Genomic DNA, 72,089 nt, shown 5'->3' with positions numbered 1-72,089 from the left:
GAGAGAGAGAGAGAGAGAGAGAGAGATTGATTTTGAGGTCATGCGTGTAGGAAGGAATGACTAGACAGTTTTTGACAGACGCGGCGCAAATCTTTTACGTGTCTCTCGGAGAAAAGGAATAGAAATGCTTGTCTGAGAGAGAGAGAGAGAGAGAGAGAGAGAGAGAGAGAGAGAGAGAGAGAGAAATGTGATGCAAGCATACGATCATGGTCTCAAGCCAGAAGTTAGCGAAGAGGAGGAGAAAGGGTCGCCTTCACACGACTCACCAGTACCACTACCACCCGCCCTCCCTCTCCCAATCACCACCCTAGCCCCCAACATCGGCACAGCGCAGACACACAGACAGACAGACAGACATATACACACAGAAGGCTGCGGTCGGTCGGTCGGGCGAGAGATCGTCTGGGCCATTCAAGGATGTCTGCTTACCTCGTCGGCAACCATCGTCTACCTTTACCCGACGATTCCGTTCAAGATGTTTTGCCCCGACCACCCCATTCCCATCCGTGTCAGGGGCCACTGCCATAAGGAACACCCACATACCGAGGGGGGGGGGGGGGTTTAAGGAAGTTGGTGGTTAATGCCACACACCGAGACGGAGATACAGAAGTGAGGCTCGTATTCTTAAAACAAAATATCACTGGCAAATGCAATTACTCGCTCTCACGTCCAGACGCCGTGACTGAGCAACATTACTTGCGATGCATAAATGTCCCATCCTCTTTCTACGATAGATGGGAAGATGATGTCATTCGGACAATTAACGTTACTGCCAGGTACAAAATAATAGACAGTGTAGTACACACCATATCAAACAGACAGACGTTGCTTCTCAACCAAGCAACGACCTTGTTCAAGGAACTGTAATTACACAAACCTAGAATTCTTTACGCTACAATTCTTGCTTATGCTCAAGCTCTCAAAGTATTCTGTACTTCCTTGTAAAACAGCTGTATTTGGATACAATACTTACAAATGAAAACCATTAAAATGTTAATACTGAATGCAAACCATTTTATATATAGAAAACACACTGTCATTTCATGAATTCAAAAAATTTATAAAATACATACAGAATGCAACAAAACTTAAGCTACTCCTGACATCATACCAACGGCATGTAAACACTGTAATCCAGCCAACGACTTGAAATTCAAAAGTCTAAGCTGCTACGTGCAGTAACCATTTTGCCTCCATAGCAATTGGGGAGGGGATTAGTTACGACCAAGGTCCAAACGACAACGTTGTTCCTCCTTACCTGTTTACGTTTGTGGTTGGCGGCGGCAGGATCGAATTTATTTTTGAAGGCCTTCAACTGTGCCTCCGCCCTTTCAAGGGAGATGCACTGCTCCTTCGCCAGGAGCAAATAGGTCCGCCAATTATCCGCCTCGAAGCCCCAATGGATGGTTTGATTTTCGAGGGACCTGTGGGCGTGACACACAAACCTGGTGGGGGGAAAGAGGCCGTGGCATTCCTCACACTCTATGCAAGCTGCCTCGCCACTCTTATACAATTCCTCCCAGACTAAGCCCTTGCATTTACCGAAGCAGTTGTGGTAGACACGCAGCTGGGGCTGGCGTGACTGCGACGGGGGAGGCACAGGGGCGCAATTGGGATGAGAAAACAGAAGAGCCTGCACGAGACGCTGGGCGTCTGTGTTGGTGATGAGGCCGCACGATTTGGCTGATTGGGGAAGGACGCCCGCCACCCGAAGGGCGTCCAGCTGCGAAGGCGTACATCGGGAACAATATATCCTCAGCTCGTCGCAGACGGTGTTGATCTGAGCTAAAGAAAAGTCGCGCATGACTGTGTTTAGGATCTGTGGCAAACAAAGGCGTTTCTCGCCGCCCACGGTGAAGCAGGCGATAGGCTCGCCGTCCAGGAGGGTCTCTTCACGCCCATGGCCACCTGCCCCAGGAGAGCCTTTATCGGCGGCGGCTAAAACCGGCCACGGTTGCGGAGGGAAGGGCGCCTTGGCTAAAAACACTCCAGGTTCGACCCAGGAGCTTCCTCCCCCTCCACTACCACCACTGCAACGGCTTGATGGCCTGACGGAGGAACACGAATTGGAGGGCGGGCTGTTAGTTGTGGAACGCACACCACCACCACCACCACCACCACCTTCACATTCACCATCATCACCACCACCACATTCTGAGCCGCAGTTCTCTCCTCCTGCAGAAGGCTTCGTGTCGACACCCACAATCTCTCCGGGTTCTTCCTTCACGGCGTGGGGCTGGAGGCGAGTCTGTGTTTCACTGGAGGGAGGGGTAGCCCCCCCTCCTCCTCCAGAAGGCTGGCCGGAGTTCTTCTTACAGTCACCGGCTACCGCAGTGGGATCCTCTGCAGGGTCTGGCAGACAACCCGACTGAGTCTCATTGCTGGTGTTGGCCTTGTTCTTGCGGGCCTCCTCGTACAGGAAGGCCTTCTTGAAACTCATTCGATAGGTTCGGTTATGCAGCGACGTGTCATCCTCATAATCGGCTAACTTACTACTGACACCCATTCCGCCGCCACCACTGCCTCCGCCGGGGTAGGAGTTAGGTCCAGGCCCGTGGAGGCTGGTCGCAGATGAACTCTGATAGTAACGTAACATTCGCTTCAGACGCGGGCTCTGGTCCGGCGTAGCCATCGTGGACATCAATTTTCAAACGGCAAAACACTTGACACTTCAAACACTTCTAGCACACCATGATAAACATCACAATTCTTCGCACGGCAGTGAGAGGCAACATCCTTGACGGTTGCTGGTCACTTACTGAGTGAGCGAGTTGGTTTCTCTGATTCTCCCTCTCTCTCTCTCTCTCTCTCTCTCTTTCTCTCTCTCTCTCTCTCTCTCCCATTCCTCCGCCGCTCCTCCTTCCCGCCAGAGCCGCAGCCGTCGACGTAGTCATCGCGCGCCACCCCTGTTGCCACATCTCTCAATTTAAAACGGCATAACTTGGCCTAACCTGCATCACAGGTCATTTGCTCATTACAGAACTACACTCGATCTACTGTTTAATATTCATGTACGACGAAAAGGGAATTCGAATGAAACGACGCTGAATACACATGAATGGAATCATTATCACCGGTTGCCACAATGCAGCGATGACTTTAGGTATGCGGTTTCTTCAACCCTTCTTCCTCAACATAATCATCATTTGGTTTATTAGAATTGGTTTTATCCTACTGTTCCCTCCGTAACATCTGCGTCGTAATGCGAAATCCCTCCAACGTCAATTCCCAACAAAAAAATAACGCTGTGTCAAAAGAATTTAGAAATCAACAACTCTTTGAGGTGAGCCAGACGCATTTCGTACGACACCGACGAAAATAAACATTATTGTCTAGATTGCAATAACATTTCTCCAAAGTAATTTATTATACTATTAACAGGAATACAAGAATGTAGGGTACAGAAATCCATCTTCCACATAATAGTAATGTCACACAACGCACGATCGATGATTCTTATACCTATGGCATTAATCGTTACTCTGGCGTATTTCGGACAGCGTTGTCACGTGACAAGATTGCCGTCAAAATAATGTCTCTTCCACTTCCACCATTCTACGCTTGCCTATCAATTCGTATTTGTAAACAAGAAAGCTCTGAAATGAAAACACTGCTTCTTTTGTTTTCGAAAGATAACGTCGTATCGAAACGTAAATATAGATAGACTGTAAATGAGGCTTCACTGTTCTAGTTTTCCGGATGAATTTTTGCGTCAACATAAATCAGTTAGTATGCCTCTATCTGAATGTTTAAAATAGGGAAGTTTATATATATATATATATATATATATATATATATATATATATATATATATATATATATATATATATATATGATATATGTGTGTGTGTGTGTGTGCGTACATATTGATGATTGGATGTAATTTATTCCTAAGGTATAATGAATCGGATAAGAAACGATATTTGTGGCTTAGTGAAAATAAAGTCATGTGTATATATAAAAATACAATCATTTAAGTATACAACTCGTCTCTACACCACGCAAGCATGCACACAACGTGTGTGTGTGTGTGTGAGAGAGAGAGAGAGAGAGTACTTTCACAGCCAAGTCATTTTCATCATAGGGAACATCATATAACAAGATCTATTCATTGTATACGAACTTCAATGAATTATTTATTTCAACTGGTTACTTTATAAAACAAATGTGCTATAAATATCGTTATCTGATACATTATGAGGATGGTCTAGCGCTCCATTTAAGCATGTGATAGATAACTTGCCCTTCCGGTCGGACTTCACATGATATAAAGCTTACTCTAGATTGCCATTTTTTAACCATTTGCCTTTTTCAACTTTGAGTGTGTCAACCTTCCAGTTCTCAGTAATTCTTGGGATGATGTTGATGGCTCCATGCCCTTCTGTATTCTGGCTACTATCCGCTGCAACCAACTAACTGGCAGGTACACAATTCACTTCTTGAGTCAGCAGACGCATAGTAGCCAGATAATTTTGAGGGAAGTGGCTTAAACTGTCACCCACTCATATCATCGATTACGAGTATCTTAGGTCAGCAGACAACCGAAGGATTATTTTTCAAGAAAACTGGCCTAAATTGTCACCCCCTCATGGGAACGACCAAGAACCTCTTGCTAGCGAAGCGAAATTCACTAATAAATAATAATCTAAATAATGCCATAAATGCATCCTTTCTCGCAGAGACCGGTGGTATTGGCAACTTGATCCCCTTATATAGCCTAGGCCTGAAGAAAAAGAAGAATTGATTTTAACAACCATAATCTCACTCTTAGGCTGACCAGTGAAATACAAGGCCAATGCGTTATCCACTCATATCACAGAAAGCATAAAAGGTGAGGAACCAGATATTTAACTGCCAATGGTAAGAGGCAACAAGGATGGAGGACGAACTCTCTACCTTCAGATGGAGGAGGAAGAATGACCCCCCAAAAAATACCCACTTAAAAGAGAGACAGAAAGGACCTCTTCAGGCAGACAAAAAGGCCTAAAGAAGAGGTAAACGGAAGTCTTTTAGTAGACAGAGTTTGAAATAAGGACAGACAAGATCCATATAATGTGTCACTGGAGAGAAGAAAAGACTTCAAGACACTGAAACAAAAGGCTTTATCTTTATGGACGTAGATAAATTACTATAACCCCACAAGCCCCCCAAAAAAGTGTTTCATGTTGAGCATCTAATGAAAATATTGACTGAGAGTATGTAATTCCTTTTTTATCAAACAGAAAAGAATTGGATGAGAGAGAGAGAGAGAGAGAGAGAGATCGTGTCTCGGCGAGCCACTGAATTTGACTAAAATGGTGTGATTTTAGGATCAGTGTTGATGAACGAATAAAAAACTGACAATAAAAGGACTGGAAAACTGTAAGAAAAACGCAAATAGAAAGATAAGTCTAAAGAAAAGGCGTGAATGCGGGGAGAAACAGATCCCACTGATAATGAAAAAACCAAACTTTAGGCGAACTAGAAGTGGGAAAGGGAGCAGATGTTACGCTACCAACAAACTAGACACAAAGAATTGAAATGAATTCTAAAAATTAAATTACAAAAGAAAGAACACTAGCAAAAGGACTAACAGAACCCCATGAGAGCGTGTTAGATGCTTCAGAAGTATATATATATATTTTTAATATTACGTCCCTAGACCTAGTAGTGTTCATGGAACATTTCAAAAGAAAAAGTATAATTGTGTATCGGAGTTAAAACATCAAAACATTTTTCAAAGAAACTTTTAAAATTAAAATAGTTGCCCACAAAACCTCATAACTCAAATCGAACTGTCAGTCTAAAGTAAAACGCGAAGGATCACTTTATCTGAACAATCAAACCAAATTCATTTTAAGACTCGAGATCAAACAATTTTTTTTTTTTGTTTCTATCTTCGCTGGACCTCAGCAACTACAGTGTTGGAATTAATCATAAAGTATAACGCCTTGTTCAACAAGCAGCTCACTACATTGTTAAATATTGTAATTTCGAGCAAATAAAAGCATATCTAAATAACTGGGAACTGAACACTCACGTAATCTATGCAGGCATACTACCATGAACTCCTTAATCCCACTAACTAAAAACTTTGAAGTTTATTTTAAGCTTAGACTGCTAGTCCCAAGTACTTGTCCACCCTCGGCATGGCCTGCAACAGTTGACAAACAACATGGCATTACCCACTTCCTGTGTCATGAAATGTGTAGTACAATGCACATATAAAAACGTGGGTTAGTATTTTCTATAGAGAGACGGCAAACATACATTCTTAAGATGAAATTACCTAAATAGTCGAAGTACCTCCAGTTTGTTTGCCTGAACATTCAAGCAAATCAGTAAACCTAATTTTTTCAGTGGCAACTTTGTTTATCTTTTCCTCTATATATACTGGATTTTTAAATTTTCAACTCACCCGTGTATTCTTCTTTGCGTAAAATCTCGCTTTTAACGGTTGTTATTGTTTAAACTTTTGCATACGTAATCCCACTCGTCTAGACCTCAAGGGAAACTGACGGCACACCTTAGGCTGTAATGGATAAAGGAAGGTTGAATATTTTTCCTGTGGGATGTATCTAATCCTCCAAAAAAAAACATGGACTAAAAGTATGAATAAAAAGTGACTTATGTCACTTTAAATTGTTTCATTACACTAAATCCTTTTGAATTTTATTTCATAGAAAAAGATAGTCTCCCCAATTTTGGAATATCAGTATGCTTAGCCTATACGAATATGCAGATGTACTAGTATATCGTGTCATTAAAGTCCTACATTACAGGAGTAGGCCTATAATAAAGACTTTTCCTTCAAACTTGATAAAATGCAGTCTATTGAGAAGCAGTTGATGAATATACATGCAAAATTGCAATGTACTGCAATGGTGTAATTTCAGAAAGGATAAATAATTGAACTTGAAAAAATCGTGTCATTATAGAGCTTTGCCAATACAAGACTAGGCCTAAGGCAATACGTATACAAGAACTTTTCTTATCTTTATTGTAATCATTTTTTTATTACTCTGATATCTGACATTAAAGGTGAGTTAACATACTAAATGCAATCTACGAAAAAAAAAAATAAATATAAACCTTTACAGATTACGGAAATAAATTCAGTGCAGTACAAATGTCAACATTCCGTCATTTAAAATCCACGTGCACTCTCTGAAGCCTTGAGTGATAGCTCGTAAGAACTGGACATTGTGGATGCGTCATGCTGTTTTTATCTTCAGACAGAGTTAAACAATGGATTTACTTTCGTAGTACTACGAATAATAAACCGGATACTCCCGTATATAATTAAGCATAAGAGGCGGTGTTACAGTATTATTTAAAATGACTCGTAGACTACGAATGCAGTTTCCATGTGTTCTTATGCGTCTCCAAGGCTGAATTTTCAAAGTAGCCTAGAAAACTAGTCAGGGATCAGTTACACTTAATTCTTAGTGTAGCTCTGGAAGAAACAGGAATCTCGTGTAATGAGTGTACAAAGTAGCTATGAAAGGCGTCAGGAATTGCTATAAAGCATTTTCAAAGTAGCTCAGGAAACTGGGAAAAATATCTAATGAGGATCCCCACAAAAAACCACATGAAGGAAAACAAAAATGGGTGTATGAATAGCCTAATGCGGCTAAGAAGTGGATAACCTTCAACAGTTTTGCGGACATTCGATGCTAAATATTTGGAGTTAAAAATGAGCTGCATAAGAAACTGTTTTTGCAAAGTGAATGTAGCCACAGTACCTTATAAATTATGCAGTAAAGAACGCCCGGGAAATCATCCTCACGCACGAAGAACCATAATAAAATTGCAGAAACAAAAACCAAAGGATGAAAGTTATGAATTAGTCTTCCATTACAACAACACCATCAATGGGTAACCTGTGCAAGAATACGACCACAAATAACGGTGAAACACTGAACGACATAAAATTTGATAATTGTTTTTCTGTGGCTGGCCAGCATCACTTGACGTGGTATAATCCTAATGCCGACTCGGGAGAAAACCCTTTAATGTAGTATCTTGATCTTGAGCGTCGACGAAAATGGACGCCCGGAGGTTAAGTCTGCTAAATCTATGGAGATAACCTAAGCCGGATTAGGCGAAACTTGATAGCCATTTTGACAAAGGAGGTTAGATCCTGAGTGACTTCCCTGATTTATGGTCTCATTTGTTTACGAGTCATCTACGATCAGAATTTTGTCGTGGGAATCACCCACAGAGTCAATAAAATGGAGTGGCGATCTCCCTGACGGGCGAGTGACCTAGGGCGGCCATATTGAAACTTCCGGTCCACCATTGCTAAGGAAGCAAATTGCTATTTATTTATTCCTTGTTTAATTAGTTTAAGAATATGTTACTTTAATACGGAGAAGTTAATCATTACCGTACATTACATCTCGGAATGCTATTGTTCTATGGTCTATTGTAGTTGAAGTAAAGAATTTCGCATTCTAATCCATATAAATATAAAAATGGATGTATGTATATACAGTAAGTGTGTGGGTGTGTGTGCATGTTCCAGCATAACTCTGAAATGCGTTGAGCAATTTCAACCAAACTTGCTATATCTATGACTTACAATCTGGTAAAGAATACTGTGGGGGTAAGACATCACTGGCACCAAAGGAGGTGGGGGTGGGAAGGGGTGCCATATGAAAATAACCGAAAATGGCAGATATTATTGTCTAATCCATAGTTTTCGAGGTCGCTGATTTGAATAGCGACACTCCCGATGCCCTTTAAGTCCAAGTTCAGCCCTGATAGGAAGGGGGGTGAGAAGGATTGAAAAATAAAATGTAAAAAATGACAGATATTATTAATGTCTAATCCATAGTTTTCGAGATCGCTGAGATGAATAGTGACACTCCCGTTGCCCTTTAAGTCCAAGTTCAGCCCCGATAGGAATGGGAGGTGAGAAGGGGTGAAATATAAAATGTCAAAAATGTTGGGCATTGTAACTGAAGCAACTATCTTAACAGGAGAGAGAGAGAGAGAGAGAGAGAGAGAGAGAGAGAGAGAGAGAGAGAGAGAGAGAGAGTTTATCAGTTGTCATTCAGTCTTCCACGGCAGTGCCGGGTTAGTCAACTAGTCTATACATATTTCCATCATTGGAAAGCGTCTTGTAACTATACCAACGACAGAAAAGGCTAGTAAATAAATTTCTTCCTATTTTATTGTTTTGGAACGACACTTTAAGAACTGTTCAGTATGGACTACCATAAGAAAGTAATTTTGACTTCTTCGGAATGAAACTGTTCTTAAAAGAAGAATAAAACAATAAAATTACCTGCCGAATCAATCGGTGTAGGCCTAGCGTTTGCTTGGCCAAGGTTGGTTTCCTTATTGTTGCCATCCTTATAGGCTGCATATTTTTTTTCTTGGCATGATGATTCGATAACTTTTAACTTCCAGAAATAATTTTCTTATATTCAAAATTAAGTTGTAATCACATTAATATTTCAGTGATAAAGCATCTTACCAAATGAGTAGTTGGAGGGCATACGTCTAGCCTACGATACCTTCATTTTCTTGCTATCACCGATCGACTGTAGGTTACATATAATTTGATGAAAACGTAAATTAAACCAGGATTTGTTGAACATGTAAAGAATAAAAATATTTTTCACTTTGAAACGAAAAAAAGTGTTATACGGTTTGCTGTAAAGACGAGATCTGTTGATACAACTCGCGATCGCTAGGCCTACTGACTATTATGCATTTTCAATAACGAGCAAGATTGTTTTTACTATATACTATGTAGCGTATATAATATAAATGGATATTCTGGTCTCAAATTGAAATCACCATTGCATTTATGTGCCACAGTAATATACTGAAAATATCAGACACAGCATAGAAAGCTAACAAGATATTCATCTGCCTACCGCAAATTTATGGGTAAAATAAATTTAATTATGCATTGCCTACCTGTCAAATGTTATGCCATTTTATCTTGAAGAATTCCTACGTCCATTTCTGCAATGATCAGCTGCACAGCCCACTACTCTGAAGATAATGATAAAAAATATGGCAGGACACACTAAGCGGGTTGTGGATTTTTTAAGGCGGCCGCCTGGCTCTGCAACGCCGCCCTGGTGCCACCAAACTAAGCTAATACCTAGTACTAGAAGTTTACATATAACATTTCCAATTATTATTGACCCTTTACGAAATAAAAACACCGAGTTTTCTTCAGTAAAACCACAATTATGGAGGATACAACAATAATCCTATTCCTCACCACCTTTTTATATAAAATTTTTTTGGTTATAATGACATTTAAGATGCTCTTTGCTGAAACTGGTCAGGCCTACCACTCGACCCAGTGCCTATATTAAAGTGCTTAATAACATTGCCGTTCCTCAAACTCATTTGTTATGGCTATAAATGCTTTCCCTGTAATGAACAGAATAATGGTCAGCAGTTCTGATGCCTTACTTGCAGTTTAACTTGATGATGATACACATATGTTCCTAGTTCTCATCACCTGCCACATGTTCTAACAACATTGTTACATATATACCTGGGGTTATTGTTTGCAAATTAATGAAATTTTTGGTTGTGAAGCATGCGTTGATTCTCTTCCCCATGAACCTACCAACATAGCACAGTACTTAGTTAACATTCTTCTTAGTGTATTACCAGAAATTATGGTTTTTATGGAAATAAATCACGTTTCAAGTGTAAAAAGATTTCTGCTCCTGTATCCCTCTAATAATTCAAAATTCTACGCAAGAACGGTCCTTTTGTCCGCCACGTCAGAATACGTTTGTTCTCAGTACTCCACAAATTTCTGATATTTGCAACTCTTGCCTTTTCTATTAATTATTACTAACTGGTTCACCTCTAAGTATTTTATCAATGCGGATGAACTATTTCCTCAACAGGCGTAAAATAAAATATTTCCTGATTAGGATGCAAATTAATGCAAATTAATTGTCTATTTATAAAAAAAAAAAACTATGTAAGGCGGGTCCCACACTATCAACCTTATACAGTATGTCCAATATGCCATAAATTTCGATCTCTTGTTAAACCACTCCATACACTTTTCCTTCTCTCTTTTCTTTAATTTTTCCCACGTCCCAGAGCTGAAGAATTGCAATGCAAGCTCTCTCTCTCTCATGTCTGTCTACGCAGTTCTCTGACGCATACCGACATTTGATCACACACCAGCTGCAGTCTGTGTGATCAGACATGTTGCACACATACGTTTGATAGTGTGCGGCCCGCCCAAGACACAACAAACGAAAACAAACAATAAATTTACCGAGAAATTTCCTTTTGTGACCTGACCCACTGCTACAGTTGAATCGAGACAAACGGCAGTTGGCAGACCCTAGGCTGAGCTGTGACCTCTAGCACTCGGGAAATTATCTAAGCCAGACATTCCTCTTATTGTTCTTCAAGCTTTTTGTTCCTTCCCTGTTGAAAAAAAAAATAAATTATAGTCTTCAAGCCATAAGATGTTATACACCCACTGAAGTTAGCCTGGTGAAGAATGTTGAGGTTAACCTATTAAGAAGTTGAAGTTAGACTACAAAAGACTATTCAAACTTCAACACAAGAAATTTATTTAATGCAAATGGTAGAAGTACCAGGGAAATTATTTTGTGTATGCTACATGTACTGAAAATGTAATGCTGTATAAAGAGAGGTATTTACACAATAAATTTAACTGATTTGGAAGCGTATTTAAAACAGATTTCTCACCCAGAAATCATGGATGTAAATTTTTCGATGTAGTTGTTTGGTTCTAAATTCACAGTACTGGTTTGCTGTGTTTTAAAGTCCTCCTGGGCCTCTGTAGGGTATGGGGAAGGCGCTGATCTGTTTCTTAGGCCGACAACCAGTGGGGGACAAGTCCCAATGCCTTACTGATTTTTTTTTCGTTTGTTATGAATTAGGCGTAAGCAAGAATGCATACAATTTATTTTGTTTAAGCCTAGACCATATTTCTTTCGTAATTCCATAATTTCATTTTGGTTAAGCCTACGTTCAGAAGTTTTGGTAATATAGGCCTAAGCATTGTTGAGCCAACAGTGATAGCCTAGTTTCAAAATTCCTGGCCCACATTAAATTTTATTTAATTAATGGCAGAATTATGGATTTTCCCCATAGGGAATACACAGCAGTAGTGTAATAAGCCGTACATTTACCTCTCAAGATGTTAAGGCTTCCATAATTTTTAAACGTCCAATGTAGCCTATAAATTGTTGGAAGGTGTTCCTGTTTGAGTTCTTGGAGGCGGCACGTGCTCGTAGTTCACGCGCCACTTTGAAGAGCTTATGGGAGCATTTTGTATACATGATATGTAATAAAAGGTAAATTTTTACTATAATACTAACCTTACCCGTATGAATACCATGTACTATCAGCCAGCGGGTATGAAGCATAGTATAGAGTCAATGACAAGGGGTGGCGATCTAACCTGCGTGCTCGGGCGGCCATGTTGAAGCTCCCTGTCCAGCACGCACTACTACACTGTACAGACGAAACATTAGGGCAGCATATTGTCTTTCCTTTGCGTTTGTTACGAGATTACGTTATTTTATTATTGACAAGCAGAAGACTGCAAATATCTTGGTATCAGTAAATTTGGATTGATTATAGTATGAGTTTCCTATTTAGGATAAGGATATCAAGGAGAGTTATGAAGAAAGCAAAAACTTCTAATATCAGTTCTGGAAAGCATTCCAATACCGAGCGCTGGAACTAAAATAAAATAATACTCAATAATTAACTACCTGGTTGAAAGTAAACACCTTCCTCTGATAAACATCTGTTCCCCAAAAATCCTGTTACGAGAAATGGCATGGGCCAAGAGGAAATGGGTAACTTGTAGATACCTCAAGTATTAAAGTTTGGGCACTAGTAGGAGGAAGAGTCCGAAGAAGGGGTTGTTCCTTCCTATTACGACCTGTTGTGCAAAGAGGTTGAAATGAATTTCTGTATAATGACTAGGGTGGCCATTTCCAAATTCCAAGATTTGTTCAAGGGACCTCACATTTACTGAACAGCTTGAGATAACGTTCCTCCCTGTGGCTATCTATCATCTCAGGAGTATTGATAATTGCCTCCGCAATCCCATCCTCTTCATATAATTCATCCATGTCAATTTCTTGAATGTTACAAGCCTTGACTGTATCACAGAATACTTCGAAAGGTATTGCTCTTGTTGGACTCGATTTTGACACTTTGTGAAAGTTGTCTTCAGAGAAGTCATACCTTTCACTCAAGTACTGTATAGCTCTTTCATAGAAAGCAATGAAGTCCGTTTTACATTTCGTCGACAAATCTGTCTAGTGTTCCTAACTGTGCCAACAGCCACTATATAAAATTATTGGCCTAATGAAAAAAAAAAATCTGGTTATTTTGACCATCAGTTCTCACTGTTTTAGTATATGTATTTATTTATATTTTTAGTATTAATATATATATTTTTTAGACAGACCCAAAAAGCAGGACAAATTAGCATCCTTCTTAAGGTGAAGCAGGACAGAGGACAGAATGCTCAAAAACAGGACTGTCCTTCCTAAAGCCATAATTAAATAAAAAATGACTGTATTCACTTATGATGTATGGTGCCTAGGTTAGGTTAGGATAGAAATGGGGAGTCCATGGCTACATAAGGACCCAGCACCCTAGGTTAGGTTAGGATGCATCCATGTGTGGTCAGAGAATACTGGTGGGTATCCCAATTTCCAGTTGTGACCTGGGATGTTAGGTTAGGTCGAGATAAATTTGTTTTTCATTTTCATGGTACTCTAGGTAAGGTTGGGATTGGGGAGAAGACTGTCCGTGTCGAGGTAGGAGCTGTGCCATAGGTTAGGTCAAGTTAGGATAACTTTTACTCCACTTTAGGCCTGGTTAGGTAGGGGAAGCAAGGGGATGAATATCCCCTGCCACTGCAGATTAAGTTTGGATGGAGAAGCATCCATGACTTTTATGGTGCCATAATGTCGGGTAATGGAGTCCCTTAGCCCCTATGTCACGTAAGGACCTGGCGCCCTAGATTAGGTTAAGTTAGGATGCCTCACTTCAATAAACTGAGCAAATTTTCCATATGAAATATTGTGGGAATTGGATTAATTCAGTCCATAGCTCCAAAAACACAAGTAAAAGCATTTTAACTTGAATTTAACATGCCTAGCATGCAGATTAAAAAAAAAAATGTTGAGATAAAAATGTAAATTTGTTCTCACTTTACCTGTAACTGGGACACTTAATGTGGAAGGGTGATGAGGAGGGATGTTACTGATGGGAAGTCCCTTTCCATATAAATGGCATGAAACTGTGCTTGGTGGGGTGGGGTCTTTTCTATTCTCCATCTCTTTATACTCCCTTCATGAGCTCAGTGTTTCTTTCTCGCTTCTCACTACAAACTTAAGTTTTGGAAACAAATGTTTTAATTCCTTTATTTTTTCCAAGTTCTGAATATTGTTCCCATTTGGTCTTCTGCAGCTGAAACTTATCTTCAATTGTTAGATTAAACCCTGAAATATATTAAATTATATCTGAACTTGATATTAACCTCTGGTACCATTGTTCAGGTGTCACTGTTTTATGCTGTATAAAGTGTTCCATAATTCTGATTGTCCTCCGCATTCAGATCTTCCTAGATTACTATTCATCGCAGAAATAGGTATGTGGTCAATTCTAAGAATCTTGCCTTTTGTTCTGCAAGGTTCAGTATCATACAGAACTTGAAGTCCTATACCTGGTGTGATAAAATTGTGGAATATCCTCCAAACCCTTTAGTAGAATCAGTGGAGCTTCTGACATTCAAACCATTTGGATGCTTCAATGGGCCTTTCTTCATAGTTTATTTACTTTACATTGTTAGTTTTGTTTTTCTTTGCTATTCCTCTTTTGCTTTTGATTGATTATGAAATTTAGGTCTTGAAGACCAAGCACCAGAACCCATCAGGATTATTCAGCGCCTCTTTTGCTTTTGTTCCAGATTCTAGATTTACTTCTGTGTACTGGGCTGCTTTCCCTACTGGGGCCCTTGTTCTTGTTGCATTCTTCTTTACTTCCTTACAGACTGCAGTTTGGCTTGTAACGATACTTTAATAATAAAGGAATAGCATTTCAGAATATTTTTTCTCCTTATGCATCTTTGCAGTTCAGAATTGTTGTTGTGGATGTCTTCTTCACGTTTTGGGTATGTGAACAAGGCATCACATGGATTTAGGTCTACAGTGCCATTAATTTTTTGTAGTTGATTGTATTTTATCTTCTGAAATTGGTTTGTTAAATATGAGTTCTGGGGTTTTTCTTGGATCAAGTATCCCTCTATGACTTTCCAACGTCAGTTTCATCACTTTTGCTAGCATTTCCATCCTGTTTACACTCGAAGGACATCATGCATGTTAACAATTAATAAGCCCCTCTATGCATGAACATGTAAAGTCCCCGTTAAGCGGGTCTTCTATGATGGCGACCCGTTTTCTATGCCGCTCCTAGGATAACGAGTCACGCAGGATCAGCCATACCCAATCATTTAAAATGATCTATGTAATTATGTACCTATTACTAACCTGTATAGCATATGTTTCTTTTGCTCATGTATCAGAATGTCGTCCTCTTCATTATTGTCCATTTTTGCAACTCAGAGTGTATTTATTCATTGTATTTATTGTCAAATATTATTGACCTCAGGTCACCCTGGTATTCCTCGGCACGACGTCAGTCCGCCGCTATATAAACTGCCTGTGTCCTCAATAAATCAGCAGTAACTTTTTCCTGCTCGTTTCTTTAGCACCTCTTAAAATGGTGACCCTGGAGTGGTTTCCGGAGCCATTAGCGGACTCACACGGCGACTTAGTCTTGGCTCCAGGAACTACCCACGCCCCTAGCGGACTTATGATGGCGCTGTAACCATGTTCGGGTGTGCTGACTCTCGTCGGCAAATCACCAGCGTCATTAACGGACTCACACGGTGCGCTCACAAGTGCGTATTGGCGCGAGTATCCCACTCCAATTAAGAGGATTAGAGCGAGCATGGACGCGGACATTCCCTCCCACGTTTAGTTAACCATGAACCTCGCGGACTCAGACGTTTAACTCCCGCTCATATCACCCGTGCCAAGATTAACGCGCTCCTCCACACCGCTACCCGCTCCCCTGCCCGGCAGGACAAACAAAAGCCGCCCTCACCATAAAGCTGCCACCTTTCACACAAGGAAACCCATCATCATGGCTGTACAGGGTCAAGGGTCAATTCAGGCTGGCAGAACTTACGAACAAGGTGCTGCAAGCTGACACAGTAATCAACGCCCTGCTGGAGGAGGTCTACAGGAGACTCGTCCCGTGGGTGTCCAGTGCACGCCCCCTCACCTACCGCCACCTGAAAACATCCCTCATTGAGACTTGCTCCCTGCCGGTTGCCGAGAGGGCCGCGCGCTCTCGACCTCGTCATCAACCTGCGGCAGGACCAGAGCATCATGGAGTTGTGGGGCACGATCCAGGACCTCCTCACCCTACCCGGCACCGACAGCAATGACAGGCAGTCCAAAATCAGCCTGTCGAGGAGATCCTCCTCCGCCAGCTCCTCCCGGAGGTCTGGACTCAGATCCTCGAGCCCTACACCATGTCGCTCGAGGACTTGATTAGAACGGCGCAGCAGCTGACCGACTCCGCAAGGGCAGCGAAGTGGGCATCAGTGCCCGCACACCCCATCAGTTCCATTCAGCAGGAGGGGGACGCAGAGGAGGAGATAAACGCCGTCACCAGAAGGCGGCCACCATATCATCACAAGAGGAACCCACCGGACCCTTGCTACTACCACCAGCGGTACGGCAAGGATGCCCGGAACTGCCCACCCCTGTGCTCATTCGCCCATCCAAAAAACGGGGAGGCGGCGGCCAACAGAGCAGGCCGCCATGGCAGCAAAGGAACCCAGGAGCCCAAAACCAGTAGGCTTCTACGTCCGTGACACCATCTTCGGCAGGATGATGTTGGTCGACACCGGGGCCATTAGATCAATATTTCCGCTGTCCAGGGAGGACCGCAAGCGACCACCGGACCCGGCTGCCTTCCTGACAGCCGCCAACAGGTCCCCCATCCTCTCCTACAGCACCAGGCTCCTGTCGTTCTCCATCCCTGGCCGGAGGTATCCGTGGAACTTCGTCGTCGCGGATGTAAGGACCCCACTCCTGGGTGCAGATTTCCTCGCCCACTTTGGGCTGGCAGTCTACATCGGTTGCAAGCGTCTCCTCGACACCGACTCCTGCCAGTCCCTCCCATTGGCACCGGGATCCAGCGTGCCTACCATCTGCTCTGTCGCCCCCCACCAGTATGCCCAGCTGCTGAAGGAGTTCCCCAACGTATTCAAGCCCGAGTTCCGTCAGGTACCCGGGGCCCCAGCAAAACTTGGCATCTACCATCACATAAAGACGAAGGGCCCCCTGCACACGCAAAGTTCCGGAGACTTCCCCCGCTGCGCCTTCAGGAGGCCAAGTATGCCTTTGCTGAGATGGAGCGCATGGGCATATGCAAGAAGGCCTCCAGCCCGTGGGCCTCTCCCCCACAACATGGTGCAGAAACCAGATGGCTCCTGGAGACCCTGCAGCGACTACAGGTGGCTCAACCTCGCAACTGAACCTGACCATTACCCCTGCCAAACATGCAGGACCTCACGGCCTCCTTCCACGGGGCCAAAATATTTTCTAAGTTGGATCTTTTAAAATCTTACTTTCAGGTACCAGTTGCTCCAGAAGATGTCCTGAAAACTGCCATCATCATGCCCTTCGGGTCCTACATCTTCGCCTTCTCCACTTTCGGCCTGAGGAACGCGGGGGCGACTTTCCAGCGGCTGATGGACAGCATCCTGGGGGACCTGAAGTTGTGTGTCTGCTACATGGATGATACCTTATATTTTCCAGGTCCCACAAAGAGCACCAGAGGCACATCCGGGCGGTCCTGCAGCGCCTGCAGGAGAACGGTCTCATCGTCAGATTTGACAAGTGCACCTTCGGCATCGAGAAAGCTGACTTCCTGGGCTACGAGATATCCCCAGATGGCGTCCGCCCACTCACATCAAAGGTGGCAGCCGTCACCAGGTGCCCCATCCCCACCTCCGTCAAGGCCGTCCAGGAGTTCCTCGGGATGGTAAATTACTACAGGAGGTTCATCCCTGGGATTGCACACACCATGGCCCCCCTGACGGAGATCCTGAAGGGCCAACCAAAATCCTTAGTGTGGGGTCCCAGCCAGCAGCAGGCCTTTTCCCTGACGAAGGCCGCCCTCACCGAGGTAACCGCCTTGGCCCACCAGGACCCCAGCGCTCCCCTCCAACTGACGATGGACGCCAGTAGTGTCGCCTGCAGGAGCCGTCCTGGAGCAGATCGTCGACGGCACCCCCCCAGCCCATCGCCTTCTTCAGCAAGAAGTTCAACCCCGCGGAGGCCCGCTACAGCACCTTCGACAGGGAACTCTGCGCAGTGTACCAGGCGGTCTGGCACTTCAAGTTCCTCCTGGAGGGTATGCCCTTCACAATCTACACGGACCACCAGCCACTGGTCCACGCCTTCACCAAGCACGGGGACGCATGGTCTTCCAGGCAGAGTTCACCTGCTCAATCAAGTACCTCCCCGGCAGGAAGAACCCTGTAGCAGATGCCCTCTCCAGAACCGAGCTCAACGCGGTGCAGCTCGGGATCAACTACGGGGACCTCGCCCGGAGACTCCAGCCTACCGCACCGCCATCATGTCCCTGAAGCGGAGGGACGTGGCCCTCGCCCCCGGGGGACCAAAACTCCTCTGTAACATCAGCACCGGCCACCCTCGCCCCCTGATGCCCACCTCCCGCCGCTGCCAGGTATTTGACATCATCCACGGGCTGTCCCACCCCTCCGGCGGGACAACAGCCAAGCTGCTGACAGAGAAGTTCGTCTGGCACGGAATGCGGAAGGACGCGAGGACTTGGGCGAGACAGTGTCTTCGGTGCCAAACCAGCAAGATAGGTCGTCACACCGAGTCCGAAGTAGGCGAGTTCCCACAGCCGGGTCGGCGGTTCAGCCACATACACATCGACGCCGTCGGTCCTCTTCCCGTTAGGCGGGGCCAGGTATCTCCTGACGATTGTCGACCACTCAACCAGGTTGCCTGAAGCATCACCCATGCAGGAAGCCACTGCCAGTGCGTGCGCCGAGGCCCTCCTCTCCAGCTAGATCAGCAGGTTAGGCATCCCGGACCACATAACCACAGACAGGGGCCCTGCCTCCCTGTCCAAGTTGTGGTCCGCCCTGGCATGCCTGCTGGGGGCATCTCACCACACCACCACCGCTTAAAACCCCGCAGCCAACGGCTTGGTGGAGAGATTCCACAGGTCCCTGAAAGCGTCCCTCGTGGCCCGCTGCACCACTGAGGATTGGAAATACCAGCTGCCGTGGGTCCTCCTCGGGTTGAGAACCGCCCCCAGAGCCAACGGCGAGCCATCCGCAGCGGGGAAAATCTACAGGGAGCCCCTCGTAGTCCCGGGCGAACTGGTCACAGAGGACTGCCACAACCCGTCAGTCCAGAGGCTTCGCGACCTAGTCGGCAAGTTCGCCCCCTGTAAGCGGACGTACACCGACAGGTCAGTCGCCTTCACGCCTCCCGGGTTGTCCTCCACCACCCACGTCTTCGTCAGGGATGATGCCATCCGCCCACCACTGACCAGGCCCTACAGGGTGCCCTTCTGTGTGCTGGAGAGGAACAAGGCTTTCTGTCTCACCCTTCACACAAAAGACGACTGGGTGTCGGTCGATCACATCAAGCCCGCCCTCCTGGAGGAGGAAACAGACATTACTGCACCGCACCCTCTGCCTGAGCAGTCGTCTCCGCAGCCAGGAGGAGGCCACGGGGCCGCCCCCGGAAACATCCGCCCACACCCGCAGCCAGCCGCTCCCACGCACAGCACAACCCCCTGCTCACTTCGTGTAGCCACCGCACTCTTCAACGTTCCAGCATATGCGTGGATTAATTAGACGTTACCCACGTCTGGGTGGGGGGGAGTATTTGTAAAGTCCCTGCTAAGCGGATCTTCTATGATGGCGACCCGTTTTCTATGCCGCTCCTAGGATAACAGGTCACGCAGGATCAGCCATACCCAATCATTTAAACTGACCTATGTAATTATGTACCTATTACTAACCTGTATAGCATATGTTTCTGTTGCTCATGTATCAGAATGTCGTCCTCTTCATTATTGTCCATTTTTGCAACTCAGAGTGTATTTATTCATTGTATTTTTTGTCAAATGTTATTGACCTCAGGTCACCCTGGTTCTCATTGTATTCCTCGGCACGACGTCAGTCCGCCGCTATATAAACCGCCTGTGTCCTCAATAAATCAGCAGTAACTTTTTCCGGCTTGTTTCTTTAGCACCTCTTAATAACATACTGCATACAGATCTCCTAAAACATTTCCTTGTACAGAAATAGCATTCAAGGTAAAAGAAACAAAAGAAATGCATGGATGGTTTTAATTTTTACATATGTATATTAGATGTTGAAAATCACATTCACCTCAAATTACTTAAAAGTTTAGCAATAGGCAACAATGAGGATCTGACTGGCTGCATTTTTCAGTTGTTTCTATTAAGCATGTATTACAGCCACAGGTCTGATAATCTATATTGGTTGTGATGTGCAATGCCAGTGCCTTGCACTGAAATGCTATCACCATATCCTCTTTTATCTTAATTTGCATGAAGCCTACATTCAGTTTAGCATTTTCTTAACTATAGATACTGTCTAAGCTTGTGAATGTCAGTTTTTATGGCTTATGATTTGGTATGCATATACTGTACCAATATTACTTCAACACTTTAGATATATCCACATAACATGGATATACATATCTGGATCCTCTATTTATTTCTCTCAAGATAATGTCAAATGTATATTCATTATGTATGCTTCGAATAAAAAATAACCATACAATGGATTTGATTTTCCTTGTGCTACAATGACAGCCAACAATGTAAAAAAAAATGAACCTAGAGTTTAGTAAAGCACACCAAACCACAAACCATTTTAAAGAAAGACAATATTTTTTAATTCTACTAATTCAATTGCATAAATTGCACAAGAACTTAACCATATCAGCATGCATATTCAATCAAAGCAGCTGAATAGTAAACAATAATACCTGTAATTATGAATGATGCAAAGCATGGTAAAGTAACTATCTAGAATTCAAAATTCAGTATGAAAATACTTATAAAGTAAAATAATTTGTCATGAGGCTTTCATAGTATGCCTTCAAGTACTCTAAAATCTGGAATTTCTTGTTCTTGGGGTGCTGGTTCTAAAGTAAACTGTACTTTAGCAAATGAGGTCATATTATAGTTATAAATACTCACTGTTCTTTTTTTCACTTAGCAGATTGGCAGAACATGAGCCTCTGCTATGAGTATTGCTTGAATAAAGCAACTTCAATATAAAGTCTGAGCAGCAAAACATTGACAGAAGAAAGCAAAAGTAACAACCCATTACCTTCTGTACTTCTGAGTCTAATGGGAAAACAAACCATGGCACTGAAAATGATTAAATGATGCAATGGGTGACTGTGAACTTTTTACATGAGTTAGAAAAATGTGTTATGATTGTTGGGTATAATTTAATACAATATAATATCTACACAACATTGTACTATGCAGGAATGTAGAGCAGTGAGACTGTGTGCACACATTGCATCACCAAAGCCTGGTTTCAATTGTCAAATAATTTCTATATATCACAGAAATTCACATCATGGTTATGAAGTATTGTAGTATTGAACAATTTTGAATTATCATTTATAGTGTCTAATCACCTCTGCAAAAGACACCATTGCTTTATCAATGAAATACAGTGGAGTTACCTTTTACGCATGCCCTTTGGCCATGGTCAGTCATTATTTTGTTGGAGAATCTCTACATAAATTGTGTTAATTTCTCTACTGTCCTGCCAGATACTTAAAACAGCTTTAACAGAAAAATCTTCCCATTTTTAAATGGTTCCTGTTTCTTATATACAATAACTTTGTTTCACTTATGCTTACTCTTTTGCAAAAGTAGTTTAGCCAACCACTTAAGTAAAGAAATGAGTTAAAAGTCATTTCACCTGCACTAGAGGAGCTCCATTGTCTATACTATACACATACTGTGATACAGTATCATTTGACTTCAGGAAATGAAGCGGTTGCTACAAAGAACCCATCAGAGTGGATAAGAATGGGGTACTTCAGAAATGTTTGTATTTACAACAAAATTTATTATAAATCCTGTAGGCCTCATTCATGCTCACTTGCTTTTTAAGTGTGAAGCAAGGTAGCACTACTGAATGCAGGCTTCTCAATGTGGACCTATTAGGCTGGTAATGTGTAGTTGTCCATGTCTTTTCTTGAACAATTCTGCTATAAATGTTGATTTACAAATTTATCACTTCCACTCACTTTAGATCTATGGTACCCAGAACCTCTGTGAATGAACTGTCACCTATGGGGAGGTGGTCACCTGAAATTGGTAATTGACTGATTATAAAATTTAGGTCTTGAAGACCAAGCGCCTTAACCCATCAGGATTATTCAGCGCTATGAAACTGGTAATGAAAAATAAGACATGTAGCATAGGATATTCAAATCCTACGTTCTACAAACTTATGGAAGTCATTACCCTCACTGACTACAATCAGCATCTGTCAAGACACATGGCACATTGGGTAAAGGTGGACCTAATTCAAAATGCCTACTCTCGACTGCATACCCCTCAATGGATAAGTGATATCCCACAAATAAGAGGTTGTAAAAACCAACTGTCATACAAGGGGAAACACTTAATTGTTTGCTTAGTTGGTATATTCATCACAACTGAACTGATGAAGATGAAAATCTTACTTTGTGAATCCTAGCCTTATCAAAAATAGTCTTGATCCTTGTTTGTGTCACATGTATTCGTATTAACCTTCCTTTACCCATAGCAGAAAACTTGGGCATCATAGTATGCATGATGTTATTCTCTGTGAGTATTCTTAGGGCCTTCATTAAACATAAAAGGGCATCTTCATCTTCTTCCACAAAATCCCTTTGAGAAAAGACCATTTACTAGTTTAAATGGTCCTTGAACAAGGCTTTTAGATGCCCTGCTCACTCTGGAACCTAGCTTGTCTCAAAGCCTAGACCAAAGATGGCTTTACTAACAAGAGGCCTCAAACATGAGCCAATACCACAAAAAACAAGTACTAAGTCAACCAGCAAATCTGCAAGAACTGTCTAAATGGCTTTCAGATCAACATCTACCACAGTAAGGGCTACAGTTCATATCCAGATGATCAGATGTTGTCCAAAAAATCACCAATCATATCTTTTTTTTTTTTTTGCTGCATCATAACTTATGTGGCTACACCAAATTCAACAGGCTATATTGTCATTCTTACAGTTTTTAATCAAACACCAAACAAGTGAAGTAACTGAATGCCTTATCATTCATCAGTGCTGGATCTATGCTCTGTAATTAGGCCAACCTCCATGTAAAAAGACAATGTGGCTACATATTGGCTGAGATGACTGAACTGTATAACTTGTCCTCTCCAGATAGCCTTGGTAGTTTAGGTTATGGATGTTGTCCAGCTTGTGGGCATCACAAGGTTTAAAATACCACCTTCTTATGCATTAAGTGAACCTGAAGGTTGCAGTGTAGAACACTTCAGTTCTACACAGCTTGTCAGGTGGCTGTGCTCATCCATGCCTTTGACTTGTGTTTCCATATTCTTTAAAGCTGCTCCTCGATTAATATCTTTATGCTCTTGAATTCTTTGGATTGAAAGTCAAAAGGGGCATCAGCCTCACATCTTTCAGCACTGATAGATAGTGTTACATATTCCAGATGAGGCCTCTCTTGTCTATGCTCAGGACTTGTATGGCAGTGTAATCTGCATCATGAATCTGTTATTAGTAGCTCTCATATTAGCAGCAGCATCCACTTGCAATCTGGCCTCCAACTCAACCCTTGAGATCATCAAAGATAATGTTTTTCTTGCTATCTGGGTAGATGAGCAAGCCTGCGTTTGGTCCATTTCCTGAGCTGAGATGAATAGGAGCCTCTCTATCTCCTCCATGATGAGGTCATGTGCCTTGGTAATCCTCATGACAGATAAAGAAGAGATGTTCTGACCTACAAGAATAACCTGCTACCTGGGTGAGCCTGAGTGCCTTAGCAATACTATTAGTGCCTTGCACTTTGCTGCTCCACATAAGAATGCCACACTTTTTTTCACCTTAGAAGTCTCACCCCACACAGTTACACAATGCTTGAAAGACATGCTCAAGATGTTCACAAAACTGAAAAAAACTTGAACACAATCATACATACTATTCACTTCAAAATTCCTAAAGCAATTGTTCAGAAGCCATTTGGAAATTCACTTCAAAACTCCTCAACGTTGTATCAACAGAGATCAATAGGGCAGAATAAATACCTTCTAAGACTGCCTGACACTGATTGATGCCACTCAGCATTTAGTTACAATGCTAGCATTTAGCCAAAAATCTCAGCTCTTGTAAAGTATGCCAAAATTATTAGTGCTTAAAGAGGGAACAAGATTTAATAAGATTTTATGATAAATTACAAATTCATAAAAATGTTATAACTGAGTAGACTAACAATGTAGAAGATTCTGACAAAATTCCTTTCAGAGCTTTGTATCCAGAAACTGAGTAACTGTCAAATCCTACGTCTATCAGTCACTGTCAACTGAAATTTGAGCATTGACACAACTGTAATATTGTCAGTGCTGTATTGTATTGCCTATAGACAGGAACTGGGTAATGAAGGGTAGCCATTAGCAAACTAAATTAGTCCAATGTTACAACTAGTTTACACCATTTCTCCACTTCTTTCCTAATGTACTAATGACTGCCATATTAACCTTACTGAATGAATACTGTATGAAAAATGGTAAATCAAACAACAGTACAGTACTGTATATGCAGGGTTGACTGTACCTTAATATATGTAAGACTGGAAATTCAAGGATGTTCACATGGAATATTCATATAAAATATTTTTATTTTTAAAACTGTATATCATTCTCTGCATTTAAGGAGTGAAGTAAGGTCTACCTGAAGACAAGATTATCTTACTGTTTTTTTTTATATGAAATTTTTATAAATATACAGCTACTGTAATGCAATTTGTTCACACATAAAACAGCTGTTTTAGTAATGTTAATAATCATTTAATGGATTATTCAGTTTTTTCTGGTAACATGTGCACCAGCCTTCTTGAACCTGAAGAATAAATAGTTGAAAATACAAGTCAATACTCTGGACAGTGGTTCTGAAGATATGAGTATCAATAGTAATTACAGAGCCTCTGAACTTTGTAAATATTTGTGATGTTACATAACGGCCGACAGAAATGGTGTGGAAAACAGATGCAAGGTATCTAACAGGAAATGCTTTCCACTAGAAGATACAGAAGTAAATTCTAAACCAAGAGGAAATTTAGCCACCAGTATGAATTGCATAATATAAGGCATGTGTTGCAAACTTGGTTGCTTGGCAGGAAACCCTACTGGAAAAGTTTATGGAAAAGCTTTGATGCAATCTTTTCTTAGTGTCACTGATGTGTAATGATAATGTCAATTACTGTGATAAATCTGTCGTGGATTTGCACACCACTTTGGAGTTCCGTAATTAAGTCTTAGGAGAAAAAGGAGTGCCAGTAAGGCCAAAGTCCTTATCTCATTATCAGCCACGTGGCTGAATGTACACAAATGCACTGCAAGCATTCCTGAAGTTAATGGAAAGCCCAGCATAAGCCATAACATTCAGCTATATGAAAGCACTATCATCTACATCGATCTCATGATTTACCAAAAGAATGGCTGAGACACAGAAGTAATAAGAGAAGCAGGATGTAAGGGTAAGGTTACCAGTATAAATGCAGTTTCATCCACAAATATTACATGTTAACCGGAAATAAGTGGGACTAAAAGGCTGGCACAAGCAATTTAAAGAATAATTTTACATTTTTCACAGAAAATCTACCTCATCTCGGTTAAGCAACATTAAAAAGGCTTGTCTGTACACAAGATTAGGTAAACACATCCTATTAGTTCATGCCAGCTCTTTCCATGGATGATCCCAGAAAGATGATATGTCCTTCTTTACCACATATCACTTTACATCCTACAAGCAATAATTCATAAAATTTTACTTTACACTTCACTTTCCTTTCTATCTGAAGACCTGCTACAAGCTTCAAAAAGTAGTATAAGTTGCAGCAATCAATTCTGCCCCAAATACCTGTAGCAACTGTGCTTTGTTTGTTTTGATTAACAGCTTAAAAAAATATGAGACACAATGAAGGAAATTTGTATCCTCTTAACACTGTCAGTCAAATAACAATGGTTCCTTTTTGTAATACAAAACAAACCAATTCCCAGTCTCCAGTGCATTTTCCAAGTGTACAGTAGATGCCTGGTTTCATGACTACTCTCAAGTCTCTTTAGGCAACCTATCTGCATTATCTTTTATAACATACAGTTAAGCTATACATATTACTTTGTGAAGCCTTTCCCATAGAACTTATGCAAAATACCAAAATTGGCAAAGAATAATGTCTATAGTACTAAGAACTTTAAATACTCTCGATTCAACTCCAACAGCAAGTGGGTTACTTTTAAAAAAACTGCAGAAAGAGTATATCAATATCAAAATATCAACTATACCCATTTCTTTTACAAACTTCAGAAGCATCTGGAAAACAAAAGAGATTCTCACTGAATCTTAAAGACATAGTCTTGGCGTTCTCTGTTAGACAAATTTACAATTCAAAAACTTGAAATCTACGTTCACATAGCATGAGTATTTCACAACCTTAAGTCCTCTTGATAATTATAGTGTAATTTCATTACAAAATGTTTCACATGACAAAGTATTTGAAGGCAGAACTACAGATGTAACATCTGAGAACATATGAAGATGCAGGAGAAATAAATGGAGTAACAATCTGGCATATATTCCACGAATATCTTTTGCAGCAAACATGTTATTGCAAGACATTTCCATTTCTTTTATATAGAAAACTGAGACAAGTGATTCTTTTCACAGATAATTTTCATTACAAAACAATATAGGGAGAGGAGCAATAATTTTCATTACAAAACAACACAGGGAGAGGAGCAACGAAAGTTAACAATAACAATATGTCATGTACTTTGACAATTAATGAAATGAAATTTATATACTCATGACATTCAGAAATCATCTGGAGTGTGCCCTGCTGCCAGCTGCTCTAAATAAAACTGTAGTAATAATTTCCCATGGTCAACAGCAACACTGTATCTAAGTAGTGTCAAGTTAAAACGAAACATGAAACAAAAACACTTGAAAACAATCACATAAGATTCTAAGGAACATTATACAAAAATCCCAGGATAGATGATGAGTACTGTTTAAGGTAATGCACTATCATTTTCTAGATCTCGCTAACGAAATCCTCTTAGTGTCTACATGATTCAGAACTAGAACTTTATGTGTTGAGTATACTCTAGTACAATTTTCCAAATTACTTAATTTATATAAAATATTGTTACACATCTACTACTATGCACAGCATAATTGTCCACATTATATAACAACCACCAAAATATATGGGATATATCTAATGGGTCACATTTTCCATTTACTGTCATCTACATTAAAGCTGAATCACAGATCATTTGAAACATGAAACAAGGTATAAACATAAGACATCTTAACTTATATGTATTCTGATACTTTTTAAGGAACAACAATTCTCACCTGGTAAAGCTAAAATCCATGTTCACACTCATGTGCAACTCACTTTACATGAAACACTTTCTTACTTCTTTTTAGGCTAGAAAGGAAATTTATATCAACCCAACCACGGAAATTAATTTAAGAGTGGCTGCTTAAAAAGTATTTATGAACAATAAGGATACATCAATTGATATACTGTATTTACTTTTTCATTAGCATGCAAGAACTGTCTTACACACACTTACAAACCCATTTGGGTAATACAGTCCATTTAATAGATACTATAGAGTATTGTCAAGTATTAACATAGTCATAATTCTTTGTGCCGTAAAAAATATTGGCAGTTCTGTTAATTCAACGAGGAAACATCAGACATTAATAATGATTTTGAAAGGTATTTTCTTCATTTTACATCGTAAAATGCAAATCAAAATGACTTTTAAAAGATTTTCAAAACAATTCAACCAATAACTAATGATACATCAACTATCTGCTCACAATTCCGAGATATCAATTCTTATCACAATGTTTCCCAGTGTAACAAAGGGATGTACTGGGACGAAAATGTGGTCAGAGTAATCTCAGAGCTCCTATTCTAAAGAAAGCCATGTCTAATGGGTAATTTAAACATTTATGTTGCGAATCCTCTGTATACTAATATGCTAAAAGTTTCTCAATTAACTTTTGAACATTGTTTCCCTGCTGAAAAGGGGTGGGGGGCGGCACCTTGGAGCATGAGGCAATATATGGCATGTAAATCATTTTGTGAACGATTTTGCCAACATACACTTGAAACAAAAGTACATCCACTGAACTCTGTGAAATAATAAAATGTGGGATGTGACTCAACAAAATCTTTAATTGTGATCTTCAGGTGGATTTGACCACATCAGTTATTCAACCTGAAACTGTTCCGCTTGAATATAGTGATTCTATTATAAATAGGAAAAAACATGGGTGGCAAAATATGCCAAATACATAAAAGAAACTACAAAGACTGCCACAACACTCACCCTTCTTAAACTACACTCTCTCCCAGCCTAGCATCACACAACAAAATGAGCTAAGCAACCCATAATGCTCTCTGCCTGGTTATTAGGGCAGTGAGGAATAGGAACTAGTGGGTTATTTCAATCACATATCCTTTTGCAAGGCCAAACCTATGTGGCAATGTTTTCCCCTGTTTTAAAAATAAAGCCTATGAACAACATAATTTTTATCTTAGAGTTCTGCAACTGATATAGGAAGGAAGCTTGAAAGCAGCTTGCTTCAAATAAATTTTCTGGCCATACATGAAATGTTTTGAAATAGTAGATTTCAGTCTTGAAAGTAAACCTTGAGGATCACAACTACTTGGCATCCGGAAGTTTCTCTTTAATTGTGAATTACAATATGCAAGGTGTATGCATATATGCTGAGCAGTATATGCAGGTTATGCTTCTCAAATGGACACTGGTAATTTAACTGGAAACATTCTTGTGATTAAGTATGCCTAATTAAAGCACAGATATTCTGAGTTACCCAGACTTGTCTAACGGGAATGCATAATGGTGGAGCAAAAGCTCTACAGCAGTAAGAATGGCCCTATTTTACCTCATCTTTTAGTGTAGTAATGTACAATATTGTACTCTTCTCATTCAATGTGTCACCAAACTTCACTGTATGGTCAAACAAAGGTTTTCCAGAGGCTTTTATCCTCTGTTATGCTCAGTACCAACTGCAATGGTGTATCATACTGTTATATAGTACAGTGAAATTAAGTCGTCTACAAACTTTTGCTGCTGAAAAACAGCATACAACCTCACAGCAATGTGGGAAAGAAAGTCTAAATTTGTAGTACAGTATTAATAAGCAGATTACCTGTTAATTCAATACTCTTAAATCTTAATCAGTTTCAAAATTACTGCCTGTATATGATTCTCACATCATCCAGACTGCTCACGCACCTCACTGGGATGTCAAAAGTGACAGAATATGTATTATTTGTTGCATTATGATTCACTTTGTTATACTGTACTACTGTATATTTATTTGATGTTTATTTTTCCTTTTGTTGGGAAGTAATTTTAATTTTTAATCTTCATTTGAGAGAAACAAAATAGCCAGATACCAGATGCTCATACACTTGATGGAAATTCAGAACAAATGCTTACTATTGGCACCAACCTATAATGTAAAAGTCAAAAAGCATGTCCAGTCGATATCATGATTTTCAGAACTGTCAATTTTGTGTAGTTTTCTAATCATGCAACAAATATAGTTGTTGTAATACAAACCATCTTCTGGCAGATATATATATATATATATACTGTATATATATGCAAATAACAAATGCAAGTGCAACTTGAAACTTTAAGTATTTTCCCAAGTGCAACTTTTTCTGCATTATAAATTTGCATTTTGACTTGCAGGCTATCAACATTCACTAACTACACATCAACTAACAGGACATCATAAAGTTCAGAAAACTACTGAAGTGAAAAGATCAAGGGCTTAAATTTGAAGATCAATAATTAGGTGGCTTATGAAGCACCTTGCATCTGCAATTTCCTCTTATTCTACAATGACCAGTCAATCTACGATATTACCTTACCAGACTTTTATTCATTTCCTAATCATTTAGTCAAATAACATCTAAATCATGTCCTTGTTCAAGTGGGATGCCTGTTTCAAGTTGTTAACTCAGGATAAACATTTCATTTATAATTCTAGCAATACTCAGAATAAAACCCATACCTCATAGTCCCATGTCCCCAAGAGGTTACTACTCTATGCTTGAATAAAATTACTTTTAGACAGTAAAGTGCTACAGGAAAAGAACAATGGCAACATTGTATGAAGAAGGTATTCTGACAGTAAAAAAAAAAAAAAAAAAGCAAAACTAACCTGCTTAAAGAATCAAGGAAGACACATGTGTTTTAAGATTAATGGTTGCTCAAGAAAATATTGTCAATGGTACATAAGTGCTTTCAGAGGAGTATACAACAGTAAAAACAAAACAAAATATACTTTCTTTTTTCTCCTCAAAAACAAAAAAACCTGCAAGATACCAAAGGAGTAATATTGCAGAAAGGTGAAGGGGAAAACTGGTTTAACAAGAAGCATAAACAGGCAAGAGTGAAACTACATCAACTACATATATATATCTTCAATGAAACGAGATACAATTGTTAGCACTGCTTACATGTACTTTGCTATAACAAAAGGAAAAATAGATGACAAGGAAAATAGAAATATTCAAGAGTATGTTTGAGCCTATGTGTCTCATATTTCTTAAACAAGAACACGAAATACATTGTAAATATTAAATATCCATGACTACACTGCTTTTTCAAAAACCAATTCAAAATTTACATCCAATAAAACTAAAGCACTAAATTATGCAGATATATATGAGAAAACTACACAAAAAGCATAAAGATTCAATTTTGTGGGCTACATCTGCTGCAAATATTGATCCCAGACTGTATTGCTTTCTGCACTTTACTTTTTATGTTTCCTTTGGTCCTCACCAGTCTACCTGTCTGTCTTATTTAACTGTTTTGCTTCAATTTTCACCACACATCTTGAGATGTTGATGATGATAATAATAATAATAGGGGACTAATAAAACCTTCATGAGGAAAAGTAATTTTGTGTATTTGAAGAATCCCTTCTGCTCCTAGCTGCATCCACTCTTCAGCCTTTTACTTTACATCCATTCCCCCTTCTCTCTTCCATCCAGCTTTCAAATCTCTCTCACTATTACTTCTTAATGCAATTGTGGGGTTTTCTTCCAGTTTCATATTTACATCCTTACACTTCATTCCATTTATTTTCTCAGTCTCCTTGTCTTGTTGTCTAAAAGTACCCCAGTGCTTGATTTTATAGCCTACATTTCATGACTGATTGATTGATCTACTGATTCATTTAAGAATGCAATGCTCAACTGTATGGAAGAAGACTCTGATTTAGTGCTTCCTTATCTGGTACGTTCATCCATGAATTAAGGACTTTATGACGTATGCTACATTTTTTCCCTACCAACTCTCCCTTTCCTATTAGCCCTCCTCTCTCTCACCAAACTTAATCTCTTGTACCTCCCACAAACACCCCTGCAGGAGATTTACCTATCAAAAAAAAAAAAAAAAAAAATCCACTGAGTTGCAAACTGCACTAGGCACTAAAGGCCTATTCATGAATTTCCTCAGCTCTTTTTACCTGACTGTCCAGTTTCTTTAAATAAATATTTTCTATCCTACAAAGCACCTCATTCAAGATCAAAACCTTGCAATACTTATGATACCCTAGAAATTTGACTCTGTGGTTAGATTACGAGACCTTAAAATAATAATCATCTTTTGGAAGAGTGGCACAGAAAAGAAAGCCATTCCTCAGATAACCCTACAAAATCCCAAGCCAATTGACCTGGTACCATTTTAGAGTGGAAGGATTTCAGGTTGAGAGGAGGTTGTTCAGTCTTCAAGGAAAAACCTTCATATATAAAGTAGATCTCTAAATTTTGAGGCAAATACAATGATGAGAGATTAATGGACAAGAAAATGTCAAATCAGGAGTTCTCAGGAAGTCTATAAGGACATAAATAAGAGACTGTACCACTTGGTAAGGAACACTTCTTGTTGAGTGCTACAAGGGAAAGCCAATGTATTCCAGACCACCTGAAAGGAATGGGAAAAATAGTTGGGAAACCTCTCAATCAGAAATGTCTCAAACAGGTCAACATGAACTGTTGGGTATAGCTATGGATCCCTTGGAGGTCACCACTTCATGGATCCTGCTAAACGTCCATCAAGATGTGGCTCCCTGGCTTAAAGATGGGAAGGAATGAAAAAATGTTTCTGAAGATGTCTCCAAAAGTGTAGCATTCCAACATTAGGATTCTTCAGACACTACTAAAGTTGCGAAGTTCAAGATAACTTTTATTGAGTTCTCACTCAAAATCATCATGATTACAGAAAGCAAATCAACCCTGAAGGCTACCTTCAGGTCTACATGGGGGATGTGTATCAGCTTCCCTTCCAGGAACATGAGAGATCTCAGGTTTGTTGAGGTGGACCTGGAGCACTGTATGTGGAACCAACCTTAGTTTTATGAGTGGTAGGTACCCAAACCGATGGTAATACGAGAGAAAACCTAGAGATTGCAAAAAGTAAGCAAAAGTGTTTCCAGACCATGTGACAATGGCATTTGTCTCCAGTAGCCTGATAATCCAAAGGAAAAAAAGGTTATGAGGTGGGATGATGATCCACTTGAAGGGGAGGGTGAACATAAAAAAACTCTTAGTAGGTCCCTTCCTTCAAGTACAAAAATGATAAGATTAACTGGAGCAATGGTTTGTACTTCATACAAATATACCAGCTAAATTCCTCAGTATCTACACTATATGGGAAAAAAATCAGGGTAATGCTTATTAAAATTTAGAAAGTAATCACAAGTAAAAAGAACTAAACAACTGTATTTTTTAAAGAGATAAATCCTCCACATAAAAAAACTCACAATATCAATAAAATGAAAACAAGTACAAGTAAGCATTGCTTAACTTTTGCCCATATAACAAATGTACATTCCCTAATAATCTATTAGGTGATCTGAAAGAAGTAAATGAAAGACACTAAAAAAATGGCTCCAGAAGACTGAAGAAAAAGAAGAAAACCTTTCTAAGATGGGTGGAACAATGAGGCATGTTGGGATGGAGTACCAAGGTGAAGGCCAGGATGACATCTTAATGTCACCACTAAAGTCCCTGAATTTACTTCAAGAATTTACAAACCAAAAACAAAAATTTATGGCCTTTTCCTATTTCATTGGTAAATGAAATCACTACAAGAAAGGGGAACAACAAAGGATATTCCCTCAGACCCAATAATGAGTCTGTTTACATTTCATAAAACAAAGGTAACTTCATGAAATGATTAGATAACCATTAATTTCAGAACAGTAACATCCAGCAATTAATATTGCGCCTTTCAATATTGCTAAACTAAGTACTACTGTACTATGTACGTATACAGAAAAATAAATAAATTATTGTATAATATTCAATATAAAAAGCTCTTCAGCCACTGCTATAACATCTATCACATAAAATTCAACATATAAGGTACACAAAATAACTATGGAAAAACACTGTTCATAAATATATATAAATACCTCTACTTCATATCACTCCTTCATGATCATGAAGACCTCATCTTCGTGCGACTGCGTGAATAAAAACTTCACAAGCCCTATATCGTGAGTCACCACACAGTGACTTACTGAACACTTCATAAATGATAACATACCAAAAACTTTCTAACCAGAAAGAGGTCTCAGATCTACTCTCACCCTTTCATCCAAGCTACCCATACTGATGCTAGGGAAGAAACCACCTCGGGGTAGTGCAACTTCTCGACGTCCAATCATTTGACCATTTCGGGTGAAAAAAACCTGAAAATGTCATACATCATGCATGAAAGATCATGGAGTCAGGATATTAAAAGAATCACTATGCCTATGTTTTCATTACCCAAAATTTTTTTCATACAATCCCATTAATTTTGTTTTCTTATTTTTAAGGATGTAAAATTCCAAGTCACACCAACTTGAGTTGGCCAAGATTGAGAAGCCTTGACCTCGCATGCTCTGTTTTGCATATGGCACAATGCCCACTTCTCTCTTTGGTTACTGGGTATGTAAGAATAACTTTTGCAATAACAATAGAGTTTGTTGCATCACAACCTCATCAACTGTAAGTTCCCTAGGCAGCAGTAGTTATGTACAAGGGTGAGACCACAGATGGCAGGGATGGCAGACACACACCAGCAGTGTTAGTATGAAAAGACATGGGCAACAAGACAGCAGGCAGCGGCCTTGAAGAAGGATGTGAGGGATACTCAGAGGAGTAACTCATCCTTCCCTGTCTGGGCTAGTGGGTCAAGAGCAGTGGTCTTTTCTTTTTGTGAGCCTTGAATTTTCTGATACCCCAAATGAATCAGAGTATGACTGACAAAAAAGGGGTCCAGTGGGAGAGCATGATTGCTGCTTACTGACACTCACATACCACTGGAAGCACAGCTGGGGGACAACTAACTTCTGTTAAAGTGCACTTCCGTGGTCGAAGATTTCAAAATTTGCTTAGCTCAGAACACTGAGACCAAAAATTTAGGCTATTCATGATTCATGGGTTTCCTATGAACAAAATTTTTTTGATACACGAAAACGTAACTTATTTCCTTTAACTTGTTATCCATATTTAAAGTAATTATTATATTTTGCTTTACTTTAAACAACTGTTGATTTGAAAAGCTGTTATTTTGAACATTGAAAATCCTGTTATTCTGAACACTGAAAAACTTATTTTCAACATCTTTACCTACAATGACTGTTTTTTTAAAAGTTTTGCACAACTGACAGATAATCTTCTCTGCCTGTAGGTGGCATCTCCATTTATTCTCTCTCTCTCTCTCTCTCTCATTCAAGAACTTAAAGGTATTAATAAACATACTCTACAGGACCCATTTTACACCATATAATGGATGGAAAATTAAAGGGTCTCCCTAAATGGACTATTAAGTCTTTGAGAAACCTCTGTCCTCATAAGCTCTCATCAGTATTGGCAAAGGAGTCAGGGAATTTGCTACAGTCATCTAGGGAATGATAAATGCTGCATATGAATAAAGACAAAAGTGCACAAGCAGAATATTGCAAAATACTAAAACATTACTCAATGACAGAAATCAAACCTGAACTTTTCCACCAACAGGATGACGGCATGATGGTTGTAAGGAGTCCTCCTCCTCCTCCTCCTCTTCCTCTTCGTCATCATCTTCAGAGTCTGTGTTGAGGATGAAATTGTGACGTCTATGTCTATGCCGATGTGGGTAGTGAGGTGAAAGAACTGGTGGTAACGCTGGTTGAGGGTAGTGAAGTAAATGTTCTAATAAGTCATCACATTCTAAAGCTTCGGGGCTTTCCTCCTCCATACTACCACCTTCACTGTAAAGGAAAATGCAGATAATTTACAAACACCAAATTCCATTTCCTATTGCAAACCTGCTAATGTATGTAAATTACTAGCCATCACTAATCATTTGCAAATACTTACTGTATAACCACAAAAAATATCAAGCAAGGAACACTTCCAATCTGAAGAATGTAATCTAATTTATGGTATACTCCTTAACCCATCTTTTTTTCCAAATGAGCTGAAACAACCGAGAAAGGAACATGCTTCATACAAAATTGTAAAAGTCCTTTTTGTTTATCCACCTTTTCAGTCTTTCATTTTCCCCCTTTCTTTAGGAGACTATCACTTACAGGGTTCCTTGCATCAGCTGGTATTACAACAAAGTTTTTTTGCATCAATTCTTCGAACCCTGCTACCCAACTTTCAGCCTTTTACTTAATATGTACCATATTCCCTTTTGTCTCTTTACCAAGCTGTCCAGCTTCTTAAAACTGCATATTCCTTTCATTCTTTTTACGAGAGTTGACAGATCAGGCTCAGCCATCTTGTTAAAATTGTTTATAATAACAATATTAATCCTCCATCCAAACTAAAACTCTAAACTATTTCCATTTCATATATATAAATCATACTTGACAACTGGCATAATGTGTGTTTTTCCTAATGGAAGGATCAATTTAGGACCTAAATTCAACTGTCTTAACATAAATAAGCTAACCTTGTACAATATAATGTAGTCTGATAATATTTCACCCACGATTCTCAAAACTTAAAACTTCAAATCAACAAAACTTAAAACTTCAAATCAACAATAACCTGTTACTCCATTAACTTAGCTAGCATTCTCTCATGAACTTCTTATACTTAACTTTTAATTTTATCTGTAACACACACTGCAGGTATCATGCTTCCACAGTCATAATCATATAAAAAACAAATTAAATAATTAGGCAAAACATTTATCTTCAAGAACAAAAATGAATGTGATGTTATGATTTTGGCATAGAAATTTACTTGTTCACTTGTTCATATAACTTTCTTGCATGCTCTCTGACATCAATATACTTCTGTGTGATGTAACACAGGAGGCATAATTATAGTTAAGAACAAAATATATCCCCTAGTTATGGAGCCTGTGCAGAATGATATGAAGTTTTCATAATAAAACTAATATTGTAATACTTACCTGAACACCTGAATTAGCCCTGGTTACCCACCATCCCGAACTATATCCCTGTAACTTTTACCCACTAATTGGGTAATTAACTGTCAGCATTACCAACACTTACAGGAGATTTTGTCAAGATGAGTTACCTGAAGCACCGTTGGCAACGCTGCTGCAATACCGAGCCGCGCGAGGCCGGGTTCCCCAATTGCTTAATTCACTAATCAAATTGAAGTGGGGAGGAGGGTGGGAATCATTCAGGTGTTCAGGTAAGTTACAATATTAGTTTTATTATGAAAACTTCATATTGCAATACACTCCCTGAACACCTGAATTAGCTCGATTAACAAAATTTTATGGAGATGGGATCAATCTAATTTCAGCCCGACCAGCCAAACGGGAAGGCAGGTAACATATTTATTCACGTACTCTGCCTATATGCATGTATCCTCACCTGGTTATCCACTCGGCAGGAGAGGATGCCTGTAGAGAGAGTACCCTCGATGTCAGTCTCAAGTCTCAGTACTGTCTGAGTCGAGCTACCTCTCATGTGGTATTCAAACCTCCTCATGGATAGAGGGTAGCAAAACCAACCTACCATGTGGCTAATCACAGCCTCCCATGCGTAGCGGAGAACGACGACCTCCCATGTGGCTAATCAAAGCACTCTCATGTGTGGAGGGGACAATGAACCTCCCATGTGGCTAATCAAAGCACTCTCATGTATGGACGGGTACGATGAACCTCCCATGTGGCTATTGTAGCCTCGCATGTATGGAGGAGAAGTTGAATGTGCAGTCTCTTCGGTTCTTCGCCTTATGATGCAGCCGACACCTGTGCAGAAGAGGGGGGGGTTTGGAGAAAGATCCTATCAATCTGGCTCAGCCTAGTTTCATCGTGCTAATGTCCTGCCTAACGCTCCTCCTATGGATCCTGATCAACTGAGAAATCCAAATTCCTAGCCTATCTTGAATACCTAACTTCCCCACCAACCCGACCTTATCCTGCATTTACAAGATCGTGTTGGCCGCCACGAAAGGACCCAGCGAGTAACCCTTCTCCAACAAAAATTGGATGTCCCTGAGGTAAAAGGTCATAAAGACTGACACTGGCTTCCAAGTGGCCGCTTCTAAAATCGCCGACACCGAATAATTCCTAAAGAAGGCTGAAGATGTCGCCATTCCTCTGATGCTATGCACCCTCAGACGTGCAAACGAAGTTGAATGTTCCAAAGTTGATGAAGAGCCTTCTGACGCTTGTTGAATAACCTCCTGAAGAAAGAAAATGATTGAGCTTTTGGAGATTGAACGCGAAGGGCATTTTGGAGAGACGAATAATGTTCTCGGGCGAGGCAAAAGTTTTCCGGTCCGAGACAGATAGACTTTTAAAGCCCTAACTGGGCATAATAGCATCTCGGAAACGTCGCCACCTACAAAGTCTTCTAAGGATGCAACTTTGAATGCCCTTGGCAAAGGATTCATTTCCAATTCGGACTTTGCCACGAATTACGGTAAGTAAGAAAGAAAAATATCTTTCCCTGAAAAGGAGACTGTCCTGGATACCGTCCGAATTTCTCCAATCCTCTTGGCCGTAGCCAGTGTAATTAAAAAAAAACTTTCTCAGTTAACTGTCTTAGGGGCAAAGACTCTAAAGGTTCGAAGGCTGCCGATCTTAGTAAATTCAATACGACCACTAAATCCCATCAGGGGGCCCGAAGCGGAAGAATTGGGCGCTCTATTTTAAAAGATCTTAACAGATCATGGAGAATCTTGCTGGATGAGAGTTCTGGAAGATGGAAACGGAACGTACTGCTCAGCATTGCCCTGTACCCAGCAATTGTAGAGTAAGAAAGTCTCTTGTCTCTCCTTAAAAATAGTAAGAAGTCCGCTACTTTTGCAACTGTCGGGCACGAAATACAATGCCCTTGTTTCCGGCACCATCCACGATACATTGCCCACCTGGTCTGGTATAACTTTCTGATTGAATTCCTTAGGCAGAAAGACAGTTGTCTAGCCACTGCTTTAGAGAGTCCCGCATGACGGGCCGCTCACTGGACAGTCTCCACGCAGCTAGCTTCAGCACGCAGAGGTTCCGGTGGAAGTAGTGGAAGTGCGGCTGTTTGAGTGAATCTCTCCTCTCTGGGAGGAATACTGGAACTTCTGTTAACAGGTCCAGGAGGTCCGGAAACCAAGGTCTCTGAGGCCAGAATGGGCAGATCAGGGTCATTTGAGTGTTCTTACAGATCCTGAGTTTTGCTAGCACTTCCTATATCATCCCGAAGGGAGGAAAAGCATAGACCTGTAAGTCGTCCCATGGGTGCAACATTGCATCTGTCCCGCAGAACATGGGATCTGCTACAGGGGAGAAGTAAACTGGAAGGCGATGGTTCATCCTGGTGGCAAAAAGATCCACCGTCGCTGGCCATTTCTTGAGCAGCAGTTGCACCTTGTCTTGTACTAATGTCCACTCCCCTCCGAGAACTTCCTGAGACAGACTCGAGCATCCACCAAGACGTTGAGCTTTCCCGACACGAATTGGGGAATGAGCAAAACTGTGTTCTTCGCACCTACAGAGAACTCTCTGTGCTACCTCGTTCAACACCTGTGATCTTGTTCTCCCCTCCTTTCTGAGATATGATACTGCTGTAACATTGTCGCAGAACAACGCTATGGTCTTGTTGCTTACCTGTTCTGCAAAGCAACTCAAGAGTCTCCTCGACTGCTCTTAATTCCCTATAATTTATGGACTCATCCCGATCCAGATCCCTCCAAAGGCCTTGGGCCTGAGATTCCTCAAGGGTTGCACCCCAACCCTGATCTGAGGCATCTGTGTACAGATGTACTTCTGGGAGGGGGGAGTCCAACCTTACACTGGTGGTCAGATGATGTTCTTCTGACCACCACCGAAGATCCTTCAGGCAAGAATCGTCCCAGATTATTGACACGTTCTCTTCCCAAAAGTCCCAGCGATTCCTGAGACAAACCTGCAGAGAATGCATCCGGCGACAAGACCCTGGAACTAGAAGGGATAGTGAGGCCATCCGGCCCAGCAGGCTTTTCCATAAGCTCACAGGTTGCACTTTGATTGACATGAAAGTTTCCAGCTGGCTTAAAGTTGCTAGAACCCGCTCCTCTGTCGGGAAAGCCCTCAAAAGACGGGTCTGAATCATCATTCCCAGGTACATCTTGACTTGTGTTGGAAATAGAGAACTCTTTTCGAAATTGATTCTTATGCCTAAATCCTGGCATAGGTTCAAAAGAAAATCCCTCGCCTGCAGAGCCTCACCTTCTGACGAAGCTTGAACCAGCCAGTCGTCGAGGTACCTTCTCATTCGGAAGCCCGATGATGCATGATGTCTGAAACAGAAGACATCACCCTCATAAATACCTGAGGTGCTGTGGTCAGACCGAAGCAGAGGACTTTGAACTGGAATGTTCCAGTTGGACCCGAGAAACGAAGGAACTTCCGAGATTCCTGATGAATCGGAACCTGGAGATAAGCGTCCTTGAGGTCCACTGAAATCATCCAATCTTCCCTCCGGACTGGGAAGTTTCCGTATGAAACTTCGTCGAGGTTACAAATTTGTTGAGACCCGAGAGGTCTATAATAGGTCTCCAAGATCCTCCTGCCTTGGGGGCCATGAAGATCCGGCTGTAAAACCCCGAAGAAAGGGGAGTGGGCTCTAAGGCTCCCTTCTCTAAAAGGGCTTGGATCTCTGCTGCCAAAGCTAACCCCCTGATGGAAGAAGGGGAGTAGCTGGGAGGATGTACTGGTGAGTTGGATAGCAGAGGACGAGAGTGAAAAGGGACTCTGTAACCCTTCCTTAAGACCTCCACTACCCAACTCTCCGCACCCCAATCCTTCCAGATGTCCCAGAATGGGGCAAGGCAACCTCCTACCAGTGCAAGCATAGGGAATGTCTCCTATTTTCAGAAACCCTTCTTACGATTGGAAGGTTTCAGATCCGAGGCAGAAATCCAGCGACTTAGAGCGAGAGCACTTCGAAGGAGAAGACATTCTAGCCCCCTTCGGGATCTGGCACTCTGTGCTGCGACCCTAATCATTGCCTGCCGCGACTCCATTGCAGAAGTAGATGTCACAAAGTTGACCATCGCCGACACATCTTCTTCTCTGAACAAACTGCTGCCGAGTGCAATGGAGCCCTCAGCAGTGCCCTCTTCTGGATGTCAGGAAAATGAGGAGGCAGGTGGTTTAGACAGAAGCCCCTCCTCGTCTTCCCTAAGAACGTACAGGTTGGCCATCACTAATCCGGCATCAATGGGACCTAGAGGATGCTGGATTAGCCATTTTGCCGGATTAGCCATTTATTAGGCTAGAATACATGAAACACAGAAGCTAAGCACCTCATCCTAGAATTAAAATATCCCATAAATCAGTACAAGTTGGTTAATAAAGAAAAGACAATTATCAAATACAGGTAGTGCTCGAGTTACGATAATTCGACTTACGATATTTCAAGTTTACAATGGGGTTAGCAATTACTACCGATATGAAAATATTTAGGAAATATTTTTAGATTTCGATGAGTGCAGGCAGCAAGAGACCAACTTCTTTTCCTCCATCTTTTTTATTCCATCTGCTAGTTAAAAAAACGTAAAAGAGAATGATAAAAGTATTGTTAGTAACGTTATACTCCTGCGTAAATGCGTACAGCCATAAACAATCAAATGGGAAACTGTTGTTTTGCTAATAATCGTCCCGGATAACAACTGTTATGCTTGTATTTCAACCATCGTACGGTTAAACAATTACTGTAGTTATGTTACAAATGACGTTAAGTACTGTACAATAGGACTGATATATTTTTTACACTATACCTTTATTCGCTTTGGAGAAAAGATCGGCAAGGAAATATACTGCTACAGTAACTTTAAGCTGCAAGTTGTAGCTGAAGCTGAGAAAACAACATTCAAGCTGCTAATGACTATAAATTATTGTGCACCGACAACATGGATGAAACTCGACCATAAATAAAATTGGAGAGAATGTATTTTAATCAAAACTACTGGGCATGAAAGAATACAAATTGCTGCTGTTTTCACGCCGATAAAAGATAAACACGTAAAGCTCGTATTATGATGAAATCAAGAGAAAATAGCGAACGGAATCTTGATTTTTTTTTCTTACACAAAACAAACATGGCCCCAAAACGGCCAGCCGTGATTCCCGCGAACGTCACATATTAAAAAAAAATAGCTAAATTAATTTCACAACGAGACGTATTTAAGTTATATTTCGACTTAAAAACATTTTGTATAACGAAAAATATCATTTTCCCAAATAAATAAAGTATCTATATTCATTTACGCTTACTAGAAGCATGAAAAGCTCTCTGAACTGAGTTAAATGCGGTGAAATAAACACCGCGTTATTGATTCCCAAAACAAAACATTGATCGCAATTTACAATACAAAAGCAATATGAGAATATACGCAATTGGATACAATGTAGTAAAGCATAACTTTTTAAAAGATCCATGAAAAAGATGCACATTCGTTATGTTGATGTTTGTATAATATTGTTAATATGTGAATAGAGTTTAGTATAAAGTAGGCTAGGCTACCGTATATGTAGCCTATACGATTTACCATAGCGTAGGCCAAAAGACAATAAAAAATGTAAAAAATGGAAGAGCAAAAGCATGCCTGTGTTTACAAACACCTCCAGTTTGTTGCTGCAGCACACTGTGCCACCAAATCGAAGCGGCCGGCGAGCGAGTTAGAACAGTGACCCGGGAAATTTGAAAATTAGTGCAGAAACACTAGAAATTACTCTAGTCGAAATTTGTGCCGGATTACTGATTGTTCCAGACTACTGATTGCCGGATTAGTGATCGTCAACCTGTAGTACATCCTGTGGAAACGTTTGCCTGGTATGCAAGCCCCATGGAAACCGATGTGATAAGGTTGTTGAAAAGTGTCGGGTCAGACGGAGAATAACCATCCTGTTTGAGGAACCCCATCAGACCGGATAACATCCACATAGTATGTGATAACGCCTCCGACTGATTGCGGAAGGTGTCTTCTGATATACTGGCTTCTCTGGCCGAGATAGATACAAGATGAGGTTGTTGAAAAGTGTCGGGTCAGACGGAGAATAACCATCCTGTTTGAGGAACCCCATCAGACCGGATAACATCCACATAGTATGCGATAATGCCTCCAACTGATTGCGGAAGGTGTCTTCTGATATACTGGCTTCCCTGGCCTAGATAGATACAAGACGGTTCGATGATGGAACCTGAGATAGGAGAGCCTCTACCGACTCGTTCAGCGGCACCCTAACACCCGCAGAAGGGTTACCCGTGACCCTGTAAAAGCCCTTCCGAATAGGAATCAAGGCTGAATCCTGCTTACCCGATCCTATCACTACTGCCAACCTATTGTCAGCCTCTCTCAAAGCCTGCTTGACCCTGCCAAACCAGACTAGATTCTTTGGTGACTGTGTTACCACCGGCTTTGTTGCAGAAAGCGACTCGAACATCGCTTGGTTATGCTGTATCGGCTCCTCCGGAGCCTTGGACTATGGATACAGCGAGCGGATAAAGTCCAACATCCGTCTGTATTCAGACTCATTGGCTGAAGGAAAACTAGCCTCCGGTATCTGATCCTCTTCTTCACAGGAACAGTCTTTGTCGAATTGGTCCGACTGAGCCAAAACCAGAAATGAGACAGGTTGCCCCTAATAAACCTTGAACCTGATGATCCGGAACACGACACCCCTGGGTAAGCAATATGGACACCTGACGAATCATTCCTGAACAACTTGGGAGTCACCAAAATAGGTTGTGCAAACCCCGCACCCTCCAAAGATGATGACACAACACCTTTGTCGGTCACATCTGGGCGGACAACGCCCACTCCTGAGAGTGAAGAGACCGCAACACCCGCACCATGCAAACCCAAATGTAGCAGGGTCGCATGAGACTGGAGATCTGGAGCAGAAGGCCCCCTACTTAAAGAAGAAGAGGGAAAGGGTCCCTGATTATCCGAAATCAAACCCGAACCTCCATAGACCGCCTTAGCCGGAGGGACAGAGGAACCTGTTGGAAAAGTTGAGAAAGGAGGAACTGAAAGAAGAAGAAAGGAAGATGCCATACTCAGAGTTACTACCGTAGCTCCTGTTGACGATGTTGGGCAGGTAGAGAATGTTCCAGCTGGCCCTGAACTCGAAAGAGTTTCAAAGGGAAGATTACAAGGTACAGAACCTGAAGAAACAGGAGAAGACAAAACACCAGACATCTTAGGTACTGGAGGAATTGAGGAACCTATCAGAACCGCAGAATTAAATGCTGCGGCAGGCGCGCTGCCAACTGCCGCAGCAACTAGATCAGAAGCCTGCGATGGTACAGGATTCGCCGCAGATGGCATCGAAGACAAACCCACTAATGGCATAGATACCGGATGAACTACCAAAGCACCTGGAATGTTCCCTGAAAGGTGGCTCGAGAGGGAAGGTTGAGAAAGAGTGGCGGAAGAAGGTTTGGAAGCCGTAGAGTATAGGGAGAAATCTGAGGTTACAGAAGAGGCCATAGATTTTAGAGAAAGAAAATATACAGATTCAGGTCCTCCCTGATAATCTTGCAATACATCATTTGTGAATTCTGGGAAATTCTTCATTACATGATCATGGGTATGCGAATACCCTATATTAAAACACTGTCTGACCAATGACCTATACCCTTAAAAAGACCAAGTAAATTAGCATTATATTCTGCTACATTTAATGTCCTATCAAATGAACCATCACCAACCAATGAAAATTTATCCCCAGAAGGAAAAGGAACTCTTGAAGAGGAAGGGAAATCCTCCAACCTTCCTGAACCTGGCAAACTTACTACTAAATCTACATCCTCCTCAACCAATTTTGCAACATTTTGTTGTAAGGAGACTGCAGCCGGAAAAAGAACCGCTGCTGGATCTAACAGAGATCCCGGAGCCTTAATTACACCTGTCCCCGAAAAAGACTGCACCTTCAACTTCTCTCCTACACTCTTTGCTACCTCACTATCTCTATTCGTCTGTGTCAATCCTATCTCTAGATTTTCCTCCGGACTTACACTATCCAAAGAAAGGGGGAAATCTGCTGCTAACACTGCCTGCTCCATGCCGGGGGCCCAGCAGATCCTACCTTTGAGGTTTGCGGTTCTCCATGACCCCTGGCACCCATTAGGGCTGGTTCAGGGGAACTGAAAAAGAACGGTTAGTTTCTGTTTCCCTATTAACTATATTTTGTTCTCTGAATTCTGATACTTGGTCATAAAACTAGAAAATAAATCTGTCATGCCAGCTGATAATTATCTTCCAACTTCCTGAATAACTCTGATTCTATAGCTTCCTTATCTAAACTCTGAGTTTCTACAGCCGGTTCCTTACATTTGCTCTTCGAAGCCAGAGATTTTCCATGCTTAACATAATCTTCCATCTGATCTTTTGACCATGACCTACATTTGTCACATCTCAAAGTTAAGCTACATTGCACCTTCCTACAAGCTATACAAACTGAATGTCTGTCATGTTTGAGGGTACTCATCCTCCATTTGCAAACTGTGCACGATCGGTGAGTTGCAGCATCTCCAGCAGTTGCGGTGTCGGTCGCAGTAGTTGTAGCCGAGGTTAAAGCAGTTGCGCTATCCAAGGGGGGCATCTTTTTATCCAATCTATCCATTGTGAGTCCAAAACGAGCTAGAGTCCAGACAGGAGAGAAAAATCCAATGCCAGGAACAGAACAATCCAGGAGAAAAGGCGAAAAAAAACCGGTCCAAGTTGTTATCCAATATCAGTAAAGTCAGTATACAGGGGTCAGGCTAATAACCAAAAGTTCGCCTGAAGCAGGAAACATCCATGCAGCAAGGCGAACAGAAAGCAATTGGGGAACCTGGCCTCATACAGCTGGGACTTGCAACAGCGTTGCCAACAGTGCTTCAGGTAACACATCTTGACAAGATTCCTGTAAGCGTTGGTAATGCTGACAGTTAATTACCCAATTAATGGGTAAAGTTACGGGGATACAATTCGGGCTGGTGGGTAACAAGGCTAATTCAGGTGTTCAGGGAGTGTATTGCAATACAATATTTATCATTTACCATACAGTATACAGGCAGTCCCCGGTTATTGGAGATCCGGTTTTATGTCGCTGATGTGTGTTGATTTCCATTTACTGGCACCGATACATAGCTAAAAGAGTGCTGACCTCTGGTTATTGGCGCCGATAAGCACCAAAAATCCCCGATTTTCGGTTATCAGCGATTTTTGCTTATCGTCACACCATCAAAACAGAACCCCTGCCAATAACCGGGCACTGCCTGTAATGGTATTTCCAATTCATAAATTCCATGACCTCACAAATGCTTCAAAAATTCTCTTTAAACAAACTTACCTATCATAATTACATACATAATCTCGAGGAAATATTATGCCACATCCCATGACATCACCTTTATGGCATCTAGGACCAAATAATGAACCAACCGTACTACCCGTGAAGACTCTACCATCGTCTGCATGATATGCTATACTCCCTCTATTCCATCCAGGATGTCGATTTTGAGGGTATTCCTGAAATTAAAGTTGAATACTACATAAACACCAGATTTATTTTTGTTATGAAAAGGTATAATTCTACATTCTAGACACAAGTTATTTTCTATCAAGAAAAGCCAGATTGCCGTACCACAAGATTTACTGCACACAATACAGTACAGTACATCAATGCAATACACTAACTTTATTCCCAATCTTGAAAGAATTCTCCTTTATACCAAGTGAAAATGCCTACTCCTTTTCCATGTTACACTTGTTTTTCCTACATTTCTATATCATGTTGAATTAAAAAGATAGCTTCTCTTCCCTGAAATGAGTCAACCCATAAAAATATGTACTAGAAGGAAAAAGTGCAGTTTATAGTGTGCCTTGCATGGCAAAAAGATGGTGCTTAAAGGTTTTTGCAGCATCCTGTCTGTTGCATTGCTTCCCATCTTTCACTTATTTTCTGTCCCTTGTGTCTCTCTCTCACCACCTACATGTCCATTTCTTTAACTTTACCTTGGTCCAACTTTCAATTATCATATATGAACTAATACTCCTCATAAGTATTACTTAAATCAATAGAAGTCAATGGTTGACAACCAAGGAGGCTGAGGCTCTAGTAAAGAAATGTAAGGTGAAATCTAAAGGCTGAAGAAGTTGCCACCTTTTGACTTGAGACTTGCTAGAGGCTTGCAACATAATTTTGCTGCTTAGTGACATAATTATCTGATGCAGATCATAACAGCTACTTCCTATAGTATGGTCAACAAAAGTTGCAAAAACTGCATTGCTTGAGCTACTTCCTATAGTATGGTCAACAAAAGTTGCAAAAACTGCATCGCTTCAAAAGATTTAACAAAAAGACTAATTTAGGTCATTCCTCACTGTCATCATTGTCTTCTGTAGTAGGCAGGGGAGTTAAAGATAAAAAATCTTCTCATTCATCTGCATCTCAGATCCTTGGTCACTCTTAGCTATGTCCAGAGACTAATAATTCCCACACTGGATAAAATATCTCCATCTTTCTTCAACAGTGAGACAGACTTACCTCAAAGCCCTTGAAATCAAACAGATTGTTCAGCAATCTATCTGAGTTGTTAGCCAGTGATGAGATCTATATCAAGGTGATATGCTTTGGACTTTGTTAGCATCCTTGCATCACAGCCACATTCTTTTTCATCCTTATCCCTTTTGATACCTCGATAAAATAGGCCAGTTTCATCCACTTTCTATCCAGAAAAGCAAAAGCACAAACCATATTCATCAATGACTTTTAAAAATATACCAAGTCGAAAATTCCCCAGCAACCTACATGTCAGCTGATGGTCTCTCTCTCTCTCTCTCTCTGGATATACAGACCTGGTGGGCAACTGAGGTGATAGAATATGGTCAGGCACCAGTCACATGCTTTGAAAGATGGGAATTGGAATCATGTATGCAAGCCTCTAAGCTTTTGCCCATAACTTCATATCACAGACAAAGACTTGGAGTGACCTCTGCTGTACAAATCACATGAAAACATCTAGGGGAGCTTTACATTTTGCTAAAAAGAAGCTGTTCTCTCAATTTCCTTATCATCACTGCCTCCAATGTCATATGAAAATTCACCACTCATGTCTCTCCTGTGCTTTACCTCAGAGACACATGGTGGTGCTAGTAGCAGCAGAATTACACCATGTATGCCTCCTGATCAAACTCTGCCAATGTTTAGGATTTCACACACACTAGAAGTCAGACATAGACATGAAGAACTGACAGACCAACAGGTGGTAATCCACTGGTCAGAGAAAGATGTTCCTCACAGATGCTTCAGAACACGGTCTCTACAGGTAATAAGGTCTTGGTCACAAGTTTCTCAACAAGAAAATTACACAGTGGTTGCGTTATACAATGTACTAAATGGTAGATATCTTTGCTTGGGTGCAGATATCTTTGCTTGGGCAGAGGTCAAAAAAGTCAATACAAGATATGTTCCAAGGAAGACACAATTTATTAACAGCCAGTTTCAATAAGGAGAACGTTCTGTCATAATGGTTACTGCACCCAAATATCTGCCAAGCTCTTTGGCTTTAAAGGGGCACATTTTTCTGTTGGACAAAAGTGTAGTGTCTGCAGCATTTGAAAACCAATATTGTGGCCATATGAATGATGGATTTGTATGAAAAAACTTTAGTTTTTCCAAAGATTCAGTGTTTAAAATGTTCTTTCAAAGTATAATGCCAAGAAATGTAAAACTGAAAAATGGGAGAGTTTTAATAAAAAACTGAATAAAATACACCAACACTGATACCAACTATACAACCATATCATTGACCATAGTTTTGGTGATTAGTGTATACATACCTTTCTAGTAAGTCCAATGGTTATATATCCTGATCTTCCAGGATCAACTATTTCCATTTCAAAGTAGTGTGAAGTTGTGTTTAATGGCACTCGAGCTTGAGCTAAGCCTACATCAACGAGAGACTTTCCTCTTCCACAATATTCCAACATCTGACAAAAGAATAAAAAAGAATGTTATCAAGGAGGGTTATAATTTATGAACAATTTCAATGAAAAGGCCAAATTTTTAAAGTAATTTGTATTTTTCCTAGATAAACAAACTGTAGCCTTTCATATATGGAGTATCCTTCTGCGCATGCACTGGATTGGTTTTATACTGACTACAAAGACAGTACTACCCAGGTGGAGATTGGGGAGTGGGAATGCCCATTCTCACCCAACCGATGCTACTCATTTATCTTCTGGCCTGTATTCGGTCAGAAAAACTGAAAGCAAAAAACCAAGCAGGGTGGACACAGTGCATTACCTCCAATAAGAAAGGCTATGGTTTGTGTACCTAGGAAAAATACAAATTACTTTTAAAACTTGTGATTTTAATGAAATAAGAAACCTGTTAAAAAAAAGAAGTAAATTTAAAAATGGAAATATACAGTACAGTATCAGGATTATCAGTATGCTTTTGTTATTACATCTACAACAATAAGATCCTCTCTTGCTGGTAAATACCTAGGAATAAAAAGGATTACAGAACATGAAGCAAGGAAACAAATGAAGATTCTGGGTTAGTTGCTCTACAAAATAACTATGAGAAGAGGGGCTGGAGATGAATCGAGATTTGTGAAGGGTGGCTGTTCACAGCCCATTTACAAACAAACCAACACCAGCAAAGATGTGCTTAGTCCATATGAGACAGTTAGCCTCTACTGTCCTTATATACAATATCCTACTTTTTAAATTCAAATCACATGAGCTACCACTTAACTCATAAACAATAGGTATTACTGTGATGAACAAGGCCCTGACTTTGTTTACTGTCATGAAGATGAAGCCTTCTCAACACATGAAGCTAAACAACTTATCAGTAACTGCAGATGTCAACTGCCCTATTGAGAAAATATAAGAATAGAAATGTCCCTATAGTAATCGTGTTCTACTTACCTGTCCATTCAATCGTATATCATGCAGCCTTAACCACTCTTCTTCAACTGAATCGACAGACATGTGCGTATCTTCATCAGGAGGCCACAGGATCTGCGGAGAGAGTCTAACAGCATCACCAGCTGCTGCTAATCCCACACATGGATACAATCCTCCTGGTGGAACTCTAACCATCACGGATCCCACCTACAAGTATTATACTTCACTATTAGGTTACTTTCTGAAAACATATTAAAATAGTGTAATGTAAACATCACAACAGTAATCAGAGTATCATCACTGGATCCCACCTACAAGAGTTACACTTCATTATAATCTTCTGAAAGCATATTGATAGTGTAATGTAACAATAATAGTAATCAGAATAGAATGTAAAAATAACATAGGGTGCACTATAATCCAATCTTGAAAGAACAAGATTGTGACACATACAGTATAATGTACATCTAAAATGCATCTGTTGATCAGATAATAGAGAAAGTATGCATGCTACAAGGGGGGAAAAAAGTTCTAAACATAAACACATCTCTTCTCTACCACATACAAACCAACACGTTTATTTACCTTAGGGTAGCAAGTATAAACTACTCCTTGCTCACAACACAACCCTAGTTAATGAAAGAGAGACTCATGGCTTCCCTATAGATTTAAAGTTTGTAACAGTAATTCAGTTACTGCAGCAATTCACTAAAGCACAAACAGCTAAAAGTTATAAATATGGGACGTATAAATGTTAGGCATAAATAGCTTGCAATTAATTGTACCTACAAAGTGCCGCAGGTCAACTCAGTAAAGGGATTTATTTTACCAATGTCAAAGCTCTGACAAAAGCACTTTACCTTCCTCCATACGTGTTATAAAATGAATTGTGTTCCATTAGCTTTCTAGTAGTAAAGGTTACACTGTTTTATGGTTTAAAATACTATAATGGGGAAAAGAAAACTGGGCATTTTGTATAACCATTTTAAAAAATACACAAAAACAAAAATCCAGTCATATGTGTTTCAATGCATGAAAGAGAAGTATTTCTGCTGTCCTCTAAATAACAGGGCATTACAATACATACATTAGATATTAACAGAAAACAATCAATGTCATAAAAACGAACAAAATCACTCCCAGCAAGTAAACTATATGTAAATAGTCTCTAAAGGGAAGAGAAAGGTCATATAAAGAATGCATACTAAGTTACCCTCCAGTATTCACGAGGGGCTTGTACAAATGTTAATACAGTGAATACCATCTAATGTTATTTTCCATAAATACTCTTGATCCAATTGTGTCCGTCATTAATTTAATCTAGAACAGGTCATATAAACTAAAACTCAATAGATACACTTACAAGTTTCAACTCAAGGCATACATCATTCAATTTGATACACAGGATAAAATCCCACAATTTCAACAACATTCTCATGCAATTCTTCTGATATTAACATTTTAATTACAAGCATAACACACCCTACAATCTAAAAGTCTCACTGTTTAGAGATCACATTCCTTTTCAACAATGTTTATTTCTAACTTCAATGAATAATGTAATTCTTCAGGATATTAATTGCAATCTCTTTACCAAAGTTAAAAGTTAATACAGATTATGCAATAAATCATGAACTCCCTTACACTAAGAATATATCAAACTGATATGAGAAATTTTCATATATGAAAATGCTGACTGCTACAAGCAGTTTACTGTAGTGTCAACAAAAGAAGACAGATGCTGTACAGAGTGGGCCACCCTTACCTCTCTTGAAAAGTGTTCTAAAACTTCTTGTATAAACAAAGAGAGTTACTTCTAACCTTCTAACCTCTCACAGGGCTCTAGCAAGAAGGATTTACTATTCTTCAATGAGAAAGAACACTTGAGTATGACAAAGTTAAAGAATCTGTACAGCTAAATTTTAGAGGTAAAATGGAATGGATGAAGTTCAGAGCAATACACCTGGGTGCTAAAAGGATGCTGCAAAGAACATTTAGTACAACCTACAGTGTGCTGTTCTAAACTTGGCACTATGAAATTAGGACCAATGGGAATAGATGAAAAGCAAAAGACAGAGCCATAAAATGGAAGGTTCAAAGGTGAGATGTCAAAGGGACCAAGAAAACGCCAAGAGAGATGTTATGTCTGATTACAGTACTGTATCAAATGTAACAAATTTTCACAGAGATACTCTGGACTACAAAATGTTAACCAAGTAAAAAATACTCTATGGCCAAAATTAAAATAAGATAACACGAGAAGAACCATGTTGTGGTGGAAGGGCAGGACTTGGAGGAGGTATAATATTTACATTACCCTAGCAACAGACTGAACTGTAAAACTGGCACTGTAAACAAAGTAACAAAAAAAAAAAAAAAAAATGGGAGTAAAAAGTCTAAACTTCCCTACACATCTGAGACATTAGTATTAAAAAAAAATGGAGATTTTGAAGAAGTGGAACTCCAAAGTGGAGAGATTTATGGCTGGAATGTTTTGGAAAGTTCATGATGTAAATGAAACAGCAGCTTAGAGATGTGGTGCCCAGCAACTAGAAAATAGAAAGGGATTTAATACATTAGGATGGTCTGATCAAGAGATGTAGAGAGAAGCAGTCAGCAGGTAGCATACTCTGCAAATTGCAGGACAAAGATGAGAATGAAAATTCCAGAAAATTATTGAGAAATGACAAGGAAACCGATGAAGACCTATACCAGATGGAATTAAGCAGAAGGTTCACTAATTGTACCAGTAGAGAACTCTTTATAAGCTTAATCCTGTAAGGGGAAAATTTATGTAAAAATGTTAAATTATGATAGCAATGAAAATTGCAATACCTACAGTGAAGATAATGGCACATTTATCAGAAGAATCTAATGTAGAAGTTGATGACTACCAAGAGTATCAAGGATCAACATTGAGCCCTTTTTTGTATATCAGAGTAAGGTAAAAAGCTGCCAAAGTACAAAAGTGAAAGCTCTCCGAGAGATACTGCATGGAAATAACCTGATGTTTTCACACCAAAGAGGCTGTCTTATAGGATTTACGAAAATGGTGATCTTTGATTTATAGAAATGCAAATGTAAAATGAAGAAAAGATGGCTAAAATTACATGTAAGTTAAACCAAGGTAAAGCGGCTGTACTGGTGTACTGGTGAATGTAGTATTTGGAAGTTTACATAGATTAAGGAATTTTCAATGCCTGGCATGTATAAGAAGTGCTAAGTGAAGACATGGAGGAAGATGATTATGCTATGACAGAGAAAAGACCTTGAGGGAGTTAGAAAATTTGTTACTGTGAGGCTAGAAATGAGACAGTGGTATGAAAACGTAACACTTAAGGTCAGATTCGAGAAAGGTGTAATTGCACATAACAATAAGGAGATTTGAATTACAAAAAAAATGACAGGACATATGTAATTACTAAACTATATAAAGTAGTGTTAATAAAAAAAACCAGTAGACTAGGGCATCAGGAATGCCAAAGATTTAGTTGTAATACAAATGGTCCATGTACAAAGACTATGGTACAACCCAGTACTTGAAAGCACTGATTATGCGGTCACAACCTGGAGTACGGCTGGCAACTATAGCTGTCATGTGATATAGCCCTTGTTTTCTACTGAAATAATTTTATCAACTTCAAAGAATGCGCTCTTCCAATGGAATTCAAGCACTGGTACAGCAAATATTTTGCAATAGTAAATATCTTTTATTTTATGCATGCAAGGATTTTGGTTACTTTTGATTCACCTCTGTATAATATGTCTAGCCTTCTCTTACTTGTTCCATGCTATTTAATTCAAGCCTATAGTTCCCAGTATATTTTCTTCCAAATGACGGAGCTAATGAGCCAGTGGTATACAGCTTCAACTGACTTCATTCCAGGATGGCACTGCAATGCTGTCTATTCTTTTCAGACCGGTGGTCTTTTCCATCACCTACCAAACTGCTGTTCAGGTACCAATCATATTGCATGAAAGTGGCTCTAACAAAATATTATTAAGGCATGTGTCACGTGTATGCTCAGGGGAAGGGGGGAGGGTGGCAGTAGTGGTTACATATGGTGTGCCTTGCATGGCATGCTGTAGACAGTACTACAGGTTCTTTCCTGCTTTTCTTCATACCCTGTATTGCTTTTTGCCTTATACTTTTCATCTACTCTCTTTCACTTAATTTCCACCTAGCTTTTCAACTTCTTTACCTTCGATCTTTAATTTAACAAGATGGCTAAATAGTATCTCAGGTGTAGCATTGCATATTAAGACTGATCTATGCATCTTTTAAATCAAAGAGTGTTAAATTTTATCTCTTTTGGTCTCAGCATGCTTCTGTACAGAAAACAGAATGATGCAAACCTTTTTAATTATAAAATAGCTTAAAGAGACATTTGATTTTAAATGACAATAAAAAAAACCTGGAACAAGATAAAGCTGAAGTCAGAAACCTAGACAGGATGAGATCAAGGGTAACTAATAAAAGAGTAGTACACAGACAGTAATGCAGCTTTGGGAGAAGGATAACTCCAAAGAAATTTCTGTAGCATCTACAATGGGCCATACAAGGTAAACTGTAAGTCTTACCTCCTTATGAGGTTCTCCTTAAATGAGAGGATAAAACTTGGGTATAGCATATTTATGTAAGTGGGACAACTATGGAATAAACGAAATATGAAAGACTGAGAGTAATGAAACTGGAGGTTGAAATGACAATGCAAAGAACTTTAATATGCCGGTAGGCGGTATCCCCTTCTTGGGATTAACCTGTGCAAATACCTTAGCAAGAGTACTGCTATTTTTATGGTGATAAAAATGTTTAACTATATCTTGACTAATAAGACTAGAATAATCAACAAGAGGTAGAAATAAAAAAATATCTTGATGAAAAACTATGAATATGCTACAAATGAGACACTGTCCCTCATAAATTAAAATGAGCATATCAGAAAGTAAAACTGAACATGACAGAAGAAAATTTGTGTCAGCTCATGTGGGCCCAACATATGGACATGATTCACTTATGTGAGAGCAGCCCTTAAATATCCCATGATATAGGTATAAGTGCCTTTCCTTAATGGGGTATGAGTCATAACTCAAATTACTTATACAAACTAAGCTTCAACCCAATAACTTTCTTACAATTGCAAATGTGGTGCCAAAAATAAAATGCAAACAAATAAAATTATTGTACATTACAAACTAGCATGAAGCCCTTAACAGATTAACACAAGTAAAGGCAATTTCTATCTTTTAGTTATTTTCAGGAAACCAAAAGGTCGCTTCTCTTTTTAAACTTCAATTATGGACTGAAACATTCTCGACCAAGAATGAGTGTTTACAGCTACTTCTGTCAAGCAGCATTACCATTACCATAATCTTTGCAACATTACCAGTCTACATTTTAGCAATTTTTGAGCTAAATAAAGAGCTAATTTTAGCTGGGCTTAAAAGTTTTCTACTTTATAGTGATAATTCTAGACAACAGAACTGTATTATTATAAATACATTGTGCATTTGGGTGTTTATATGCAACAGCAATCTTTCTTTCTGAATGTAACTGGGCGACCTGAGGAGGTTTGAACTACAATTTTCACATACCTTTAATGCTATTACAGAATATATAAGGTAATACAGTAAAGAGTGTATGTGTGTGTGTGTGTTTGTGCAAACTCACTTTGTCTGACTGCAAACTGACTGGTTTTGAAGTCATAGTCTGTGGGTTTTGAGGTTGACTGGGAACATTTAAAATGCCAGCTTGTTGTACAATAATAAAAAGGCATTTTTTGTTGCAGAATGCCGATTGCTGCACTGTTTTAATTTTTCCTTTACTTCTGTTTTCCTTAATTATTACCAAATTTCCTAATAAAGAGAGAACATTTTACTAAAATTAGTGATGAACCTTCAACCTTTTTTCCCTTTACCATGGATATCATTACAAAGCAAGACTAACCTCATTTATATTTGTGGAGGTATATTTCAGGGGATGGGGATATTGGGAAAAAAAAAAAAAAAAAAAAAAAATGTAAAATCCAAATACTTGTAATTTCATGATTCCCAGACCCAAACACTTGATTGAAATAACTGATCAGGGACAGGGTTAAACAATTTATTGAAAACTGGCATGACATTAACAATGAATAACCACTAATTTCATCAGGTGAGACCAAGAGAAGAAAGAAAACTAGTAAAGTATCTCAGGAGCCTTTTTTCACAATGAACCCATTACTCATATACAGCCAACATTCATGGTCTTCCAATGTCCCAGACATTGCAGTCTCTTGTCTAACAGAAACCTGAAGAATGAAATCCCAAAATGCAGGCACCACCTACACCCTCCCTCTGGTGCTCATCAAATGCCTGTTTCACTTTTCACATATCTTTAAAGTTGATAAACACTAGGCCAAATTCCCCACTTAATCCTCAAAATGTTAGACATTATTAAATATGTGAAGCTGGGGATGGAAAGTGTAAGCTTCAAGACCAGAATTTACACAGTTTCTGTTGCATTCTGGGATGTTTGTCTGAAAGTGAGGCTCTGCCAAAGTAGATTTCATCTATCTTTCCCCCTTCCTCACTGAATTTCCAAGCAGCAGATAATCAACACTGCTGGGTGCTATGGCAAATTTGAAGGAATAAGTATTAGGAACTACCAGGTCACTGCTCTCAGAGGTTTTTGGGAAAACAGAACCTCTCAGAGAGCAGGAGGATGGTGATACCTCTTAGCTATGCTAGGTTCTTGGGGAAGGAGAACCTCTCAAAGAACAAGAGGATGGTGATGACTCTTTGCTAAGCTTTTATTTTCATCTTTAAAACTGTACTGTAATTTCTCGCCAGCTGAAATAATGAAGGGGAAGGAATTGGTGATGAGGGATCTCTCCAACCTCCTGTTTCTTTCTGACATCAATGATCTACAAGTCTCAGACTTCATGGACCCATTCATGTTCCTGGAAGATCTAGTTTGGGAATTCTGAAGCAAGCACAACTTAGCAGTGACTAAGGCAACCATCACCAACATGTGAGGCAACCTGACCTCATAGAAACAGTACTCAGTGCCATCAAGGTGGAATCAATGACCAGCCTAATCACATACCTAAAGAATACAAAGCATTTGAAAACAAGCATACCTTGTAGGAAAGCTTTTCCTTCTACCAAAACTCAGATGATTCCAGTGAAGAGGCAGCACTTATCCTCTTGGCGTAAGAAAGGTAGGTGGCTTATATGGAAATTCCCTGCTGAGGGGAGGTTTTGGGAGTAGGATGAAAGAAGTATTGTCGTTCTGGGCGCTCTTCTGCCAGCGAGGATTTGTTTCCAGAAATTCTGGACACTGTGACTTCAGTCAAGAGGTAAAAAGCATCAAGGACAACTTTGTTTTCTGCAGAGTACAGGCAGTCCCCAGTTATCTGCGGGGGTTCCGTTCGATGGCATGACGATAAGCGAAAATTGCCGATAACCGGAGATTGGCACTTCTGTTAGGTATGTATCGGCACCAATACCTGATTATCGGGGTCAATATCCGATTATCAGTGACAATAAGCAGAAATCGGCGCATATTGGCGCCAAAAATCGCCGATTTTCGTCGGTAGAAAAGCGCCGGAAAACCGGACCTGTAGACTTCAGTTCATACGTTAGGATTCCAGGAGGCTGTAGGCTTGGAGGTCAAGTTGATCCTGCAAAAGCAGGATGCTACAGGAGGTGCATAATAAGTCCCTGCTAATCTCCTGCTGTCTGCTGATGTCTCATGAATTAGGTGTACTATTCCCTTTTACTCTCTATTCCCTCATATTTATTTATTTCTCCAATTTTCCTATAACTTATCACTCTCTCTGCAGGGTGATTTCCCTTTGAAACCCTCCTAGGTTTATAGTCTGTGGACTCTATCCAAGAAGGTTTTTAGCTGGAGATTTAAAGATAGATAGCCTATTATCTAGATAAAATCAAAATTAAGTCAGGTGTTTGAAGATCCATAAGAGTGTATATGTAGCACATGCATAGTGGGTTACTGCTTGTCTTCAGTCAGTTACAGAAAAGACTACAGTGTCTGGGATATTCATGGACCACAAATGTAGTTTGTATGTAAGAGATGGGTCTGTATTGAAAAAAAAAAAAAAAAAAAAAAAAAAAGTTTGTTTTACAGCAAATTTGATTTTCATGAACTATGCTTATATACTATTTACCAACTGACAACTATGACCATCACTATCCAGAAAATCATGCATACTATTTATTGAACATATTTTTATTATGAAGCCCTTTTTTTATATAGACAATTCACAGTAATTTTCATGTCTATTTATATAAACATAATAAAAGAGTGATCAAAATTGAAACAAACTACAAAACAATTAAAAAATTATTTTTAAAGTGTATTACTGAAGTAAAATACAGGGATGCAACAATTCATTTCAAGTTCAGTTTAATGCACTGGACTGTATTAACTATATAACGTTTTCACTTTTCCTTGGAAAGTATGCAACTGCAAATGATGCATATCAAAATTACAATCCAAATGAATCTGAAGAATTACATCAAAATGCAAACAAATTTTCAGTAGGTTTATTTGAAAGAGTATTGCAATCCATAGAAAATAACACTTTTCAAGTCCTAAAGTATCAAGACAAACACTGAATGTCCTTAAAACACACTTCCATTTTGGACAAGGTAGCAAATCTTACCTCCTTCCCATTTTTTGTAAAAAAGACAGGTACAGAAGTCTGGTCATTCTCTGGAGAGATCTGATCAAACTTTACACCACAACCCATTCGATCACCAGCACCACATCTTGGGCCAAATACAACTCCTCTTGGACGGGCTTTGTACAACCTAGAAAGAATGTAACTTCAGTTATACAAAAATCATAATAGCAGGTCTTCCAACTTAAAAAAAATCTATCCGAATCATGCCATCAACACATTTCTCATAAAATAATGGAAACAATCACTCGTTTTATTTATAGAATTTGTAGTTACGGCATAAAAAATTCCTAAATACCATTAAAAGACTGGATGCACTATGCATTACAACTGAAGAACAAATGGCTACTGTTCAAAAGAAATATAACTGCATTAGCAAAAACGTGATATTTTCAGACAATCAACCAAAATTTAAAAAGGCCTCTCGTCATGTTCTCCAAGGAGTACAGGAACTTCCCTACACCACAAATATCACACACATAAAATCTATTAAAACATTAGCATTTAAACACAGCAGTCAAAAATTTTTTCTTACCTCCCATCATCCGCATGATATCCAACGCTGTCTACAGCCCAACCAGGGAGCTTGTGTAGTGGATATTTTGCAGAACAAAGACCTGAAAGCAAGTTCTGATATCAGACAGTGAGGTCTCAGATATGATCAACATATTAGATCTTAAAAACTATCTGTAATTGAAATTTTCCTGTGCAAGTCATATCTATGACAGGTTGTGTTCTGTGACTTTTGAACCCAGGAGTAATGCACTCATATCTGCCACAACTTTTACGGAAGTTTAGATTCAATTCACAACGATGGACTTAAGGTTTTACACAGGACCATGATAATCTTCTCAAAATTATTTATACTAGCTGAATGCAATGTACTGCCTCTGACAAAGGCCATCCCTATGAGTAAAAAAATGTTATTCAATAATATTAAAAAATGATCTTGTATGTGAAGGGAAATAAAGATGAAAGTACGAAACTATGACTTGACAACATTGTTATTATTAAATGAAATATTTTCATTATTAATCATAAATATCAAAGCCAAATTATCCTTTTGAGATATTTGAGAATTAGTGTCCAAAACTTGCCTATGGTAAAACACATACTATTGTGGCTTGCTACTTAAATGCTTAGAGATAATTTTCTTTTACTGCTTGTTGTAAATTTGGTTTTTCATAATACTGTACAGTGTAGAGAATGGTAGTTCTGGTCTCACTTTAAAGCAAAACAACTAAAATAATTGTACTTTATTTTGATATTTTTGAAAATGTAAAAAACAAAATAGGGTCAGAATGATGTGCTAGCAGAGAACAGATATTTCTTTGATTTGTATAAATAACTATTTTTTGAGAAAAATTAGTTATTTACTAAAACCTTTTGATGAATTTCCTTTCCAATAATAGATATATTTCTATTTATGTAATTAATTGTACATAAAAATAATGTACGGAAATACGTTGAAATATAGGCAATCAATTTTATGATTTCTATTTTGGAAATGGTTTAATAATTCTCTATGTGCATGGAGATAAAGACTTATCCATCCACAAATTCTTCAGCTGTCATTCCGATATCCAAAGACAAATATTCATTCCGATATCCAATGACAAATATTCTTTTTCTACAGATGGCAAATTTTGATTTAATGGAATCAATAGGGATGGAATTTGTATGACATCGCTTGTCATTGATGAAATCTCAAAGGGTTACATAACTAAAGAGAACCATAGACAGAAAAAATTCTCCCCCAACAAACACACACACACACACACAGTAACTACACAATAACACCTTGCTAAACTGGCTCCCTTTGATCCATATCTTGATCTAAATACAACAAATCTAAATCAAGCCTCTTCGTAAACATAGTTCCACAATACACCCTTTCTTCTTGTTTACACCAAGATATCCATACGTGCAAGCATTACCTCTCTGTCTGTTGCTAATATTTATATTAAATTATTCTGCGCAAACACCTTTTGTATTCTCCAAAATCAGCTAGGCATAAATTCCCTCTCCAAAAACATTTTTTCACTCATTTTTTCCATATGCACTCACTACTACAGCTTTCTTCTGACAAACCCAACTTTGGCCATAAAATTCCTGAACTTTCACATATGTGCTCTGTCACCCATCCTCAGAGTGTTCCTGATATGGGCAATACTTGTCAGCATTTTAACAGTTACACCCACTTATGCAAATACTTGACAGTATTTTAACAGTTACACCCACTTATGCAGACTATCAACAAACATTTTGCAATCATATGAAATATTAAACACACAAGGTGCATGACACTGGAAATCTGAGAGTGAAATGCAGTTGAAGGAGCACTGATAAGTGAAAATGGAAAACCTCATCTAACATGGGGAGAGAGAGACCCAATACTTATCACTTATTCACATATTTTAGCAGGTATTCAACACTCAACACAGAAATCCTTTTGAATGAGTGAACACACAATGTAAGTGGAACATAATTTTTATGAACATAAACCAATGAAAGACAAGTACTGTACTACACATAACTGCATTTCAAACAAGCAGTAACATGTAGCCTTCACCTTGATTTGAGTATTCCTGACCTAAACTCTATCATCTTTTTAAGAATTGAACTTTTTTATCAAATGGTGAGGAGGCCACATACAGTATTCTGTTACACAATATAAAATAAATGGTATGAAACAGAATATATCAAACAAAAGAGAAGAATTACACATCTCTACAAGTAGAGAGCAGTAAATTACCTATTGAAATGGCTCCTTGGGCCCCCATGTCTAAGATTTCAATCTCAAAATAGCTCTGTTCTGAACAAACGGGCATTTCACCCACATAAACACCAACACGCTCTTCTTCCTCTTCTTCGCTGTAACTGGAACCATAATATTTCAACTTCAATATTAAAAGCAAAATGTTGGCATGATGTACCATCCACTTAAAAATACATGAAACACTCAAGAGTACAACAATTATTTATCTTAGAGCTATCATTTATAAACTTTCAGAAAACATGGCTTATGCAATAACAAAAGATATGCAGTTGTTGCAGATGAGCTAACAATATCTCTTTCTCCTCAAAAAGTACCAGCAAGTCTCCATTAATGACAAATACTCAAGCTGAACAAAATAAATTGAAAAGGGTTAACATTGTGTTTTAATGAAATACTGTAGTCTTCAAAGGGGACGTGAGGTCCTATTTTTTCACACATTCTGAAAAAATACCGAAGTAATGATACAATAGTATTCTGTAATATTTTAGTTCCAAATACATTTTGTTTTTCCTTTATATAAGGTTAAAAGTGTCATGTACCATTTGCTGCAACCAGCTCTGAAACAACTGATATCACTGATATCTTCCCTTTCTTGTGTATCATTTACTAGTTTTACTGTTGTAAAATATCTTCAATACACTTAAAGTGAGATATATATATATATATATATATATATATATATATATATATATATATATATATATATATATATATATATATATATATATATATATAGATAGAGAGAGAGAGAGAGAGAGAGAGAGAGAGAGAGAGAGAGAGAGAGAGAGAGAGATACTATCTGGTCTTACCTCAAGACATCACCTTCAATGATGATCCTTTCGGCTCTTACTTTCTGATCTAGGCCCTGTGCGCTAGCATGGTGTCTCTGTCTAACAAAAGGCCACTGTGGACCTAAGTTATTGTACATGTCAGCCTCTGAGTCGCCAGCTGGGGCTGCTCCAAAAAGCTTTTTGAAGAGAATGAAAAGGTTTGGGTGGACACAGCTCAGCATTAGTGTTGCTGCGTCCGACTGCCTACTCCACTACCCTCTAAGGTCCCCCCAAACAAACTGAAAAGTTTCAGATTGCAAATCTGTCAAAATGGAAAAAAAGATTTTTTGTCCATTAGAAGTGATAACACCAAGGAACATTCAATTGGTAAAGGAAGCATCGTAATATCTAGCATTATAAACACAAAAACAATATTGTAAATATTGAAAAAAACCATTTTGTAGACTACTTACTACTACACTATTCAGGATTTTGAAAGGCCAAATCAGAAACTTTTTCATAAACATTCTCTTACCAAGTTATAAAGCTGCTCTTCTTACAGTACAGTAATGTTTTGATATTAAGTGTTAAGACATAAAAATACTGTAAGTCTGAAAAAATTTGCCTTCAGGTTACAAAGCATAGCTATAGTATTGCACTGCACTACAAAGACAACCTGCATATGGGTAACTGTAAAACTTGCTCTTACTTAATGACAAAAATGAAAAGCTAAGATGTTAAATTACTCTCTTCAATTCTGCTCTGTTATTATTATTATTATTATTACTATTATTATCATTATTATTATTATTATTATTATTATTCAACATAAATACAAATTAATAGTGGAAAAGTCAAAACAGCCATTAAAACTTGCTAAGCAATCTTCCAAGGCACAGAATGTCCATATGTAAGAAAGAGTAAGACTGATAAATAAAAAAACATGTCAAAGTAATGATGGACAACAAACTCATAAGTGTCGCAATCCATAACATTGCCAGTACTATTGTTTCACATTTTTGCATCAAATGAAAGACGCACTGGACAGTTTAACGTTCTGATGCCTCAACACACTGGATGTACTTGAGTTCCCTAAAATGAGCAGTATAGACTAATTCAAGAGGAAAAGTATAGGCAGCATAAGAATTCTCTACTGAACTACAACGTATGGAAGAGGTCGAGAGGGTACCTCCTGGCAAATGTCTCCATAAAAATAGAGAAACTTCAACTTCCAGGAAGTCTGTCTGGAAGATAAAGATCTTGAGAGGTTGCAGACACCCAGAAACAATAATATTCCAGAAATGGTGAAACAAAACTGCATCATCTTGGGGCACTAATACCATCAGTACACTGACAGAGGAAGAATTACAAACAATAACAAGTGTTTGAAAAGGAAAGATTTGCAGAGATGGTAATGCCATTAATGATCAAATATAGAGAACCCCTCTGTTAAGATTAAGCAACAAATTATGGAGTGGAGGCAGAGTACGAGGTCATCGACTTAATAGTCTGTGTGACTTGAGTTCACTTTCAGCTCCACTGACTACACCACTCAGGAGTCACTTCATTTTGCACGAGAGGATGTGTAAACAGTAAAATGACTTGAACTTCTAATGGCTATAAAAGAATGCAGAAATAATGCCACTTTTGCTTAGAAAAATATACATTAAGAAACAAATACGTTTGGTAAAGAAGGAGGGGAAAAGCAGTCATTAGATGTACAGTAATAGCTAAACTGAGTAGTTACAATGCACTACTGATTATGCTGAACATTTATTTACTAACTTCAAAGATTACAGTTAATAAGGCAATAACTAGGGCATATGTAGTGTACTTCCCTACTTTGATCTAATACAAACAACTGTATACATAATTGTTTACAATATAAAAATATTACTTGAAATGAGGTTCTGCATCACCAAAAGACCTGAAAATTAAGACCAATTAGAAGTGTGCAAGTGCAGAGAATGCCATCTATTTGGTTGAACAAAAAATTTATCTTATTTAAAGATTACATTTACTTAAGGACTAAAAAACTTATAATACTATGGCATAATAGTACAAATAATGACCTCAATTTCAAAATACCTATTTACCATTAGTACAAGTCATCTTTTTTTCTCTGAACAATTATACCACAATAATCTCAAAATGACTTGAATTTTCTCTCAAACTGAGATGCTGGGAGTGATTTCCAATTGCTAGACGTACCTGTATTACTCTAACCATACAATAATCAACTATACTAAATTTGCCAAAGGGATAAAAATCTTCTCTTTCATGCATAATTTCGACACATGACTGGATATTTCCACACTTAAAAAAGTAACAATGAAATACAGTATTATACACCTTTATAAAAACAGCATTTCTGCACAGTACAGTACATACAAAGGCTCAAGAATATGTTTCCCATTCTCTCTTCTTGGTACATACGACCAGAGAAATATATATGATAAAAAACAATGCAGGCAAAAATGAAAAAGTGTACTGTAATAAGTCTGTAAATGTTTACAAAAATCTCTTACCAAAACCCCACAAAAACACAAACTTTGTCAACTTAGACTCCCATAAAGCAAACAGTCAATAAAATAAAGTTATTGTATAGCACTTCTACAAAATTGAAGCTTGTCAGCAGAAGTGGCAAAGTGACTAAAATATAAAACAAGCAAAAGGAAAATATAATAACTATGAAGGTAGCAAGAAGCCTCATTAAAAATACATGTGGAACGGGATGAGAATTTTGAGTTCAGATGCTTTCTGAGTAATAAAAATGTAAATTTAGTTTTTTGGAACACCCTATACTGTACAAGCATGGTAACCAAAAACAGTATCATAAATTTTCTATAAAGTATCATACACAATAGGTTGATGTTTTCCAAGAGCACTGTAATTCTTCAGAACTAAAAGGAGTCAAGCTCATTGAAAATAACACAAACCAAAATACACAGAAAAACTATATAATCCGCAAATAAAGTGTACAACCATTCTGTCCCTTACTCTAATAATAATTCTTATGTCACCCATGGCAAACATAAACATCTGGACTAGGCTACACTAGTACCATGAGAGGACTGCCTGTAGTATTGCAGCTTATTAGTATGCAACAAGTACAATAATGTAGTTTGATTGCATCTCGTTTTTTAATCAGTACATTAAACACATTTTACTTGGTACCTTAAATGGAAAAATTGTAAAAATTAACCACAAACTAAAAAAAATTAATCTGGAAGAGATTTGTAATTCAGTCAAATGATTTTTTTAAACACCAAAACTACTTTAACAGAAGCTGATAACAAATAAATTATACCTATTACCTAATAGTCTAAAACTACAAAATATGGTGTAAGATTGTCAACTGACAAGCCTTCAGGAACAAAATAAAAATAATGATTAATTTATACATAGTAGGCCTAAAATTTACAAAGAACTTATATTAAAAACAAATTCTTTCAATTCATAAAATGTAATATTAGATTTACACTTTAATGCATGATTAACCTTCCTAAATGGAGAGGAAGAAAAAATTAGCAAATTACTTGCATATTTTATCAAGGACTGAAACCTGTAAGAGTATTTAAACTTAAAAGTTTCAAAATTCACAAAACTGTCACTTTGCATCTGTCAAAATAACTACCTTGACAGTGTAATTCATAATTCTTTATCTTTTTTTTTTTTTTTTTTTTTTTTGGTGGATACTAGCTACCACTTTAAAGTTTGCCCTTTCTCCTATCCCTTGCTAATCAAATTTACATACCCCTCTCATCAATAATGGAAAGGGTTGTAACTTTAGAGCTTGATAAAATAAGGGTTTTGCATTGTCTAATGGTATTTTGTGGTAACAAATCACTCCAAATACACTTCCATAAAAAACAAGATTATTATAGTTTCACAACATTCAGCAACACAAAACAATAAATCCTGTAGTAATACACAGGCATCTACAGTATTGTCATCACATTATAAACATGTAAGCCTATAATGAACACAAATGAAACCATTTCTAAGTCAGTGTACTGTACAGGACTCTGTCTTGCTAGCTGTACCATACACAGCTGGATGTACAATATGACAAATCAATTTCTCACCAGACAGACTCAATGAATGCCACGTTGCCTGAATGAAGAGCAAGTTAATGATAACTTAGATAATTGCTGGTTACAGTAAAAAGACATCAGAAATTCCCTATGTACCTGTTTTATCCATTCAATGTTTCACAGTACAGTACCTCTTTGATCCCCCTGCTGATTCTGATGCAAAGATAGCCCGTGCTCAGCCTCACTCCTGAGTAGTTTCTCTATACACTTTATGACATCTTATGTAACTGCTTTGTAACCTTTGTACTGAATCAAAAGTGATTTTCCTCAATTTAAAGTGTGCACATATTTTCAGACCCAGCCAGCTTTTCCATCAGATATTCAGGAGTATGGCCTTCAAATGCCTTCTACACTGCACATATAACCTCCACTGCATGCTAAAAACCTGTCTTTAGTTGCGAAATAGGAGACAATTATTTCAAAAACTTTAGAGATATCAAGGACCCATAACTTTTGGCAACCACAACCTATGATAACAGACTGATTAAGTTAAAGAATGAACATCCTGTAGACACTTTTAATCACATCAAAAGAACCACATCAAATATGTGAATTTTCTATGGACACAAAACCATCATAAAAAACATGAGGTAACCATTAAGCAAGGCCTTGGCCATGTAGGCTACATTAGATTGCAGCCCTGCAAGCTTCATGGCAATATTTAGTTTTTTTTTTTTTATAGCTGTTTCGCCTTTTTATTACACACATGAACTGTAAATTTTCCAGTTCTTTTGTCTGTGTTTTGAGAATATTTCACCATTGCTGTTGGTGCCACCAGCCAAAAACCACAGCTTCCAACCATTAGGCTATATGTAGGGGACACAAAAAAAAAGTTTTTGCATTAGATTAATGATAAAAAATTAACATAGCACAAAATAAGTACTGTAATTACAAAAAGGTACTGTTCAGGTGTCTGGCGAGATATTTATTTGTCAAACCAATACAAAATATGCAAATGTACAGTATCTCTAGGAAAGGTTAGGCTGGCCACTGTTCAAAACGATGTTCAGGAAAAAGACCATAGCATAGTGACCTTGACATGGGAAGCCGAGGCTCAATATCTTTTTTATTTTAATGCGTCAAATCTGGAGTTGTGGAATGCTTATTTCATATGCAGTGTATAATATATCCCAGCTACCCTATTTCTGTTACTGGTCTTAACTGTATTAAGTTACCTCCATAAGGGCAATGTAATCAATAGAAAGTGAGTTCTGTAATCTTCTTCACTCTCTTGAGCCTAACCTACAGTTTCAACGGTCTCAAACTGATTAGAATACTCATTATAGTGTCCATGAAAAATATGGCGAATATTTTCTACATGATTCACCTAACCGCTGTGTAAAATAATAGGGGCTGCTTTAGCTAACTTGGATATGGTTTTAGGCATTCTCTGATGACATGCAGGTAGAATTGCTGTAACAGTGGGTCAAACAGTTAAAAAAAAAAAAAAAAAGTAAACAAAGGTGGTCTCAGTCTTGACACTATGCTGTTGAGAGCCATAGGTAATTTTGAATGTGGCAGCAATAGAAAAGAAAAGCTTGGAAAAACCACTGCAAACCTCAGAATGAAGGATCTTAAGTGGTACTGATAATCATACATATCTAAATACACAAAGTTATCAGTATAAACACACAATACATGCCCATTCTAAATCCAGTAAAAACAACACTAAGGTCATGAGCCGACTTATAGGCATAGAGTAGTAGCCTATGATTTTATGAAATCAGTTAAGGCCCTGTGTACTTCACACTAGGCTTATATAACTTAGAAGCAAACTGGTTCAAGGACACCGAACTTGGTGATACTATGACACTTAAATTCCTTGCCCATAGGAGGAGTGCAATGCAAGTTGTGTATTTACCAATAACAATATTGTTGTTATGAAGGTGTTCAGTTATTTTGTAGACATTGTTTGGTAGGCGACAGGTACTTAAAGCATACTACATGCTATTCACTAGTGCTCATGAGAGCTTTTTTGTTATGTAACAAAAACCTACTATTTTCAACCAATTAGACTTTGTACATTCTTACACTAAAGTACCCAGATCTTGGAACGCAGCCATTTTTCCAGGAATGCTGATGCAGATCATAAACGGTACTTTCAAAATATATAAAATTTAAAATAATTATCTGGAAGTGATCCCTTGCACTGATGCCTCTCCTCCACAAAACTAACTTTATCTGAATTACTCGTTAAATCATGGGGGAGCCAGGGGATGCCACCGCTGCCAGTTAGGATTCCTTATGTTAGGTTAGGAAGGTAAGATTTGGATACATCCCTCTAGTTGGTCTTGTGACATTTTTGTCCTTCTTTTTTGATGGATACCAACTGCTAATCTTGTGCTTTAGACAATTTAGACCATTCTATTCTTTTTGGTCTCCCCCCCCAAAAGTATAACTTCTTATTAGGGTCACAGCACAATTGTTACGTGGCCTATATGGGAATGAAAAGGCACAAAAGTGAGTAGTTTACAACAGTTTGTGACTCAAAAGTGTGAGACACAAGACAAGCAACTGAAACAAAATCTGGTTCCTGTATCTGGCAAGAAATCAAAGTGTCACATTACTACCCTGAAAGGAGCTAGCTTAGAGTAGCCATGTCAGGTAGCCCCTGTTAGCCTGTGATAAGCTAGATTGAATAAAATTTTGTTTGTATTCAGTCTGATGTTGGAGTGTCTCTTTGTTGACAACATACAATTTACAAGAGCAAATTTGGAAGCTGAGCAGGGAGATAACGAACGAATCCAGCTAGCTTAGGCTGGCCTGTCGTCAGTACAGATTTATCAGCCTGGTCTGTCCACTCTTCCACGACTCTAGTCTAACCAGAGCGTTTGTTTATCAGCCTAAAATAACCTATGTTAATATTGATACCCATAAATAGGATTCACCTTCAGAAAGCAAATGAAAAGGAGACTTAAATGTACATTGGGGGTAAATTATGCCAATCAGCAACAAAATAACCGAGTTACACCTTTAACAGTTAAAAGTCAAAATATAAATTAATTATGCATACCCTGAGACGTACGTAAAATCTGGTGACTCGTTAGAACACATTTCCAAGATAAAAGTTAACAGAGGATATTGGTTTAACAAGTTAATAACACAGGAGGAGGCTATTCTAGAAGAGAAATATGTACCTTGGCTACGCCGATTGCGTACACAATGGAGTTATTCGTAAATCGCGTATTATTTTTTTTCGAACGAGCGACTTTTATCCGGGAACACTTACAAAAATCCTAGTTTAAAAAAATTACCTGTCTCGACTTAGGTGTTTGACTAGGTTACGACAAAAATATGGTTAGAGAGAAAATACACGAGAGAGAGAGAGAGAGCGAGTCTCACACACCACAGATCGAAGAGGTGCTGTTGTGTGTATGTACGTGAGTTGTGGGTGTGTCTGCGCAAGCGCCAAACGCATATATTGACATATTCATAATTTACGCATTTTGTTCTGTATTATTCCCGGTCTTCCGATAACTTTGGGAGAAGTACACATCCTTTTGAGAACACCCAACTAATAACCACGGGGGTAATTAGGAAGTGGCAAATACACTGCCAAGAGTTTGTTTATTTTTGATCAGCTGATTTGCATGGCTTCCAGACGTACGATTCAAAACCCATGGCTGTCATCTGTGGCTAAGGAAATGGCTTATTCAAATTCCTACCTTCTCACACCTACGCTGAAGTTATATTTATGGATCGATTTGGAGCCGTCGTGTTTGTTCTTATAATGGATTTCGCTGAAGGGACTCGTTGCAAGAGTTGCTGAAAGCGTTATACTTACAGCGTTGTAATCAATGAAAATAAAAGTTAGTTTATGATATTTGACTATTTCTGTTTCAGAAATATAAGTCTGCCAGACTTCAGTAATATCATGAACTGCCACTAGGTATAAATTTAATGCAAGGATCCATGCCATTACAAAATAAAAAAGGAGTAAACCTGTTTCTTATAATTACACTTTAATTACCAACACTGCGACGAAAATCTGCAATGCTTTTAAATCAAGACGGATAACTTGCGCTTATACCACTGAGATACACTTTTATACTATATCCATTGTAGCAGCGCACTAATGACTACTTTGGCTTGTTGAATATAAAAGAATAAATTCTCTTACCTTCCACTTGGAAGCATTTTTTTTACTCTAAAATTATGATAAATGGCTTATTCAGTTTCTTTTTGTACATATCAATGTGGTTCATTCATTTTGCAACCAATGATTGGGTAGATTCACGGCACGTCACTGTTCTTTAAAAGAGAACAAGTTGAAACTCAGTAACAGCTACAATTTGTTATATCCAATAAGAAGCTTACGACATTCTGATAGATTTAAATTCTACTGTTAAGATAAATTTTTGGAAAATGGTTCACCTTATATAACCACAACTATACTAAACCTGAGAGAGAGAGAGAGAGAGAGAGAGAGAGAGAGAGAGAGAGAGAGAGAGAGAGAGAGAGAGAGAGACTTTAAAATTAATTATAGGCTAACTTGGGGTGGCATCACAACGATCTCCACTCCCAGCTTACTTGTGTACGTCTAGTCCTATATCCACATCGAACTCGTGAAAATTAAGTCTGCATAAAATCCCACGGAGTAGTAGACAACTACCGTAATTTCTTTTATATTCAATGAAAGCGACGAAGAACTGAGGACATATTATACTGTCATTTGAAAGAGTTACATGGATTAAAACTCTTGAGAAGTTGTAATAAACAGTTTTCTTTGTCTTGCGCGAGAGATCAGGTTTATAACAAAGCCTTGAATAGTAAAAATATGTACATACATTTGCCAAATAACAGCAATAACATTACTTGAGAACTTGTAAATTCTCTACAGAGATAATGTATTTGTAATTAGTTACCAATAATATTACAATGGACATGAAGCCCACTTACAATTTATAATTTAGCAGAGCAACACAAAACAACTGAATATTAACAATCTCTCAATACAAAACGGCATTCGGCCCTTAGATACTAAAATTTTTCATCGTAAACGGTACAATAAGTTTAAAATAATCCTAACTTTCTAAAAGCATGGGAAAAAAGCAATGTACTAGGAAAGGAAAAAAAGTAAGTCTAAATCAGACCGATGTAACGACTGGTTCCAAGACAATTTAAAAGCAAAAAGTTAAGTATACCTTAGTTTTATCAGACCACTGAGCTGATTAACAGCTCTCCAAAAACAGAACAAAAGTGACTCGAGGGCCAGTACTAGACACAAGTAGACTTGGTACACCTAAAGACGTAAAGAAAATGTGAATGGAACACTTGCGTACAAATAATGTTTTATTGTACAGTACTTTTACTTGAGCGCAAGACTAGCATTGATGTAACTTTGCCCTGAGAATGACTAGCGTTGAAAAGGTAGCCTCTAACTACAATCTACAACGTAGGCTATCAGATAAATCAGTATATTTTTTCAATAACAATAGAGCTATTGAAAATTTTCTCTCTCTCTCGATCTGACACGAAATCATTGCTGTTTCTATATATATTATATATATACAGTATATATATATATATATATATATATATATATACATACACACATATATATATATATATATATATATATATATATATATATATATATATATATATACATATATATATATATATATATATATATATATATATATATATATATATATATATTTATATAATTATTTATATTATTCAGTTTGTTTTCACCGGATACGTTTGACGTATTTACGTATTAGAGTAAACTCGTAATACTCAAGCATGAGTTGTGTTAACTATGCTTATATTTTGCATGTTATTACAAAATCTGTCTTATGAATAAATAGACGTACAAAAGCGCTTGAATTTCAGTTCGTCATCATAACACCTGCATATTTTAATACCCGATAATGAATCTAAATTGCCACCGTTAATCTCAATGCAAAATTATATCTGCCCAATAATTAGT

At 38.8% G+C, this 72,089-nt stretch overlaps 2 protein-coding genes and 1 long non-coding RNA gene across 4 annotated transcripts in view; all 3 read right to left on the bottom strand.

Moving 5' to 3' along the window:
• Snoo (Sno oncogene) overlaps window positions 1-3,001 on the bottom strand; it is a 196,921-nt gene extending 193,920 nt beyond the window's left edge. Inside the window, exon 1 of the mRNA XM_067101075.1 lies at window positions 1,259-3,001. Coding sequence (XP_066957176.1) covers window positions 1,259-2,641 — 1,383 coding nt within the window. The 5' untranslated portion in view covers window positions 2,642-3,001. The remainder of the gene's footprint in view (window positions 1-1,258) is intronic.
• Window positions 3,002-9,397: 6,396 nt separating this feature from the next.
• LOC136836650 (uncharacterized) lies at window positions 9,398-12,470 on the bottom strand. The gene is made up of 4 exons (XR_010852440.1): window positions 12,333-12,470; window positions 11,255-11,409; window positions 9,913-9,990; window positions 9,398-9,530 (listed from the first exon to the last, which is right to left on the bottom strand). It is a non-coding gene; the product is annotated as an uncharacterized lncRNA (long non-coding RNA).
• Window positions 12,471-31,256: 18,786 nt separating this feature from the next.
• LOC136835886 (SPRY domain-containing protein 3-like) lies at window positions 31,257-69,532 on the bottom strand. 2 transcript variants are annotated; one of them, XM_067099731.1, is made up of 10 exons: window positions 69,409-69,528; window positions 62,097-62,379; window positions 61,264-61,388; window positions 59,044-59,125; window positions 58,491-58,638; window positions 49,843-50,028; window positions 48,745-48,894; window positions 46,253-46,431; window positions 35,465-35,717; window positions 31,257-34,169 (listed from the first exon to the last, which is right to left on the bottom strand). In XM_067099731.1, exons 2-10 carry the CDS (start codon window positions 62,297-62,299, stop codon window positions 34,035-34,037), a joined length of 1,461 nt encoding a protein of 486 aa, XP_066955832.1. In that variant the 5' UTR covers window positions 62,300-62,379; window positions 69,409-69,528; the 3' UTR covers window positions 31,257-34,034. The 2 variants fall into 2 exon arrangements, with proteins under 2 accessions (XP_066955832.1, XP_066955841.1); XM_067099740.1 differs by having other exon boundaries at window positions 32,441-34,169; window positions 69,292-69,532.
• Between the last annotated feature and the right edge of the window lie 2,557 nt (window positions 69,533-72,089).

This window comes from Macrobrachium rosenbergii, chromosome 4 (assembly GCF_040412425.1).
Source record: "Macrobrachium rosenbergii isolate ZJJX-2024 chromosome 4, ASM4041242v1, whole genome shotgun sequence".
In the NCBI taxonomy this organism is placed as follows: domain Eukaryota; kingdom Metazoa; phylum Arthropoda; class Malacostraca; order Decapoda; family Palaemonidae; genus Macrobrachium; species Macrobrachium rosenbergii.
Note: the sequence above shows the minus strand (reverse complement) of the source record. Positions and strands in the feature narration are given on the sequence as shown.

Excerpts from the sequence above, each read along its gene's own strand:
- LOC136835886 (XM_067099740.1), bottom strand. The coding sequence starts at position 62,299 with ATGCTGAGCTGTGTCCACCCAAACCTTTTCATTCTCTTCAAAAAGCTT. Across the intron at positions 61,389-62,096 it reads ATTGAAGGTGATGTCTTGAG|TTACAGCGAAGAAGAGGAAG; the intron begins GTAAGACCAGAT and ends TTATGGTTCCAG. Across the intron at positions 35,718-46,252 it reads TATGTATGTAATTATGATAG|TGAAGGTGGTAGTATGGAGG; the intron begins GTAAGTTTGTTT and ends TTTCCTTTACAG.